This window comes from Piliocolobus tephrosceles, chromosome 16, assembly GCF_002776525.5.
Source record: "Piliocolobus tephrosceles isolate RC106 chromosome 16, ASM277652v3, whole genome shotgun sequence".
NCBI lineage: Eukaryota > Metazoa > Chordata > Mammalia > Primates > Cercopithecidae > Piliocolobus > Piliocolobus tephrosceles.
This window is the reverse complement of record NC_045449.1, coordinates 30614746-30686834: the sequence shown is the minus strand read 5'-3', so window position 1 is coordinate 30686834 and position 72089 is coordinate 30614746. Positions and strand designations below refer to the sequence as shown.

The 72089-nt window shown below is 40.5% G+C and overlaps 2 protein-coding genes across 15 annotated transcripts in view; both read right to left on the bottom strand.

Moving 5' to 3' along the window:
• Positions 1-20184, bottom strand: part of SYNRG (synergin gamma) — a 98281-nt gene extending 78097 nt beyond the window's left edge. For 12 of the 14 annotated variants that reach the window (XR_002730076.2, XM_023204728.2, XM_023204716.2 and 9 more), the window contains exons 1-3: positions 19972-20184; positions 10450-10490; positions 6004-6125 (exon numbers count right to left, since the gene is read on the bottom strand). Coding sequence is in view for 13 of the 14 variants with exons in the window: in XM_023204728.2 (XP_023060496.1) it covers positions 6004-6125; positions 10450-10490; positions 19972-20048 (240 nt within the window). In the remaining variant the exon portion in view is untranslated. The remainder of the gene's footprint in view (positions 1-6003; positions 6126-10449; positions 10491-19971) is intronic. The other 2 variants (XM_023204717.2, XM_023204726.2) reach the window with 1 other exon arrangement.
• A 3926-nt stretch (positions 20185-24110) lies between these two features.
• On the bottom strand, positions 24111-56075 carry DDX52 (DExD-box helicase 52). Its single transcript, XM_023204731.2, has 15 exons — positions 55947-56075; positions 54740-54938; positions 45405-45532; positions 44241-44426; positions 41842-41985; positions 40044-40155; positions 38238-38310; positions 37203-37406; positions 35707-35797; positions 32757-32879; positions 32486-32636; positions 32233-32308; positions 31113-31184; positions 29617-29709; positions 24111-25352 (listed from the first exon to the last, which is right to left on the bottom strand). Exons 1-15 carry the CDS (start codon positions 56031-56033, stop codon positions 25295-25297), a joined length of 1797 nt encoding a protein of 598 aa, XP_023060499.1. The 5' UTR covers positions 56034-56075; the 3' UTR covers positions 24111-25294.
• Between the last annotated feature and the right edge of the window lie 16014 nt (positions 56076-72089).

Genomic DNA, 72089 nt, shown 5'->3' with positions numbered 1-72089 from the left:
AATGTTAAATTAAAAAGTCAAGATGTTGAAGGGTACATACGTAAAATTTAAAACCTAGAAAATATTATATATTGCTCGTAAGTATGCAAATACGTAAAATAATAAAAGTATAAAATTATGGCCAGGCACAGTGGCTCATGCCTGTAATCCCAGCACTTTGGGAGGTGGGGGTGGGTAGATTGCTTGAGGTCAGGAGTTTGAGACCAGTCTGGACAACATGGTGAAACCCCATCTCTACTAAAATACAAAAACTAGCCAGGCGAGGTGGTGGACACCTGTAATCCCTGGTACTAGGGATGCTGAGGCAGGAGAATTGCTTGAACCCAGGAGGCAGAGGTTGCAGTGAGTCGAGATCGCGCCACTGCACTCCAGCCTGGGTAACAAAGTAGTATAAAAATATATACAAGAACCATAAACATTGAATTCATGATAGTGATAACAACCTCTGGGGAAGGAGAGGAAGGAAAGTATTTTTGAATTCTTTAAAAAAATGTAAAGCAAATGTGGCATGTTAAAATTTGATAAAGGTAGGACCTGACTACCTATATAAAAAATCCCATGGAATCCACAAAAAAATTCCCAGAGCTAATAAAATGAGTTCAGTAAGGCTGAAGGATATAAAACAAACATATACAATCAACTATATTTCTATACACTGCCAATGAATATGTGAACACTGACGTTAAAAAACGCCATTCATAATTCCTCAAAAAACCAAAATATTTAGATGTAAATCTAACCAAACACGGATGTGACTTTTATGCTGAAAACTATATAAATGCTGATAGAAGAAACCAAAGATCTAAACCAATGAAGAGACATCCCATACTGTTATGATGGAAGACGTCAATTCTCAAAGCCATCAATTCTCCCTAAATTCATACAGAGGTTTAACACAATGCCTATCAAAACTCCAGCAAGAGTTTTTCCAGAGATAGACAAGATTATCCCAAAATTAATACGGAAAGACAGAGAAACCAGAATAGTTAAATTCTGGAAAGAAGAATAACGTAGGAGGAATCAACCTTATCGTATAGCTACCATCACAAAGACTGTGTTATCGGTCAAGGAACAGGCATATCCATAAAACAACAGCACAGAACAGAGAACCTAGAGAAAGATACACACAAGCATGCCCAACTGATTTTTGACAAAAATGTGAAAAGCTTTTTTCACATTTTCAATGGAAGCAGAATAGCTTTTTCCACAAATGTTGCTGGGGCAATCAGACTTACATAGATACAAAGAGAGAGATAAAAAACAACCTCAATCTAAGTCTTAGATCTTATACAAAAATTAACTCAAAATGGATCATGGACTTAAATGAAAACCATAAAACTTTAAAAAAAAAACATAGGAGAAAATCTCCAGAATCTAGGGCAAGGCAATGAACTCTTACAGTTATACCAATGCATGATCCGTAACAGGAAAAACTGGTAAACTGAATTTCATCAAAATTGAACTTTTGCTCTGTGAAAGACCCCATTAAGAGAGTGAAAAGACAAGCTAAAGACAAGAAGAAAACACTTGTAAACCACATATCTGACAAAGGACTAGTACCTAAAAGATATAAAGAACTCTCAAAATTCAATAGTAAAATACCAAAAAATGCAATTAGAAAATGGTCAGAAGCTATGAAAAGACATTTCTCTGAAGAAAATGTAATGATGGTAAATAAACACATGAAAAGATGTTCAACATCATCTGCACATTAAAACCATGCAAATTAAAACCATGAGATATTAAACATACCTGTCGGAATGGCTAAACAAAAAATAATGACACTAAATCCAAGTAAGGATGCAGTATAACTGAACCTCTGATACACTGCTGGTAGGAATGTAAAATATTACAGCTACTCTGGAAAAAAGTTTGGCAGCATCTTAAAAAACCAAAAATGCAATACATGCAACCTATCAATTGTACTCTTGGGCATTTATCCCAAGAAATGAAGACTTATGTTCACGCAAAAACCTTTATTTGTAATAGCCAAAAACTGTAAACAACCCTACTGTCCTTCAGTGGGCAAATGAACTATTACTTATCAATTTTTAAAAAATGAACTACTGATACATGCAACAACTTGGGTGAATCTGAAGGGATTATGCTAAGCGACAAACGCCAAATCTAAAAGGTTAATGATTCAATTTATAAAACATTTTTGAAACCACAAAATTATAGAAATGGGGAACACACCAGCGAATGCAAAAGGGGTAAGGTGGGGCAGGAAGGAAGTAAGTACAGCTACAAAAGGGCAACGAGAGGAGATCCTTGGGGAGATGGAAATGTTCTGTATCTCAGCTGTGCCAATGTCCATACGCTGATTGTGTTACTACAGTTCTACAAGTTTTACCAATAGGGGAACTGGGCAAAGGATTTCTATTATTTCTTAGAATTACACAACAGTTTGCAACAGGTTTACACATGTCCATCATGTGCTCTACACTCGCCTAGATGTTTGAAATGCTTCAGAATAATAATTTTAAAATGTATTGTACATCACGAGGAGTGTTTTCTTTTTATGTGTTTTGAGGAAGGGAGATATTATAATAATCAATAATAATATAATAATAATCATCGGCCAGGCGCGGTGGCTCAAGCCTGTAATCCCAGCACTTTGGGAGGCCGAGACGGGCGGATCACGAGGTCAGGAGATCGAGATCATCCTGGCGAACACGGTGAAACCCCGTCTCTACTAAAAAATACAAAAAACTAGCCGGGTGAGGTGGCGGGCACCTGTAGTCCCAGCCACTCGGGAGGCTGAGGCAGGAGAATGGCATGAACCTGGGAGGCGGAGCTTGCAGTGAGCTGAGATCTGGCCACTGCACTCCAGCCTGGGCGACAGAGCAAGGCTCCGTCTCAAAAAAAAAAAAAAATAATAATAATAATAATCATCATCATCATCATCATCATCATCAAGACTAAATTTCTGGCCAGCGCAACGGCTCACGTCTGTAATCCCAGCACTTTCGGAGGCCGAGGCAGGTAGATCACGAGGTCAGGAGATTGGGACCATCCTGGCCAACACGGTGAAACCCCATCTCTACTAAAAATACAAAAACAAAATTAGCCAGGCACGGTGGTGGGAGCCTGTAGTCCCAGCTACTCGGGAGGCTGAGGCAGGAGAATGGTGTGCACCTGGGAGGCAGAGCTTGCAGTGAGTCGAGATTGCGCCACTGCACTCCAGCCTGGGCGACAGAGCAAGACTCTGTCTAAAAAAAAAAAAATGGTGAGCAGCAACTGGGTGTGGTGGCTCACACCTGTAATCCTAGCACTCTGGGAGGCCACGGCAGGTGGATCACCAGAGGTCAGGGGTTTGAAACCAGCCTGGCCAACGTGGCAAAACCCTGACTCTACTAAAAATACAAAATTAGCTGGGCGTGGTGGCGCACACCTGTAATACCAGTTACTTGGGAGGCTGAGGCAGGAGAATCACTTGAACCCGGGAGGCGGAGGTTGTAGTGAGCCGAGATCATACCATTGCACTCCAGCTTGGGCAACAAGAGTGAAACTCCATCTCAAACAAAACAAAACAAAACACGGGGGTCAGCAGCTTCCAAACAATATAATGCCTGTCAGCAAGAGTAAAGGTTAAAGAAAAAGACTTTGGTTGCTTTGTCTTAGCATCATTAATACACAAGCTTCTGATATTCAGGGACATTATTAAGGCACTATCAACTCTCATAGTTTACTTTTTTCTTATTGTTCTGCATATTAGAGACTCTTACTATTTTTGGCTGTTTCAAACTCTAAAAACATTTTTCAGATAATTGTGTAAGCATAAAATAATGTTTAGTGTAAAAATTAATGATTTAAAATTTGGATCAATTGTTATTAAGATTCAGTAGTAAACTTAGGAAGTTTTTTTTTTTTTTTTTTTGAGACAGAGTCTCGCTCAGTCGCCCAGGCTGGAGTGCAGTGGCCGGATCTCAGCTCACTAAAAGCTCCGCCTCCCGGGTTTACGCCATTCTCCTGCCTCAGCCTCCTGAGTAGCTGGGACTACAGGCGCCCGCCACCACGCCCGGCTAGTTTTTTGTATTTTTTAGTAGAGACGGGGTTTCACCGTGTTAGCCAGGATGGTCTCGATCTCCTGACCTCATGATTCGCCCGTCTCGGCCTCCCAAAGTGCTGGGATTACAGGCTTGAGCCACCACGCCCGGCCTAGGAAGTTTTAATTTAAAAGACATTGTATTCTATAGTAGATTGTTTTTAGTTATTTGCTGCCTTTATTCTTATTTTTTAATTTTACTTTATTTTTTTTGAGACGGAGTCTTACTCTGTTGCCCAGGCAGGAGTGCAGTGGCACGATCTCAGCTCACTGCAACCTCCACCTCCCAGGTTCAAGCAATTATCCTGCCTCAGCCTCCTGAGTAGCTGGGACTACAGGTGCGCACCACCATGCCCTGTTAATTTTTGTATTTTTAGTACAGATGGGGTTTCACCCTGCTGGTCAGGCTGGTCTCGATCTCCTGACCTTGTGATCTGCCTGTCTTGGCATCCCAAAGTGCTGGGATAACAGGTGTGAGCCACTGCTCCTGGCCATTTGCTGCGTTTATTCTAAGAAGACTACACATCCCTATATGGTTTACATTCCTCCTGGTATATTCCTCCCCTACTGATGCTAAGGCCATATTACTTTGGTGAGCAGAAGTGACTAATATATGCTACCTCCAAGTGTTAGCTTTAAAAGACATCACAGCGTTTGGCCATCTCTTTTTCCTATGCCAAGAGCCTAGGATGTCCTGGCTGAGGGTCCTAGGATAAAGAAAACATGGAGCAGAGTCAGCACCAACACATGAGGATATGTATCACGAGTGAGGGCTAAACTTTTGTAAGTCACTGAGATCTGGGGACTGTTTCTGCAGCACAATCTAGTGAAAGCAAGCTTAACGTGAATTAAAAACCTACAAAATCTCAATGTATTCCCATTTGCTTCCTTCTAGAGATGGATAAAAAATGACACTGGAAGTTTTCCTGACCATTTCAACACAAAACAGAAGCTTTATTTGCATAATTGACTTCAAAACAACAACGGTTTCAACTTAAAATTCTGGTTGTGAACGCCTAATATTACTTATTTATAAGTATATACATGTGTTACTGTATAAAAGTATATACTGTATAACAAAACACACAGAAATAGAAAATGTTAAAGTATTAGGTAAGTAAGTAAACTAACACAGAAACAAAAAACCAAATACTGCATGTTCTCACTTACAAGTGGGAGCTAAACACTGGGTGCACATGGACATAAAGATAGGCTCGACAGACACTGGAGACTACAAGAGGGGCGAAAGAGCAGGGGAAGAGTTGGAAAACTACCTGTTTGGTACTATGCTCACTACCCAGGTGATGGGTTCCATCATACCCCAACCCTCAGCATCACACAACACATTAGTGTAATAAACCTACAAACTGTCCCCTGAAACTAAAAGTTGAAAAAAGCAAAAATAAATAAATTATTAGGTAAAAAAGAAATACAGTACATGGCCTTAAAGATATTGGTTAATAGTACAAAAGCAAAAACTTTTTTTCCTCAGGCCTTTTTTTTTGAGACGGGAGTCTCACCTTGTTGCCCAGGCTGGAGTACAGTGGCATGATCTTGGCTTGCTGCAACCTCTGCCTCTCAGGTTCAAGGGATTGCCCTGCCTCAGCCTCCCGAATAGCTGGGACTACAGGCACATGCCACCACACCCAGGTAATTTTTGTAGTTTTAGTAGAGATGGGGTTTTGCCATGTTAGCCAGCCTGGTCTCAAACTCCTGACCTGAAGTGATCTGCCCACCTCAGCCTCCTAAAGTGCGGGGATTACAGGCGTGAGCCACTACATTTAACCTTTTCCCTCACTCTTGGAGGGTGAACACATCTTCATTTTAGTTTGAAGGAAGCCATTTATTTATGCTTATTTCTAATTGTAACATTAAGCTCTTAGCCTGTAGCTCTTGATATATAAACATAACAACAAACAATAACTTTGTAAGAAACCAACTAAAGAAGCAAGTACCTGCATAGCAATAGGTCCTTGGGACATCTGAGAGCTGTAATTCATTCCCATAATGCCTTGCATATTAGGCTGCATGACAGAGACCATAGGAAATCCTTGTTGCTGCATCGGCATCAGGCCTGCTGAAAATATAAAGACATTATTAAAGTCAATGTGTTTTAAAATTTATTTTCTTAAAACCATTAGTACCTAAAGGACTTGTTACTTGGCAGGAAGCAGAGTATAATGGAAAAAGCACAGGGTCCTGAGTGAGACAGATATGAATATGAATTCCAACTCCGTCATTTACTTAGCTTTGTGATCTTGAACAAGTTACAAAACTTCATCTGTAAAATGAAGATAGTATCTCTTCTATGGAATTTGTATGCATATTAAAAAACAGTATGGCCTAATTGGGGTACTCAGCCTTCAAGTTGGCCTCCAATGACCTCTGTCTCCTGGTGTTCGTACTCGTGTGCTGTTCCATTCCATACTGAATGGGGTTGACCAGTATAACCAATAGGATACTGTGGAAATGACAGCATATAACTTTGAAGGCCAGTTATTTATTTAGTTTTTTTGAGACAGAATCTCACTCTGTCACCCAGGCTGGAGTGCGGTGGCATGATCTCAGCTCACTGCAACTTCCACTTCCTGGGTTCAAGGCTCCCAAGTAGCTGGGACTACAGGTGTCTGCTAATTTTTGTATTTTTAGTAGAGATGGGGTTTCGCCATCTTGGTCAGGCTGGTCTTGAACTCCTGACCTCAAGTGATCCACCCGCCTCAGCCTCTCAAAGTGCTAGGACTACAGGTGTGAGCCACTGCGCCTGACCCGGAGGCTAGTTCTTAAAAGACACTGTAGTTTCTTTCTGGTTCCTTTGGATCACTCACTCCGGAGCACTGCCACGTTATGAAATACTCAATAAGACCTATGGAGAATCCATGTGGTAAGGTACTGAGGTCTTCTGCGAAAAGGCAGCATGAATTTGCCATCTATCTCAGCGAGCCACCCTGGAAGCAGCTCCAAGAAACTTTCAGATGACTGCAAGCCTGGCTCATCTTCACTGCCATCTCATAAGAGGTCTTGAGCCTGAACCACCCAGCAGAACTACTCTTAGATTCCTGACCCACAGACGCACTATGAAATAATAAAATGTTTACTTATTAAAGTTCAGGATAATCTGTTACACAGCAGCACATAACTAACAAAATAACAGGAGCATTAACTCTAGGAGTCAACTAGAAATGCCACATACTTCTTTGGAACCTTGGGCAATTTGCTTCTTTCTATGCCTTGGTTTCTCATTTGTAAAACTGTTTAACACTTACTATGCTCAAGGAAATGTTATTCTTCTTCCTTTTTCTTACATGAATAGGTAATATAACAGTTACCACAAAGTAGCCATCAGTATGTGCAATGGCAGAAAACTATCATGAAAGTATGATTTAGGCTAGTGTTTCCCAAACTTTTCCAATAGCAGAGGTGAATGCATATACATCTCTTTGGGATTTTAATAAATACTAAACACCTACCATATGCTAGGCATAGTTCTATGTGCTTGGTACACAGAAGTGAATAAAACAAAATTCCTACGTAGCCTGAGCACAAATGTCATTCTAATTTTGCATTCAAACTACATCCATGTTGGTTCCACCATAAGGAACTTTATATCAAACTGTCGATTTGAAAAATTAACGATCTAGGAAATTATACCATGGTTATCTTATGGTTTTTGTGTACCTTCCAGGTTATTTATAACCTAGCCTAATTTCAGAAGCAAGGACATCCACACTGTGGCTAACAGTTATTTGAGGTAGACCATTCACTTATTCAAGTATTTGAGGCCTACTCCATATTAGGCACTGTTCTGGGGACACAGCCATGAACAAAACCAGGTCTTCACTCTCATGGAGCTTACACTGTAATCAGGAGAGACAGACAACAAAAAAATAAGTACATGTTAGGTGGTGATAAGAGCTAGGGCCAAAAAATAAAGCAGGGCAAGTGAGAATGGAGTGGTTGCTACTTTACATAGGGCAATCAGAAAAAGTTTCACCAACAGGGTGGTATTTCAGAAAGGACCTCAAGGAAATAAAGAACCAAGCCATGCAGATATTTGGGAAGAATATTCCAGACCAAAGAACACCAAGTACAAAGATCACAAGTGTCAGGGAGAATTAGAATACACAGATTGAAAACAGCCACCGTAAGATGTTTTCTGTCTTATTTCTTTGGACTTAAAGATTTATTTATTTATTTATTTATTTATTTTTTTTTGAGACAGAGTCTCGCTCTGTCGCCCAGGCTGGAGTGCAGTGGCCGGATCTCAGCTCACTGCAAGCTCCGCCGCCCAGGTTCACGCCATTCTCCTGCCTCAGCCTCCCGAGTAGCTGGGACTACAGGTGCCCACCACCTCGCCCCGCTAGTTTTTTTTTGTATTTTTCAGTAGAGACGGGGTTTCACCGTGTTAGCCAGGATGGTCTCGATCTCCTGACCTCATGATCCGCCCGTCTCGGCCTCCCAAAGTGCTGGGATTACAGGCTTGGGCCACCGTGCCCGGCCGATTTATTCATTTTAATTGATTTTATTTTATTTCTGAATGGGTAACTCAGATATCTGGCATAATATTTCAAGGCACAAAAGTGTACACAGTAAAAAATAGGTCTCTTTCTCTCCTCTGTCTCCTATTCAAGTACTCACGATCTTGTGGCCATCCTTGCTGTCGGTTTCTTACATATGTTTTCAGAAATGATGCACGCATAATTTAAAGCCTTCAAATGACCCAAACGTTCATCCTAACAACTGTTAAAAAAAATCTCCAAACCAATTCCAAATTCCCTAAGAAAAAGTATCAGGCAACACTTTGAGATCTCTTCTTGTCCAGTTCCTTCACTCCATAAGTATATTTTTACTTGAAAATGTATAGAAATGCAAAATAACAAACCATGATAATGAACACATAACTCTGTAACACCTTCCTAAAGAACAAAAGATCTCAAACCATTTGATCTCAATCTGGGACACATCTAATTACAGATAGCTTAAATAATGCACAAATGTGAACACGATGAAAAGAATACAACTGACCCTTGGAAAAACTTGCCTGAAACTCAATCGCCATCACTGATTATAAATGAAGACAAAGTCAGGATGAGCCACTGACCATCTGCTACTGAGCTGCTCTTTATCTTTTATCTCTACTGCTGACCTACGAGTCTCTGTTTCCCCAGCAAATCTATGACAACCAATCAACACTGGCTTTTTAAGAAGAGCCAGTTTTCAGAAGCAGCTTGGTGTGAGGGGAGAGGGAATACATCAGAGTGGGAGAAGTGAGTGGAAAAAAAGCCAGAGAAAGGCAGATCTATTCCTTCTTCACTGTTGTGTCCCAGCTGCACAGCAGCGTGGGTCAAAATTATATTCCTTCACTACTATTTCCTTGAAGATAAAGCTAAAATTGATATTGGTGGGTCCTGGTCTCAGACCAAGAGAGAAGAGGTATACTTAGTACAGAAATTTCTAGGAATAGAACTGAGACTTATACGACATGGTGGCTCATGCCTGTAATCCCAGTGCTTTGGGAGGCCAAGGCAGGAGAATCGCTTGAGCCGAGGAATTTGATACCAGCCTGGGCAACATAAGGAGACTGTGTCTCTACAAAATATTTAAAAATTAGCCAGGCGTGGTGGTATGTACCTGTGGTCCCAGCTAGCTGGGAAGCTGAGGTGGAAGAAATGCTTGAGCCTAGGAGGCTGAGGCTATGCAGTAAGCTATGACTGTGCCACTTGTATTCCAGCCTGGGTGAAACAGCAAGACCCCATCTCAAAAAAATAAAATAAAAATAAAAAACCAAAACCAAACAAAATCCTGAGACTTAAATACTTTAAGCTGAATCAGAGTATGTGATCTCTTTTAATTTCAAAATTATATGTTTATAAAACATGACTATAATAAGATACTATCATATAGAGAAAAAATAGCAGTGTGAAACAACTAAAGATGTTCGTTTATTCATTCAACAAACATCTACAGAGAACCTATTATGTTAAATCAACATGCTGGGTGCTAGAGATAATGCTAGATGAGCATTAGACAGACATGGCACTAACAATCTAGCAGAAGACTAGACAGAAGGAGAAAGACATCATTAAGTGAATTACAGCTCATTTCATTTTTATCACCTGTTCCTTAACATTCTTGTCCTAAAAGTCTCTTTCACCTCTGAGGTTAAATAATCTATGAACGTAACGTTTATATAAGTTTGGGAGAAATGAGGAGTGACCCTTATTACTCCCAAAATTATATAATTTTTGAGAAATTTTAAGAGTAGCTGTCATACAGGTTTAAGAGTGTAGAAAATTTTACTCTATTTAGCAGCAATAGAACTTATTTCCTATTTACTTATTTAATTCCAGATTCAGAAACACAAGAGTGAAAAATAAAAGTTCAAAACTTAAACTTTCACATACCTTGAGGGGGTCTTATCCCACCTGCAACAGGAAACATGAAGCTGAAAACAGAATAAAAATACATCATAATCTTCATATGTACAAAGATTTTCAAATAACAAATGTATTTTTTTTTTTTTTTTTTTTTTTTGAGACAGAGTCTCGCTTTGTCGCCCGGGCTGGAGTGCAGTGGCCGGATCTCAGCTCACTGCCAGCTCCGCCTCCCGGGTTTACGCCATTCTCCTGCCTCAGCCTCCCGAGTAGCTGGGACTACAGACGCCCGCCACCTCGCCCAGCTAGCTTTTTGTATTTTTTAGTAGAGACGGGGTTTCACGGTGTTAGCCAGGATGGTCTCGATCTCCTGACCTCGTGATCCGCCCATCTCGGCCTCCCAAAGTGCTGGGATTACAGGCTTGAGCCACTGCGCCCGGCCACAAATGTACTTTTTTATATGGATGAAAGACTCGTAGATGGGACCTGGTATTTATTCTGTACCACAATACTGAATTGTCCAACATCAGTAGACTGAGAGCATCCACAGGATGCATGTCACCATGTTAGTGCAGACGGAAACTTGTTGAAACAGAAGACAGAAGACCCTGAAACTAGTCCTGGCTCTGTCACTGTGTGTCCTCTCTGGATTCCAGTTACCCCATCTATAAAATGAGAGACTTCAGATTCAATTCAGTCAACATCTATTGAGTGTCAACTACATGAAATGATGGAATCTTATAAGCAAAAATACACATATGCAGGCAAATAAGTATATCACAGGGTAAATGTGCTAACTGCTATAAGCGAGGTCGAAATTATTAATAGGGATGAGAAGAAAAAGATGAATTTTAATGGGCCATAGCTTGAGAAGTTTTATAGAAGTAGCTCTGGAGCTGAATCTTAAAGGAAAATATAAGCACACTATATATTTTGAGCAAAAGCTCTGAGGCAGAGATGCAGGGATGTTTGGAGAAATGAATGTAGGTTAAATGTTAACTATATGATTTAAAAGCAAGCAGATTGTACAGGGCCTTTATTTATTTTTATTTTATTTATTTATTTATTTTTGAGATGGAGTTTTGCTCTTGTTGCCCAGGCTGGAGTGCAATAGTGTGATCTTGGCTCACTGCAGCCTCCGCCTCCTGTGTTCAAGCAATTCTCCTGCCTCAGCCTCCTGAGTAGCTGGGATTACAGTTGCCCACCACCATGCCTGGCTAATCTTTTTTATTTTTAGTAGAGACAGGGTTTCACCATGTTGGCCAGGCCGGTCTCAAACTCCTGACCTCAGGTAAGCCACCGCACCAGGCCGAGGGCCTTTAAAATGTTTAATTTTATTTTGAATATTATATGAAGTTGTGAGAGGTTTTATTGTTATTGTGGCAACATAGACACAACATAAAATTCTATCATTTTAACCATTTTTAAGTGTATAATTCCACGGCATAATTAAGGACATTCACAATGTTGTGCAACCATTACCACTATCTATTTCCGGAACTTTTCCATCATCCCAAACAGAAACTCTGTACCCATTAAACACTAAGTCCTCACTTTAAAGCATAAGAAAGCTCTCTTCTAAGGGTTAAGCTGACACCTTTTTAAAATTTTTATTTTTTATTTATTTATTTATTTTTTGTGTGTGACGGAGTTTGCTCTTGTCATCCAAGCTGAAGTGTGATGGCACGATCTCAGTTCACTGCAACCTCTCCGCCTGCCAGGCTCAAGTGATTCTCCTGCCTCAGCTTCCCATGTAGCTGGGACTACAGGCGAGCACTACCACACTTGGCTAATTATTGTATTTTCAGTAGAGACGGGGTTTCACCATGATGGCCAGGCTGGTCTTGAACTCCTGGCCTCATGATCTGCCTGCCTCGGCCTCCCAAAGTGCTGGGGTTACAGACGTGAGCTACCACACTTGGCCTAAGGTCTTTTAAATAAAGGTTAAGTCTGGGCGACAGAGTGAGACTCTGTCTCAAATAAATAAATAAATAAAGGTTAAAAAATTAAGCTCTGGCCAGGCACAGTGGCTCACGCCTGTAATCCCAGCACTTTGGGAGGCAGAGGCGGGCAGATCACCTGAGGTTGGGAGTTCGAGACCATTCTGACCAACATGGAGAAACACCATCTCCACTAAAAATTCAAAATTAGCTGGGCGTGGTGGCGCATGCCTGTAATCCCAGCTACTCAGGAGGCTGAGGCAGGAGAACCGCTTGAACCCGGGAGGTTGAGGTTGCGGTGAGCTGAGATCGCACCACTGCACTCCAGCCTGGGCAATAAGAGTGAAACTCCGTCTCAAAAAAAAAAAAAAAAATTAAGCTCTGGTTGTAGATGAAATAGCCAAGGGCATGAATATATATATCCAGTAACAAAACAACTAAGGACAAACATGGAGAATTCTTTTTTAGTTTTTATTTTTTTTGAGACACAGTCTGGCTCTTTCGCCCAGGCTGGAGTGCAGTGGCACCATTTTGGCCCACTGAAAGTTCTGCCTCCCGAGTTCACGCCATTCTCCTGCCTCAGCCTCCTGAGTAGCTGGGACTACAGGCACCCGCCACCATGTCTGGCTAATTTTTTGTATTTTTTAGTATAGACAGGGTTTCACCATGTTAGCCAGGATGGTCTTGATCTCCTGACCTCATAATCCGCCCGCCTCGACCTCCCAAAGTGCTGGGATTACAGGCGTGAGCCACCGCGCCCAGTCCTGACACTCGGAGAATTCTTACAGTGAAAACTGAGTAGGAAATGGTCATTGAGAACCAAGGGAGTCCTTATAACAGAGTTAAAACTGAAGAAGGACCACATTTCAAGAAGGAAGTAGTTACCAGCGTCTAATGCTGTAGAATAGTGGTGAGAACAAAGGTTAAAAAATAAATCACTGCTTTCAAAAACGGTGATCTTTGAGTGAGTTAGTTTCAACAGAGAAAGAGGAAGAGACCCTAGGGAGAAAAAATTTAAGAGACAAAATACATACTTAGTGATTGATAAGGTTTTTAAGAAAATGTGATTAACATGTAAAGTAGCAAAAGGGGGCCACATGAGGTGGTGCATGTCTGTAATCCCAGGACTTTGGGAGGCCAAGGCAGGCGGATCAGTTGAGGCCAGGAGTTCAAGACCAGCCTGGTCAACATGGCAAAACGCCATCTTTACCAAAAATACAACAATTAGCCAGGTGTGGTGGCATGTGACTGTAATCCCAGCTATCCAGGAGGCTGAGAAATGAGAATTGCTTGAACCCAGGAGGCAGAGGTTGCAGTGAACCAAGACTGCTGAGCCACTGCACTCCAGCCTGAGCAACGGAGAGAGACTCTGTTTCAAAATAAAACAAAACAAACAAACTAGCAAAATGGATCTGGTTTGAAAAGGAAGTGGGACTTCTTTCTCTGAGCCTAGATAGAAAAAGGGACAAATCAAGGAAGACTTCTGAGTGAGAAAGGCTCTTAATCTGGAAGTCAAGGATCTGAAAAGGAGGTTTTCAGATACTCTTTAGAGAATCTAGTGAATGGCTGGGCCTGGTGGCTCACACCCGTAATCCCAGCACTTTGGGAGGCCAAGGTGGGAGGACTGCTTGAGCCCATGAATTTCAGACCAGCCTGGGCAACATAGTGAGACCTCATCTCTCCAAAATAACAACAACAACAATAAAGAATATAAAAATTATAACGGTGATTCTTTTCCAGAAAGTTTTCAATTTACTGTGCCCAGTTCCATCAAAAGAAATCAGTATCTATGGGTATTATAGCCTTATGAAATAAATTTCTCAAATAATAAGAGATGAAAGGAGAAATTACTCCTTGATTCATGGACTGCAGAATGGATGTTGTTTTAGCAGGCATGAGAACATTAAACTTCTTATGCATTGTCATCAGAGCTCTTGGGTGACCAGACACATTGTCAATAAGCAGTAATATTTTCAAAAGAATCTTTTTTCTAAACAGTTGGTCTCAACAATGGGCTAAAAACACTCAGTAAACCATGCTGTAAACAGATGTGCTGTCACTGAGGCTTTGTGGTTCAATTTATGGAGTATAGGCAGAGTAGATTTAGCATACTTTTAAAAAGCCCTAACATTTTCAAAGTGGTCAATGAGCACTGGTTCGATTTAAAGTCACCAGATGCATTAGGCCCTAACAAGAGAGTCAGCCTGTCCTTTGGCACGAGACACTGACTTCTCTTCTCTAGCTAGGAAAGTCCTAGGTAGCATCTTCGTCTGCACTGAAAATCTGGCCAGGCATGGCTGCTCATGCCTGTTAATCCCAGCACTTTGGGAGGTCAAGGCAGGTCAGGAGTTCGTGACCAGCCTGGCCAACGTAGTGAAACCCCATCTCTACTAAAAATATAAAATTAGCCAGGCATGGTGGTGCGCGCCTGTAATCTCAGCCACTGGGGAGGCCAAGGCAGAAGAATCACTTGAACCTGGGAGGCGGAGGTTGCACTGAGCCAAGATTACGCCACTGCACTCCAGCCTGGGTGACAGAGTGAGACTCTGTCTAAGAAAAAAAAAAGAAAACAGAAAATCTATTATTTAGCATAGCCACCTTCATCAATGATCTTAGCTCTTCTGAGTAAGTTGCTAAAGCTTCTACATCAGCATTTGCTGCTTCACCTTGCACTTTTATGTTATGGAGACAGCTTCTTTCCTTAAACTTCATAAAGCGACCTGGTAGCTTCCAACTTTTCTTCTGCAGCTTCCTCACCTCTCTCAGCCTTCAGCCTTTACAGAATTGAAGAGACTAAGGATCTTCCTCCAGATTAGGCTTTGGCTTAAGGGAATGTTAAGGGTGGTTTAATGTTCTATCCAGACCACTCACCCTTTCTCAATATCTGCAACAAAGCTGCTCCACTTTCTTAACACTTGTGTTTCCTGGAATAGAACTTTTAATTTCCTTCAAAAACTTTCCCTCTGCATTCACAACTTAGTTTAACTGGTGTAAGAGGCCTAGCTTTTGACCTACCTCAGCTTTCAACACTTAATGACTAAGCTTTATCATTTCTAGCTTCCGATTTAAAGGGAGAGATGTGCGACTCTTCCTTTCACTTGAACACTTAGAGGCCATTGTAGGGTTCATCGGCCTAACTTCAATACTGTTATGTCTCAGGGAATATGGAGGCCCTTGGAGAGAAAAGACAGGGGAACAGCTGGTAGGTGGAGCAGTCAGATTACACAAAACATTTATCCATTACGTTTGCTGGCTTATACAAGCTGGGTTTGTGGTGCTCCAAAACAATTACACCAGTAACATAAAAGATACACTGATCACAGAATACCATAACAAATAATAATAATGAAAGAGTTTGAAATATTGTGAGAATTACCAAAATGTGACAGAGACATGAAGTGAACACAGGCTGTGGAAAAATTGTGCAGATAAACTTGCTCAATGCAGGGTTGCCACAAACCTTCAATTTATAAAAAACACTGTATCTGCTAACTGCAATGAGGTATGCCTGTATTCAGTTTTTAAAGACATTACTCATATGCTAAAATTGATAAATTTAGGAGCAATGAACACATTTAAGTAATCAAGCTGTCAAGGTTTTTAAAAATCAGCCTTAAACATTTAAATTAGTCTTATGGTCTAGTGGCTCAGAAGAATTGGAAACTCGTGTTATATTTTCTTTCTTCCAGCTTTGACATAAAGTAACTGTGAAGCTCTGTGCAATCTCCTTCACCCCCTGTCTGGTTTCCCCTCTGTCAAATGAGGATGTAGAAGCAAGTCTGCCAAAGTCTCAGCTAAGACAATCACATAGACATAAATACATAAACAGATATATAAAGGTTACTTTGAAAACAAAATAAAAACAAAAGTAAGACTACGACAAACATGATTTTAGTAAGAATTTAGCAACTCGAACTGCTAAGTGACCTATGAAAAATTTGTATTTTTCTCTGAAACGTTTAGACAACTAATATCAACATGCTTAAAGATCGGTTAGATAAGCAGCTGAGGCATTAATAAGACAGTAAAAGCTTGGCAAAAAACTGGGCAGCAAAATGACCAACAATCTAATTTCAAAGGTAAAATCACTAATTCATATATTACTGATATCTCAGTATGAAAGCAGAGCTCTGTCACTTACCTATCCATCCGTCCCTGCTTTTCAGTTACCTTTGCTACTAACCTAGATTTGACACTAGCCTTCACTTCTTAGGCCTAGACTCCTAAAGACTGCCTAATGGATCACCCCTCCTCCAGACTCTGGTTTCTAATTCATCTGATGCAGCACAAGTGAGAGACATCTTTCTAAATGATGAACCATTACTCAGTAATTAAATGGTCCTTTAGCAAGATGCACTCCTGGAGTTAAAACTATGGAATGATTTCCCTGAAACTGAATTTCCTTAGTTTAAACTCAAGGCCCTCTCTAGTTTGGGCACAACTCTACTTTTCAGTTTTATAACTCTTCACAAAACTCTTCTCCACCACTCAGAGCCACAGTCATCTGGCACTGCAGGTATGTTGTTTCCTTAGCGTTCACTAGGCCTTCTCCTCTCTATGACAATCTCTTGACCGCTTCCTCTTCCTCTAATTGTGACCCAACTGAAATACCACTTCTTTGCCTTTGATGTAGCTGGAATCCACAAATATTTACAGAATGTTTTTTATGTGCAAAAATGTGCTAGAAGCAGTGGAAGAAGAAAAGATGAGGAAGCCCTCTAAAAGCTTGTAAAAGATAGGAAAAAAATAGACAAGTTCATAAATGATAACATTCTAGAAGAACGTGACCTCTTTTGTTCTCTTTTACTTTGTACCACAGTTATTTTGTACATTCTCCAAGGATGGGGACCATGTTTTGATGTCTTTTTAATTCATTACGGCATCAAGAACAGTACCTTACCCATGGAGGCATTCAATGACTACAGACTAATCCAGACCTTTCAACTTTTTTTTTTCTGCCTTACTTGATTAAAAAAAAAAAAAAAAAAAAAAAGAATTATACTTCTCATCTCTTGGGCAAATTTTGCCATTTATACAACTCTACCATTTATTCTAAAGTAGCTCATTCAGGACACCAATCAAAAGTAGGCTAATATTAAATTTGGAAAACATTATTGTCTTTTGCTTAGCCTCTCAGAATAGAGAGAAGTATCCAAACAATACGGTCAGTTATAGTTCACGGATTTTCTCCATTAAAGGTGTAGAGAAGTTGCCTGTTCTTTTTCTTCTAATATACTTAGGTTGCCATAATGTTAGTTTCCTTATAATTTCAGGGAGGGTAGGTGGCAAAAAGAAAATTAAAAATAAAATAGCTTCAGCCTTTACCATAACACTCTAAAAAAACATAGTATTTCTTTTTCTATTGAGGATACAGCTTCTCAGTCTCAGAAAGTTGCCAATATATGTAACATGTACCATACATTTTTCAAGGTAAGGATCATTTTAACCATTTCTTTCTCTCCCATATATGGTTTACAGTTTCAGAATGCAGATGTTACTACATTTACAAAGGAGAGAAACTTTAAAATCATTCTATCAAAATTCAACCCATATTCATTTAAAAAATTTGCGTCCATGGACCAATGATACTCAAATACTATAAACTAAAGGGAACCTGAGGTCCTTCCCACCCAAAAACCTTTTTTTTAAGTAAATAACAATTTGGGCCTAGATACCAATTCTTCTAAGTTTACATTTTCCCAGAACTTGGTGCCATGATTAATCATATACTTGATCAAATTAATACCACCCAGGGATATTTTAGAAACTGTAATCACACATAGGAAATAAATAGAGGATGCCGGGCGTGGTGACTCACGCCTGTAATTCCAGAACTTTGGAAGGCCGAGGTGGGCGGATCACTTGAGGCCAGGAGTTTGAGACCAGCCTGGCCAACATGGTGAAACCCCGTCTCTACTAAAAACACAGAAATTAGCTGGGCGTCGTGGCGCATGCCTGTAATCCCAGCTACTTGAGAGGCTGAGGCAGGAGAATCGCTTGAACCTGGGAAGTGGAGGTTGCACTGAGCCGAGACCGTGCCACGGCACTCCAGCCTGGGTGACAGAATGAGACTCTGTCTCAATCGATCAATCAACAAAAATTAGCCGGGCGTGGTGGTGCGCATCTGTAATCCCAGCTACTCCAGAGGCTGAGGCAGGAGGAATCACCTGAACCCGGAGGCAGAGGTTGCAGTGGGTCGAGATCGCGCCACTGCACTCTGGCCTGGGTAACAGAGCGAGACTTCCTCTCAAAAAAACAAAAAAAGAAAAAAGAAAAAAAAAAAAAAAAAAAAAAAAAGACAAAACAAAAAAAAAAAAAAAAAAAAAGAAAATAAATAGAGGGGACATTATTACATATGTTTCTTCTCCAGCCAGAAACTGGCTTATACCAAGTATTTATTTTTTTAAAAACCCTCTAATGAAACAATGAAGAGAACAAAAGAGAAAGCAAAAAGTTTAAAAATCTTAAGTCTAAGATGTGCAGAGGAAATGAAAAATGGGGTTGCACACAGGTGGTTTATTGAACAGCCACTGCTCGTTTCCTGACATACACACAAGCACCCGCAAGAAGTGATAACTTTAAGGTCCTCACACTTTTGTAGTGTTCACGACTCCGAAATTGAAACACTGCATGGAAAAAAAAAAACAACCTAACACTTCGATTTCCAAAGATAATTTAGGATACTGAAGATGCAAAGCTACTTTTACCTCCAAATGTGTGTGCTGTATGTGTTGGTTAGTAAAACAAAATCAGACTAGGTCATTATAGAAGTGAAAACTTCCCGGAATAAAATATTTCCTTAAATGATAATGAACCTGTCAACTTGCAAATGTACATCTCCCTTATCGTTCTGGGTAGAAGAACCACAGCCAGTTCGTGGCTGAAATGTGGCAGAGGGCAGATGTGTTTAAGGGCTAAGAGTCTGGAAGCTTTGTTCTAATAAATGCGCAACTGCTGTTTAACAGTGCATTTTCTTTGTTTTTAAATGCCTTCTTAAAAAGGAGACAGACAAGTCTTAAGAGTTAGTGTACAAGACAATAACTCTATCTCAAGACCATTACTAATTCAGAGGTCTTTTAGATGTTACTGCTGTTTGTCGCGGGTTAAGGAAACATAAAGAGGACAGGACACTAAAAGGGGAAGAGACAAATCGTCCACACACACACCCCCTTAGAAACAGTCATCCAGCTTTGTGAACAGATTTTTAGAGCCCTCCCTCCAACATATCTGGTTAAGTCTAGAAAGCCCAGGGAAAGGGAAGACCCTGGTCGCTTCAAGGCAGCCAGAACTAGGAGCGGAGTCAGGGTTCCTGATTTACCCCGCCCCCCCACCCCAAGAGGACCCTTATCTTCTCTCCCCTCCCACACTGGGCGCGCGCCCGCTCCCCGCTCGACCCCAGGCGGCCGGCATCCCCAAATGAGCCCGGAACACAAGCCTCGGGCACTCGGGCTCCACACGCCCCTTTCGTCCTGGGTCCCTGGGGGATGACCCTCCTCCTGCAGCCCAGTTCCAAGGAAAAGAATCGGAGCTGGAGAAAACCGCCATAACCGTCAGGCGCCCCTCGCCGCCCCCGCAGAGGCCAGGGGGTTCCCGCCCGGTCCTTCACACCTACCTGCCTCCCCCGGCGGCCCCCGCGCCGGCTCCCGCGGTCCCGCCGCCGCCAGGACCAGCTCCTGGCCGCAGCGCCATCTTGCTCCCGGCCTGCCGCTGCCTTCGCCGCCGCCACCTTATCAGCAGCTGTCAGAGGAAGACATCCACTTCCGGGGCAAACACCAGGCCCCACCTCGCCGCGGACAGGGCGATGGGGCGGGGCCGCGCGCCCACGTGACTCCCCCGGCCCTCGGGGAAGCGTGGCCCGCCCACTGCACGTGATCCGGCGCCGCAGAGGTCCCCCAGGTTCAATTCTAGCTCTCGGGCTGGTGGGGCGGTCGCAGGCGCCTCTCCAAGGGAGCTGATTCATTGTCTGGTAGGCCCTCTGCAGGGCCCAGGTGACGGCCCAGTGGCAAAGCGCCGTTGTTCCTCCGTTTGAAAACCATGATCACGGTTAGTGGAAAGAGTAGGCTGAGTCCTGATTTTTAAACTAGACGGTGGGTACACTGGTGTTCTTTTTACACACAAAGAACAGATAGCTCCTGAAGGGCCCTTTGATAGTCTCGCAGCACTGATTAGTGATCAGCTGTCCCCCCTTTCTCTGGAACTCAGCAGCTTCATGTTGGCACCTATCACAGACGCTGAAGGCATTTAAATTTTATTTTAAATCAACCAAGAGCACAAAAACCCAACCCATATTTCAAAAAAAAACTCCAAGGTGTACTACTCTTGTTTGGTTTCTACAATCCTGCCACCTTACAGTCCCTTTGTTTTTCCTATTCTTGCAGGTAAGTGCAAAACAGTGGTTTTTGGGAAGCAGTTCATAATTACTCTGAAGCTATTTCAGCATATTTTTTACTGATTTTTTTTTTTGAGACAGGGTCTTGCTGTGTTGTCCAGGCTGGAGTGCAGTGGCAAGATCACGGCTCACAGCAACCTCAACCTCCCGGGCTCAAGCAATCCTCTCACCTCAGCATCCTGAGTAGCTGGGACCACAGGCATGCGCCACCACACGGGGCCAGTTTTTTTTTTTTGTAGAGATAAGATCTATGTTGCCCAGGCTGGTTTCAAACTCCTGGGTTCAAGCTATACTCCCGCCTTGGCCTCCCAGTGCCAGGGTGTGAGCTGTGAGCCACATGCCTGGACTGTGATATTTTTTTTTCTTTTAATCAAACTACTGTCTGGAAGTAAAACATGAAAGTTGAGTACTTTTCTCAAGCACGTAGTTTGCTTGTTAGCAAGTAATGGATTAATTAGCTTTATTTTTTCACTCTTGTCTCAGGGTTTTTACTGGGTAACAATTTGTAATAAGTTATTTATTAGGCACCAACCACTGGTCAGGAACTGTAAGCCCATTTTAAAAAATCCTCAGTAACCTTAGGAGTTACAATTGGCATCTTACAGATGAGAAAATCAAGGTCAGAAACAACGTCATTTGTCCAGATCATACAGCTACAAGCAATAGGATCAGGATTCAAATCCAGGACAGTTTGACTCCAAAGTCCTTGTTCATTCACTAGAGCCAGCTATTCAATTTTTGGTTTTTGTTTCTGTCTTTTGCTGTAACTGTCTATTCACTAATTTCACTCCTTCCCTTCCCTGGGTGAATCTGAAATGTATGTAGCACATAGTTCAGACTGCTTTGAAGGAGCTAAATTTAGTATTAATACATTGACTAGGCCAGGCGTGGTGGCTCAAGCCTGTAATCCCAGCACTTTGGGAGGCCGAGACGGGCGGATCACGAGGTCAGGAGATAGAGACCATCCTGGCTAACACAGCGAAACCCCGTCTCTGCTAAAAAAAAAATACAAAAAACTAGCCGGGCGAGGTGGCGGGCGCCTGTAGTCCCAGCTACTTGGGAGACTGAGGCAGGAAAATGGCGTAAACCCGGGAGGCGGAGCTTGCAGTGAGATGAGATCCGGACACTGCACTCCAGCCTGGGCGACAGAGCAAGACTCCGTCTCAAAAAAAAAAAAATTAAATTAAAAAAAAAATACATTGACTAAGTTGATGCAGGTTACTGTAGATACTTTAAACAGACACAATAAAGACAAGGATCATAGATGCGACCTCAGTTTGTCTTGGAATACTTTTTGTTCCTCTTCTTTACCTATTGGTTTTTACATTTGCAGGATTCAGCTCAGGATTTTGGCCTTCCATGACATCCCCAATCTGGGTTAGATGCCCTCCTGTGATGCTTTAGCATCATGGCCTTACATCTAACAGCACTTGTCACACTAGTCATGTGCTACATGATGATGTTTTGGTCAGCCACAGACAGCAGATACAATGGTGGGATGAGAAGTGGGGGTGGAAGTCAGTGAGACTGATGATCCTGACCTTTTGTAGGCCTAGCATAATGTGTGTGTTTGTGCCATGGTTTTTAACGGAAAAGTTTAAAAGTAAATAGTAAAATAAAACAAAAAAAAAACTTAATAGAAAAAAAGCTTCTAGAATAAGGGTATAAAGAAAGAAAATATTTTTCTACGGCTGTACGTTTGCATTTTAGGCTAAGTGTTATTACAAGAGTCAAAAAGTTTATAAAGGCCAGAGGCAGTGGCTCACCCAAGGTCAGGAGTTTGAGACCAGCCTGGCCAACATGGTGAAACCCTGTCTCTACTAAAAATACAAAAATTAGCTGGGTGTGGTGGTGCATGCCTGTAGTCCCAGCAACTCAGGAGGCTGAGGCAGGAGAATCACTTGAACCCAGGAGTCAGAGGTTGCAGTGAGCCGAGATCATTCCACCGCACTCCAGCCTGTGCAACGGAGGAAGACTCCACCTCAAAAAAAAAAATTTTTTTCTAAAAAACCCAACCTGGACAACAAGCAAAACCTCGTCTCTACAACAAAATTTAAAAATAAGCTGAGTGTTGGTGGCCCGCACCTATAGTACCAGCTATTCAGGAGGCTGAGGTTTGAGGATCACTTGAGCCTAAGAGGTCAAGGCTGCAGTGAGCCATGATTGTGCCACTAAACTCCAGACTAGGTGACAGACACAGTTTCTCAAGAAAAAAAAAGAAGAAAAACTCTTACAAAGTAAAAAAGTTACAGCACACTAAGGTTAATTTATTGAAGAAAAATATATATATAAAACATATATGTTATATAACATATATGTTCTATATATATATAACGTGTGTGTGTGTGTGTGTGTGTATTTTCGCGAGACAGTCTTGCCCTGTTGCCCAGGCTGGAGTGCAGTAGCGCAACCTCGGCCTCACAGGTTCAAGCTATTCTCCTGCCTCAGATTCCTGAGTAGCTGGGATTATGTCACCACACCTGGCTAACTTTTTTTGGTATTTTTTTTAGTAGAGATGGGGTTTTGCCATGTTGCCTGGGCTGGTCTCAAACTCCTGAGCTCAGACAATCTGCCCACCTAGGCCTCCCAAAGTGTTAGGATAACAAGTGTGAGCCACCACGTCTGGCCAAGAAAAATACTTTCAACAAATTTAGGATAGATTAAGTGTGCAGTGTTTATAAAAGTCTACATGTTCCACAGTCTATAGCATTCAAGACAGTAACATGCTACACAGGTCTGTAGCCTAGGAGCGATAGACTGTACCACATAGCCTAGGTGTACAGTAGGCTATACCATCTAGGTTTGTGGAAGTATATAACTTGATGTTTACGCAATGACAAAATCACCTAACAATGCGTTTCTCAGAACATATCTCTGTCATTAAGTGATGCGTGACTCTATCTGCTCCTTTACTTTCTCTCTAACATTATTGTAAGGGTAGGAACTGTGTTATCAAGCCTGTTTTCCTAACAAAATCTATGTTTGTTAAAGGAATATTTATTGTGAGTTTTCTATGTGTCAGGTACAGTGCTAGGTACTTACAATCTGAGACACAATTTCATAGATGAGAACACCGAAACTCTGAGAAATTAAGAACTTATTCAAAGTCACACAGCTGGCAAATGGGTTGCACCAGTATACCTACCTCCAGAATATATATTGGGTAAAGGATCTGTTTGCATGAACAAACAAAAAAACCATATTCTTGTAAGTATTTTTACACCCTGTACCAGGTCTGTCATTAAATAAATTCTGAAGATGAACAATTTTTGTCCCATCTAAAATATTCAAAACAAAGTCCACCTGTTCTGACTCTAGAAAAAGCTACGAATAGAGGAAATAAATAAGTTGAATTCAAATGCTGCGGAGAAAAGGTAATGTATATTATAGTTCTGTGGTAGTACCAATAATATTCAAGTCATTCTTAGGCAACAGTCTTACGTGTATGAAGTCAATTTTTCATTCCATTGTACAAAACTCGTATCTGAGAAAAATCTAATAGTTAATAGTCTCCAACACGATATGATCATAATCCTTTAGCTCAGGCAGAGATCTACTTACTAAATGAGGCGCCATCAACCTAAGGAAAGATAAGCTGTAAGAGAATGAAGACAGAGGTATATCAAGTAACAGGAACATTGTTCCTTATCAGGATAAAATGTTTATCAGTATTCAAATAAAATAATCTTAAATGGAAAGAGACAGGAAAGAACATGGTTAAATGACGGAAAATGAAGAAAGAGAGAAGCCGATCATGATCTTGTGCAACATCATGACAGGGCTAAGGTATTAAGTATCCAATACAAGGATACTTAATAGACCAAAGAATTTAAAATCCCAGGGAACTTGAATAACCAGCCACAAAAGAGGCCTCTCTTTGTTGTGGTTCACAACACAAAAGGCCATCAACTAATTAGGAAATATTAAAATTAAGAGGGCAGCAGGTTTCTTCTTGGTAGACAGTCCATGCTACCATCCACAAAGTGAGCAGTGGAAGGGGTATTTAATGTCAAGGCTTTATTTTGAATTTCTGTTCCAGATGCCTCTCCACAGCATTCATCACACCTTCCTTCACACTCAAAGGGAAAAGTCCTTAAGAGTTTACCACATTTTGGTGTTATTTTTAGCATAAACATTTGTTCTTCTATAAGAAGTATCTCTCTGGATTCAAACCAATGTCAATGAATGTTATTTCTGTTGTATAATCATTTAAAAGTCACCTACAGAGCTGGGTGCAGCGGCTTGTGCCTGTAATCTCAGCTACTTGGGAGGCTGAGGCAGGAGGATTGCATGAGGTCAGGAGTTCAAGAGCAGCCTGGGCAACATGGCAAGATCCCATCTCTAAAGAAAAAAAAAAAAAAAAAGGCACCTACAAATTGAAATTGACTTGATAGCTTAGGATCATTTTTCACCAGTCCCATGTACTTGTAGTTGATTTCAAATGTTTGGTACAGGTGACTGTAAGACTTCAAGTATTCCATGAAAACACCATTCATGCTGGGATCATAAAATTACATTTCTGGGATGGTATTTTTAAAGTCTGTTTTTAACTTTTGTCTTCAAGAGCTACTTTCTTCTTGCTGTTCTGACCGGTGACCTTTTTCCTGTAAAGAGCAAAGTAGGGAAAATGGAATAAAAAATTCTAGATATATTTGCTTTCCATAACCCTACCACCAGTTTAATAAACATTTATTGAAACCTACTGTGTATCAAATAATGAGGCACCAGGAACACAAAGATGCATTAGACATGGTCTCTGCCCTTTAGAAAATCACAATCACCTAAGTGAGGCAAAACCATCACAGTAAACTACATTACTACATGCTATGACAGATAGATTCAGATCCTGACCTAATGAGTTCACATTGATTCAGTGCTTACTAAGTGCTAGAAACTGTTATTAAGTGCTTTACATGTATTAACTCAGGTAATTTTCCTAACAGCTTATTAGGAGTATTCTAGTATTATCCTCCGTTTACAGATGAGGAGAATGAGGCACAGAGTGGTTGAGTAACTTGCCAGTCATCACTCACTGGTAATCCATGTTAGACATGAATCCTATCATTCTGATCCTATAGCCTAGTGAAGGTTGAATGTCATTAACTAAGTGGTAACAGACAAAGGAAAAAAGTTTTGAGAAAATAATCAATGTTTGCAAACTATTATTACAGTAATACAAAGTTCTTTGGCGTGTATTAACTCATATAATCCCAAATCCCAACTCTACACAGGGAAGTAGATATTAGAACCAGTTCTTCTGGCTCCAAATCCAGTTCCTCCCCCACTCACTGCGTGGGGCCAAGTTTGTGGTGCCTGAAGTGAGGTCCACTAAGCAACAAGGATTCAGGTCTGTAGCTCAATGGGGAAGTTGGGGCTGAAGACATGCCCTTAAGAGCTATGAGCACAGAGGTATGAGCTGAGCCTATCGGCATCGGTGGGATCATGAAGAAAACACCGACAGCGCGGAGGGAAGCCAGAGTGGGATCATGACGGGCCTTGCTTGTACGCTATGTTAAGTAGTATGGCCTTTACACACGAAGAAAATGGAGACAAGATTTATATCAAGTGTCTTCGAAGTCTTAGTACAAATTAAGTTTTAATAACCTCAGAGGAAGGTAGGTGCAGTGGCTCATGCCTGTAATCCCACCATGTTGGGAGGCAGAGGCAGGCAGATGGCTTGAGTCCAGGAGTCTGAGACCAGCCTGGGCAACATGGCGAAACCCCATCTCTACTAAAAAAAAAAAAAAAAAAAGAAAATTAGCCAGGCACGGTGGCACAAGCCTGTGGTCCCAGCTTCTCGGGGGGTTGAGGTGGGAGGACTGCTTGAGCCCAGAAGGTTGAGGATGCAGTGAGTCCTGATTGTGCCACTGCACTCCAGTCTGGGTGACAGAGTGAGACCCTGTATCAAAAAACAAACAAAAAACCCCAGAAGTATAAATGCTATAAACTTACAAAAATCAGCATTTAGACTGGGCACGGTGGCTCACGCCTGTAACCCCAGCATTTTGGGAGGCGGAGGCAGGCAGATCACAAGGCCAGGAGATCAAGACCATCCTGGCCAACATGGTGAAATCCTGTCTTTACTAAAAATACAAAAATTAGCTGGGCATGGTGGTGCGTGCCTGTAATCCCACCTACTCAGGAGGCTGAGGCAGGAGAACCGCTTAAGCCCGGGAGGCGGAGGTTGCAGTGAGGAGAGATCGCGCCACTGCACTCCAGCCTAGCGACAGAGATTCCATCTCAAAACAAAAACAAAAACAAATCAGCATTTAAAGTATAATTATTTAAAATACTGATGTATCTTATTAAAATTCAACATAGTCACCATCTTATATTCTAGTTGATTTTTGACCTTTGTAAAAACTTTCATCAGTTGCTGCTCAGTGCCTGAAAGGACTGCATTTGTTATCTTGGCTTTAAGACCATCCAAAGAGTAATGCATGCATAACAGTTCTGATGTGACCCACTCCTCTCCCACCAACAGGTCTATTAAGAGAGATTAGGTGACCAAAGTGACCAAGCATAACAAGGTTTGCTACCAATCCACTGGTCTACGTGTCACCCAGAAAGTGTTGCGACAGAAAATTAAAATTTAAAAATGTTGGCCAGGTGCAGTGGCTCACACTTGCAATCCCAGCACTTTGGAAGGCTGAGGTGGAAGATCACATGAGGCCAAAGTTCGAGACCAGCCTGGCCAACATGGTGAAACCCTGTCTCTAGTAAAAATACAAAAATTAGCCGGGTGTGGTGGCAGGCGCCTGTAATCCCAGCTACCTAGGAGGCTGCGGCACGAGAATCACTTGAACCTGGGAGGTGGAGGTTGCAGTGAGCGAGATTGCGCCACTGCACTCCAGCCTGGGCGACTGGACAGCCTGGGCAACAGGGCGGCAGCCTGGGCGACAGCAAGACTCCATCTCAAAAAACAAAAAGTGAATGTGAAGCATTCCCAAAACTGAATTAAGTACAAATGGAATTAAAAGGATTGATCATTCAAATATACTTTTTTCAGTTTGTAGCACTTTTCCTTCCCAAGTTATTAAAACTTAAAAGTACGATAAAATTTTGGGACACTATATACATTGTATATTTGAACTGACCTTTATTCCTCATAGTCAATACCAACATGTAAACTCTTGTTCACTTATTACAAAGTACATTCTAATTTTCATGCCTCTGTTCATCTTGTTCCCTTCTCCATGCCTAAATTTTACCTATCCTTAAAGACAGTTCTACTTTGTTGAAACTTCTGTAACCACACCAATTCACAATCATCTTTCTCTTCCCTAAACTCCTATTTTATTTAAAAACCAGTCTCTAATTTTCTGTCATGTACACGGATCTTCTTTCCCCAGCTTCAGGAAAGGAGTCTCATTTTATATTCATTTGTATATCCTACCACCACCAAGTACCTTGCAGGACAACTTGGTAAATGCCTACTGGTTATGGAAACAGTTTTTTCCTAATGACTTATATAGAACAGATGTGAGGTAACTGGATATAAGCATTAGCATATTTCACAATGGTAATATCCTAGGCCACTGATAGCACTCTCAGGGGAAAAAAAACAACAACAAATTATAGACTTGAACAATTCTATTAGAGTATATAATAACCTGGTTCTGGGCCGGGCGCGGTGGCTCAAGCCTGTAATCTCAGCACTTTGGAAGGCCGAGACGGGCAGATCATGAGGTCAGGAGATCGAGACCATCCTGGCTAACACGGTGAAATCCCGTCTCTACTAAAAAATACAAAAAACTAGCCAGGCGAGGTGGCGGGCGCCTGTAGTCCCAGCTACTCGGGAGGCTGAGGCAGGAGAATGGCGTAAACCTGGGAGGCAGAGCTTGCAGTGAGCTGAGATCTAGCCACTGCACTCCAGCCTGGGCGACAGAGCAAGACTTCATCTCAAAAAAAAAAAAGAAAAAAAAAACCTGGTTCTGGTACAATGTGAAGAGTGCCATTTTCCTTAAATAGTGGAAAGAGTATAACTGTTCAGAATATCTTGACCTATCCTTTTCAAAATATAAAGCTTCCTAGTATTATTGGGCAAAATAAGGTAGTCTATATGTATGCTAAAAAACTATGCTTTAATATCCTCATAAAACTCAGCTAAGCTAGCACAAATTTACCTAAGTAATACTTTTTACAGCTGTTACAATGTGCATCTGCATAAGCCTGAGATCATATTGAAATCCTGCCCAGAATATGAAGGAGCTTCAAAGAAGACTAGATTCATGTAAGTCAATGGTCCTAACTACTGGCCTTAATAGCATGTCCTAATGTGGGTTGTGTAGAGAAGGTGGGCAGTACAATTCTAATTTATAAGGAATTGAAATAATATTTTCCAAGATGGAAAAAAAGCAGATCATCAACATATTGACACAGAAAAATTCCAATATTAAAATAAATTCCTGGCCAGGCACGGTGGCTCACGCCTGTAATCCCAGCACTCTGGAAGGCTGAGGCGGGTGGATCACCTGAGGTCAGCCTGATTAACATGGTGAAACCCTGTGTCTAATAAAAATACAAAAAAATTAGCTGGGTGTGGTGGGCGGGAGCCTGTAATCCCAGCTATTTGGGAGGATGAGGCAGTAGAATACCTTGAACCCGGGAGGCAGAGGTTGCAGTGAGCCGAGATCACGCCACTGCACTCCAGCCTGGGCTAACAGTGCGAGACTCCATCCCAAAAAAACCAACCAACAAACAAACAAATTCCCCAATTATAGGCAACCTAAAATATATTATTTTTATCACATTTTATAACAGACTGTAGTATCAATTCTACTTCTAAAAATTTACCCTAAGGAAAAATAATGCCTACTATAACTTTATGACGGTGTCAAACAGCCATTTTTCTTACCACATACTTACCGTTTATCCTTAGCTTTTTCTAAGAAACATTTTGGAGTTGTACTAATGCTCTCCCTTTCCAATGGTTTCTTAATCATCTTTTTCTTTTGTTTGCTATAAGTTACAAAGTAAAAGAGGAAACAAATTAAGTCCAACTTCAATTAGAAGAGTTAAAGCTAGAATTAGTTTTGATCCTTGATCACAAAATTCATTTTTTTTTTTCTTTGAGACGGAGTTTTGCTCTTGTTGCCCAGGCTGGAGTGCAATGGTGGAATCTCGGCTCACTGCAACCTCTGCCTCCTGGGTTCAGGCGATTCTCCTGCCTCAGCCTCTTGAGTAGCTGGGATTACAGGCATGCACCACCATGCCCAGCTAAATTTTTTTTGTATTTTAAGTAGAAATGGGGTTTCTCCATGTTGGTCAGGCTGGTCTCAAACTCCCGACCTCAGGTGATCCGCCCACCTCGGCCTCCCAAAGTGCTGGGATTACAGGCGTGGGCTACTGCATCTGGCCACAAAATTCATTTTTTAAAACCATTTACTGGTTTAAGGTGAGGCTGTTAACTACTTTAATAAATGAGGTCACCTAATAGCATTTAGAGAGCTAACTCCAAGGGATGATAAATTCAATCCACCTTTTAAAAAGCTACTGACTGTGATAAAAATATGTCCTGTGCCAACTTTATATCCTATGTTAACAAGCATCAGAGTTTGATTTTGATCAATCAAGTTTTTTACCGGTTTTATGAACTAAAATAATTCTTAGCATATTTTACTTACACTGAATACTTTTAAAAGAATCTGAATACTTAAAATTTCAAGGATAAGGCTGGGTACAGTAGCTCATGCCTATAATCCCAGCACTTTAGGAGGCCGAGGCAGGCAGATCACTTGAGGTCAGGAGTTTGAGACCAACCTGGCCAACATGATGAAACTCCGTCTCTACTAAAAATACAAAGACTAGCTGGGCGTGGTGGCACACACCTGTAATTCTAGCCACTTGAGAGGCTGAGGCAGGAGAACTGCTTAAATCTGGGAGGCAGAGGTTGCAATGAGCTGAGACTTCATCTCAAGGAAAAAAATTTAAAATAATAAAAAATAAAGGATAAAAAACTGGCAAGGAAATAACATATAATATTCATAAGCAGTTTTGGGCTGGGCACAGTGACTCATGCCTGTAATCCTAGCACTTTGGGATGCAAAGATGTAAGATAGGATCACTTGAGATCAGGAGTTCAAGATTAGCCTGGTTAACATAGCAAGACCCCATTTCTACTCCCCAAAAATCTAAAAAATTAGCCAGGCATGGTGATGCATGCCTGTAGTCCCAGCTACTCAGGGGACTGAGGCAGGAGGATCACTTGAGCCTAGGAGATCAAGGCTACAGTGAGCTGTGATCATGCCACTGCATTCCAGCCTGGGCAACAGAGCAAGGGGAAAAAAAAAAAAAAAAAAAAAAACAGAGTGTATATACAAAGAGACAGAGAGTCTAAGATCCAGGTAAATTCAAGATTGTACCTTAGTAGTTTCTGAAAACCTTTTATGTATTCTGGTACAGGACACCCGGCCTGCTGTATAACATTGGCAACGCTGAAAAAGAAACCCATAAACATAAACTTGTATCTTGCTAAACTGATGTTTATGAATGTAAACCCTCTGCACAACGTTAGAGGGAACTAAAACTACACAAAGTAATCCACAAAGTGTTCTGATATATTATCAATTATTACCTGATGTAAGCACATTGGATTACAGAGAGAACTATCCACTGGGCTGAAATTAATGCACTGATGAATAACTAGAGATAACACTTATTTCAACATTTATCAAATCCTATAAAGCTGGTAAACTCAATCAATCTTGGAGGAAGCACTGACTGAAGCCAGAGTCAAGCTTACATTCATTAAGTGGAAGTGCCTACTATGGGGCTGGCACTGTTGCCAAGTTTTTTGTGTATAGTAATTTCTTCACTCTTCACAATAAGTCTGTGTTGTAAATATTGTCACTATCCTCATTTCACAGATGGAAAACTGAGGTGCATAATTACACTAACATTTGGGTCATGAGATTCACATGCTTGGAGTTGCTGAGGCCTATGGTGGATCTAGGTTGTTGGAATATACTCCTCTACATGTGCACATTTCAATCTGCTCAATGCGATGCAAAGGCTGACAGGTGGCAGAGCCAAAGCTCAGAAAGCACAATCAAAATATTTACCAAAACCAATAAATAGATCTAAGTACAAACCCCCTTTGGCCAAAACTAGATTTCATTACCTAGAAATGTGAAGTGTTATCAATCACCATCAACCAAAGATTACCGTAGATAGTCAAAATGCAGGAAACTCATCTTCTACCTTAAAATCTAACGTCAAGATTCACTGAAAGAGTCCTGTGAATCTGAAACTTACAATGAACATTATTCCACTTTGAATATGCATTTCCAAATTCTAATAATGGAAGGGCAAAAACAAGGCCCTTTGATGATTTTTCCTTTCCCATGGCTAAAATATGGTTAACTAACACCATTATCAGTAGAATTTGGGACATAGCCATTCTGTAATTATCTCTTAATTGAATATACATATAAGAATAATGAAGCAATTCTGCCAATAACACTGTTATTTTTTCTAATTTACCTTCTTAATAATGGTTTATCATCTTCAGTGAAAAATGTAATTGCTTTTCCCTTATTCCCTGCTCTTCCAGTTCGACCTAAGAAAAATTAGACCATTAAAAAACACATTTTGGGTGGACAGAGGCTCTCAAAATTCATTTACAAAAGTCACTGGATTTTCATAGCACTAAGAAATGAGCATGTGTGCCAGGAATAGCAGGGGTGCTAAGACAGATCAGTGGGTGACAGAGGGGAAGGAAAAAAAGACAACTCACCTATCCTGTGGATATATTCCACTGAGCTGGTTGGAAAGTCATAGTTGATCACCAAGTTCACACCTTTAAAATCAATCCCTCTTGCTAGCAAGGCCGTACAAATCAGAACCCAGATTCTTCCTGCTCTGAAACTGTGGACTGTGTTATCTCTCTAGTTAACAGAATATATATTAAATTACTTTAGAATGAAAACAGGTACTTCATAAATTTAATGTCAATAATTTAAAATCAAGTAGTTCTTCTGAGTTTCAAAGTATACATTTGACTTTACCTGTTGTTGTGTTCTCTCTGCATGAATAACATCCACATTAATACCTTCATATATGAGCTCATGAAAAAGTTCTTTAGCCCTTTCAATGGACTGAACAAAAACAAGAACAGGTGGATTGAAACCCTAAAAGGCAAAAATTGGCACACATAACTCAATCAAGAATACAATTGGTCAGTATTTCGTAATATGATTGTAGCTTCTAAGAACCCAATTCAATTTAATGTACTTTCTTGGCCAAATTTCTTGGGCTAGTGGTCTAACTCTGCCTCCATCTTCCTCACCATTCTCTCCAATTGGTTATTTCCACTCAACTTGAACTATATTCTCCATCTTGCTAGTTCCAATAATCTTGTCTAATCAATCCCCCTACACCCCTCTACAATAACAGATGCCCAAACTTTGAAATAATCATCTCTTGACTTCTGTGCCTCAGAACCTTTTTTTTAATTCTGCTTAAAATGAAATAACTATCTTTTTAATTCATTTGGTTTTTTGGGGTGAAATTTTTTATTCTTACGGATTTAGGGGTACAAATGCAATTGTGTTACACAGATATATTGCATACTGGTGAAATCTGGGCTTTTAGTGTACCCATCACCCCAGTGGTATACACTATACCTCACAGGTGGTATTTCATCCCTCATTAACTCATTATTATCCTAATTCTGGTGCTCTCCCCAAGCTTAGTTCTTGGTTCTGTTCTTTCAATATAATCTTTATTTTACTGAGCTGAATCTCTACTACTAGCTCTACGCAAAATTATTTTAACTACATCTGATATCTGTGTATCTAAGCAAATTATTTTTACATTTACACTATCAAACCCTTACTCTCTCTCAAACCAGCTTCCTATCTTTTTAACTGTTCATATTAGAGTTTTTTAGCCTTTTTTTTTCCTTTTTTTTTTTTTGAGACGGACTCTGGCTCTGTTGCCCAGGCTGGAATACAGTGGCGCAATCTCAGCTCACTGCAACCTCTGCCTCCTAGGTTCAAGTGATTCTCCTGTCTCGGCCTCCTGAGTAGCTGGGATTACAGGCGTGCGCTACCACGCCTGGCTAATTTTTTTGTATTTTTAGTAGAGATGGGATTTCACCATGTTGGTCAGGCTGGTCTCAAACTCCTGACCTGATGATCTACCCACTTCAGCCTCCCAAAGTGCTGGAATTACAGGCGTGCGCCACCGCACCTGGCCGAGTTTCTTAGCCTTTTTATGATGGTTTAAACACCTCTTTTGGAATCTTATGAAAGCTAAGAAACTTTCCAACAAGTAACCACTCATTTGCACAAAAATCTTACATATAATTTTAGAGGGTCTGCAGACCTCCCAAAGGTCATACGTGGCTAAAAATCTCTGGTGTATAATTTCCAAGTGAATATCCTGGAAAACCTTAAATTTCCTAGTACCAAATGATTCTCTTAAGAATATTAGTAAAATACATTTAGCATTTACTATGTGCCAACCACTATTATATAATAAGTGCTATGCTTGTACTAACAAATTAATAGTAAAACAGCTCTATGAGGTTGATATTATGATCCCATTTTACGGACAAGGAAAATGTGGAAGAGAGGTTAAGCTGTGCAAAGCTGCAATGGTGGCGCTAGAACCTCTACCCAAATAGCCTGGCTCCAGAGTCCATGCTCTTAACCACTAAAGCAAACCATTTCTACAGTCACCAGGTACTTGCAAACTTTTCCCTTTCATCCTCCAACTATACTTAATGTCCCACCACTAAGGCTGCTGCCCTTATTTCTTCCTCATCTCTGCCTAGCCCAGTTTAAAAGCCTGACTGGTTTCCTTACTTTCCATCTTTCCCATTATAATTCACCTTACATATTACTGTTTAACTAATTTTCCTTAAAAATTATGTAGTCACAATTAGCTGGGCGTGGTGGCGGGCACCTGTAGTCCCAAGTACTCGGGAAGCTGAGGGAGAATGGTGTGAACCCAGGAGGCGGAGCTTGCAGTGAGCCAAGATGACACCACTGCACTCCAACCTGGGTGAAAGAACGAGACTCTGTCTCAAAAACAAAAACAAAAACAAAAACAAATTATGTAGTCACGTTCTTCAAAAATATCCTGTCCCCAACTTTCTTGTCCAACCTGGTTTTCTTTAATTCCATACCATAAACTGTTTGCCTTAGACTAGTAACTGCTTCATTAGTCTTCAACACATGGCGTTCGCTTCCATCTCTTAAGGTTTTACTCAAGCTGCTCCCCCAGCCATCCTTGCTCTTCCCCTCCACCTTTTATCTTGAAAATCCTTCAAGGATCAGTTTAGTAGCATTTCTTCTATAAGGCTCAACCAATTCAGCTCACCCTGATGGTCCCATTATGATGATATGGATGCTTAAAAAAGTACTCTTTAGCCCTTTATGACAGTTTATCAGAGACTATCTTACACAAGTGTATTTATTTTATCCCTCTAAATAAGACTAAATTCCAGGGGCAGAACTTAGGAGATTTCTTGTATTGTCCAGCGCTGACACCTCAGTAATTAACTTTCAACTATGCCTTCTACTCAGTACTTACCGATAGGAGAAAACCCCACTCAGTGTCCTACAACACCCCAATTCTTCTATAAGAAACCAGCAGAGGGATGGAGCAGGCAAATGTGGAAAAATGAGATTCTCAGGGCATCAGGTAGATCGTTTCCTAGCCTAATCTGAGCTGCAGAAAGACAACTTACCATATTCTGAGAGGCAAGCTTCTGTCCGTTGGGATAAGAGTTGGGACAATATGCTTCTTAACAGTTTACTGCTAGATTACTAAATACGATGCAGAATGATCATATAGTTGGCACAACGTACTTTCTTATCAATTTACCAGTGGATTACTGAATACAAGACAAGATGATGATGACACAAGGCTACCACTGTAATAGCCTCCCACCAGAAATACAAGACTTGGCAAACTTTACCAAAATTCAAAAAGGTAATCCAAATATACCTTTTTAACAAGTTCTCTCATGGCCAGAAGTTTTCCAGTCTCAGATCCAACAAAGAGAAGCTCTTGTTCTACAGTTTCTACTGCAGAATTCCTAAGAAGAAAATATACCTTGTAGTTTGTAAGAGTCAATTTTTGCTTTTTCCCCCTGAACTCTAAATAAATGAAAAAATTTACACACAACTCCAACAAAATCAATTTTTCCACTGTCAGTACTAATAAGTACTTAATTTTTTATACTTTAACTTGAAGACAAAATTGTTATTTTTAAATGCTTTCTTCTAATTTTAAAACTATCTTGAAATGCCAACCATTAAAACTTACGTTTTAGTCATAAATTTTCATGTATTTGATTATTTAATTATAAAAAATTTCTAACTGTAAAATTATTGAGTAAAATAATAAAAACATTTTTAAGGTTGTTATCACACATGGTTAAACATTTTTCATAATGATTAGCAAAGATTTATTTACAGACCAACAGTTGGGGGTGAGATATATTAAGACTTTATTAATACTCTGTGAGATGTTACAATGTACTATGTTGTATCATAAATATTTGTCCCATTCTACTGTCAGCCTTTAAATTATGTTTATGTGAACTCATTCTGCTTTCCCTTTTTTTAAGCTGAAGTCTCACTTTGTCACTCAGGCTGGAGTGCAGTGGGTGCGATCTTGGCCCACTGCAACCTCCACCTCCCAAGTTCAAGCAATTCTCCTGCCTCAGCCTCCCAAGTAGCTGGAACTACAGACACATGCCAATTTTTGTATTTTGGGAAGAGACAGGGTTTCACCATTTTGGTCAGGCTGGTCTTGAACTCCTGACCTCAGGTGATCCACCTGCCTCTGCCTCCCAAAGTGCTGGGATTACAGGTGTGAGGCACCAGACCCAACCTTGCTTTCTTCTTACACACAGGAATTTTAGGTTTAAAATAGGGTATTTTTTACAGTTCCATTGGCTACTTTTTCACTTAATACGGTATTACAAACACTTTTTCATATAGCTACAGTCTTCCTACATCATTTCAGGGGTTACATAATAATGCATCAGGTAGCAATATCATAATTTCTTTAAACTTTTTTCTATCACTGAGCATTTATTTACCATAAAATGCTCCCCAAAATATTTTTTAAAAGGAAGTATAAATCAAGTGGCTCAGTAATATCAGATTCTTCCTCTGTGGTCCACTTATTTAAGTCATCAAAGAAACTAAATCTTCTGGGTGGCCACAGAGCTCATGTTATACTCTGTGGATGGAAAAAAACACCTAAAAGCATGATAGGAATGTTAACATGATATAAAAACCTTCTTTTAGATTATTCTAAAACAGAACATCCTTGAACAATCTTGGCTTAAAAGAACACTTTTCAATCAGTAAAACTCTCTCCCTTGCTAGTCTCAGGCCAAGAAACCTATTTCCTTCAGTCTTAAAAAAAAAAAGACTTGTATTTAAAAAAAACGAAAATCAATGGGATAATGTTGAAAAACAATTAAATACCTTGCTCCAATGGACACACTGACGACATTGTCCAGGTTGAGTTTGCACCACTGTTCAACATCATATGCAAAAGTTGCACTGAACATAGCTCTTCGGACCTTGTGGGATGTGCAGGCCAGGAAAATGGAAGCCAGCTGGTCTCTGAACCCAGTTTTGCCATCTTCAAACAGTTTATCTGATTCGTCTACTACAAGCCACTCAACACTAAGAAATAACAAAATAACTTGTGGATATTGAACTGAAAGATCCAAGACACTTCACTAAACCATAGGGGCAGTGGACACATGAGAAAGTCAAACTATGATGCTGCTTCTCAGATCCACTTTATCATACCAGAAAAAAAAAAGAAAAGAAAAATAAGCAGGTGATATGGTTTGACTGTGTATCCCCACCCATATCTCATCTCGAATTGTAATCCCCATGTGTTGAGGGAGGGACCTGGTGGGAGATGATTGGATCATGGGGGCACTCTCTCTCTCTCTCTCCCCCATCTGCCACCATGTAAGATGTGCCTTGCTTCCTCTTCTGCCATGACTGTAAGTTTCCTAAGGCCTCCCCAGTCATGCCCTGACTTGTGGGTCAATTAAACCTTCCGTTCTTTATAAATTACCCAGTCTCAAGTAGCTGTTTAGACCAGCATGAAAATGGACTAACACAGCAGGAAAAAGGTAAAAGCTAGATAAACATAGCTCAATGTACCTATTCCAATAGCCTCAAAGATACAAGGTTCCATTAATGACAACAGAGCTTTTCATCAACTTCACTAACTCCATCACCATTGCTGAAAGATGCAAAAAGGTCTAGGGGAATTCTGTACTAAATGCTTATCAAAATGTGTAACTTTCTTCCAGACCAGATAGTTTTCTTTTATATGAGTTTTTTTTAAAAAAAAAAAAAACCATTATTCTCAGTGCCAACACTGATGGAAGGTAGCAAACAGCAAGCTCCAAAGGGAAAAAATACAAGCAATGGAGGACAAAATGTAATCAATTGAATGAAAAATACATATGAAAGACATGAAAATATCATCTATACCTTGTTAGGTCGATTCCTGGGGGATCTTGCTTTAATAAATAGATTAGTCGATTTGGAGTAGTCACAAGAATATCTATAGGAAAAACAAATGGTAGAAATTGCAAAAAACAGGATTTATCTCTCTTGAACTAGGAATTAAAACCCCTCAACTTCAGTTAATAACCTGAAGTGGGAAGTAGTCATAGCCAACAACACAAAACTATTATATCCCTACTTTCCTTTTATTATATCTGAGCAGCTTTCTCTTTTTCTTTTTTTTTTTTTTTTTTTGAGACAGGGTCTTGCTCTGTCACCCAGGCTGGATGGAGTACAATGGTGTGATCATAGCTCACTGCATGCAACCTCAAACTCCTGGGCTCAAGAGATCCTCTGGCATCAGCATTCTGAGTAGCTGGTACCACAGGCACATGCCACTGCACCTGACTAATTTTTATTTTATTTTTTGAGATGGAGTCTAGTTCTGTCACCCAGGCTGGAGTGCAGTGGCGCGATCTCGGCTCACTGCAAGCTCTGCCTCCTGGGTTCATGCCATTCTCCTGCCTCAGCCTCCCGAGTAGCCGGGACCACAGGCGCCTGCCACCACGCCCGGCTAATTTTTTGTATTTTTAGTAGAGATGGTAATTTTTTTTTTTTTACTTTTATTTTTGTAGAAACAAGGTCTCCCTATGTTGTCCAGGCTGGTCTCGAATTCCAGGGCTCAAGCAATCTCCCTGCCTCAGCCTCCCAAAATGCCGGGATTACAGGCATGAGCCACAACACCCAGCCTCTTCTCCATTTCTAGAGGCAGGAACAATTTAATTTTCAAACCTTTTTTTCCCCCAGGAAAATCATTTTTTTAACATGGAATTTTATGCAGAGGCCCAAGATTTAAAAAAAAAAAAAAAACAAAACAAAAACCAACAACAACAACAGATGAAAGCTTATCTCCAAGTGGACAATGTCAAAAAACAAAAAGAAAGAAAAGTAGATGAAAGCAGATTCTCTGGCTGATATAAGGGTGGGGATGTAAGCCATTCTTTCTGTTTTTTTAAAGATGGAGTCTCACTCTGTTGCTCAGGCTGGAGTACAGCAGTGCAATCACAGCTCATGGCAGCCTTGAACTCCTGGGCTCAAGTGATCTTCCCACCTCAGACTTCCAAGTAGCTAGGACTACAGGCATGCACCACCATGCCTGTTTTTTTTTTTTTTTTTTTTTTTTTTTTTTAATTTCTTTTAGAGATTGAGTCTCGCTATGTTGCCAAGGCTGGTCCCAAACTCCTGGCCTCAAGCAATCCTCCCACCTCAGCTTTCTCCATACCTGTAGCTGGGATTACAGGTGTGAGGCACTGCACCCAGCTATGTGTGCCATTCTTGTCTGCCAGAATATTTCAATGGCAGATTAAAAATCAATGGTATAAATCAGAATTTTTCAGCCTCAGCACTGTTACCATTTTGGGCCAGCTAACTCTTCGTTGCAGGGGACTGTCTTGTGCATTGCAGAATGTTTAATAGCATCCTTGGCTATAGGCCAGTAACTACAGGCTAGTAGCACTTCTCCCCAGTTGTGACGACTAAAAATGTCTCCAGATTATTGCCAAATGTCCCTGTGGTAAAAGGTGGGGAGCGAGATTGCCTCTAGTTGAGAATTACTGGTATATATGTTATATATAAGTTCTCAGTAGAGTGAGAAGGGAATCTCTTTAGTTCTTCTAAAATTCAAGTTTTATACATACATGACTATACTTTAACAATACTTACATAGCAATTAGGACATTTACAATTTCCAGATTCCTTACATGTTCTACACCCCATGTATGAATTCCTTACCAAACTTTTTAGATGATTTAGGTCCAAATTTCTTGGCTGCCACTGCTGCTTTGTGGATCATACGTATCCTGAATCCTGTTCCCTCAGAAATTTTTATTAACTCTCTGTGAATCTAAAAAAAAAAAAAAAGATAAAAACATTAGCTGCTAACATACTTGGACAAGATGTATACTCTCTTTTACATGATTAATAAAATAAATCTATTACTAACCCATGAATATCTGAAATTAAACTCATAACTATCTGTAGATGAACCTGAAATCTCAGCATTTTGAAACTTCAATGCCTAAAAAGATTCAATAATTTCTTCAGGTGGAATAGACTAGTTCCCAGAGATAAAACTAATCAGCCGGGCGTGGTGGCTCACGCCTGTAATCCCAGCACTTTGGGAGGCTGAGGCGGGCGGATCACGAGGTCAGGAGATCGAGACCATCCTGGCTAACACGGTGAAACCCCATCTCTACTAAAAAAAGACAAAAAAATTAGCCGGGTGTGGTGGCGGGTGCCTGTAGTCCCAGCTACTCGGGAGGCTGAGGCAGGAGAATAGCGTGAACCCAGGAGGCGGAGCTTGCAGTGAGCCGAGATCGCGCCACTGCACTCCAGCCTGGCAACAGAGCGAGACTCCGTCTCAAAAAAAAAAAAAAAAAACTAATCTATTACGTATTGTTTTCAGAATACAGTACTATTGGCTGGGTGCAGGGGTTCACACCTGTAATCCCAGCACTTTGGGAGGCCAAGGTGGGCAGATCAGTTGAGGCCAGGAGTTCAAGACCAGCCTGGCCAACGTGGCAAAACCCCATCTCTACTAAAAACACAAAAACAATTAGCCAGGCGTGATGGTGCATGCCTGTAATCCCAGCTACTTGGGAGGCTGAGGCAAGAGAATCACTTGAACCTGGAAGGCAGAGGTTGCAGTGAGCTGAGACGGCACCACTGCACTCCAGCCTGGTCCACAGAGTATGACTGTCTTAAAAAATATATATATATATATATATATATATGTACACACACACACACACACACATATATATACACATACACACACAGTACTATTACAAGACCATCTCATACTTGGTATGTGTTTTATATTAAGCACATTGGGAGGGTGGAACAGATCACTATATACTTTTCCTTTCTCAAAAAAAAAAAACTGAGATGAGTCAGGCATAATGACTCATGCCTGTAAGCCCTGTAATTTGGTAGGCCAAGGTGGGAGGATCACTTGAACCCAGGAGTTCAAGAGCAGCCTGGGTAACATAGGGAGACCTTGTTTCTACAAAAAGAAAAAAATTAACCACGCGCAGTGGCATGTGCCTGTAGTCCCAGTTACTCAAGAGGCTAAAGCGGGAGATCTCTTGAGGCCAGGAGTTTGAGGTTGCAGTAAGCCATGATCACATCACTGCATGCCAGCCTGGGTAACAGAGTAAGAATCTGCGGCTAAAACCAAACAAATAAATAAATAAAAACCAAAACTAAGATGACTATTCATTTTTTTTTAGGTAAGAAAAACAAATGTCCAAGAAGGACTGTATTTCATTAGCCTTTCAACTTCAAAGACCTTAAAGCATTTACCAAAGAAGTGTAAATATTAAAATCATTGCGTTTTAGAAACTTATAGAAAGACTTAAAAGATTTGCCCACATGGTGTAAGATCCAGAGCACTCTGCTGTGTAGAGGATACTTGACCATGACAGAAGACACAGGCCTTGCTTTTTTAAGATCTTTTGATTACCTTCAAATAAGAAAGATCACTGAAGTAAACACCAATCACATTCTCTTCAACAGCTACAAGTCATACCTGGCTGGCAAGTTCTCGTGTTGGTGATATAATCAGGGCTCTGAAGCCTTTATTTGCAGGTTGTTTCAGCTGCATTAAAATAGGAATGCTAAAAGCTAATGTTTTTCCAGATCCAGTTGGAGCAGAAGCCAGAAGTTCCCGACCCTAAAAAATAGGATATTATTAAATACTACAAAGAAAGTACATAAATTTTTCAGAGCCTGGTCAAATAATGTTACCAGCCCTAGAAAAAAACAAATAAAATTTTACGTAATGAATCCATTCATTCAAGTCGTATCTGCTTTCCCAACATCATCCATCCATGCCACCATCGCCCCAACAAAGTTTCTGAGCATTGCCCTTGAATTCCCTTTGAATGGGTGTAAAGAATACAGATAACTAAAACTCAAAGATAATTCATAACCTAAGTTATATCCATTATTTCAATTTTTCTTTTCCACTTAACTATTGTCAAAATAAAATTATAAAACCAACTTTTTGTCCTGGTATCTGTACTGCTCAATCACTAGGGAAGGTTTTATTAAGCACAGGGAAGGTTTTATTAAAAACAGAATGGCTGAAGAAATAAAAAATGGCAATGACCTGAGGCACAGAGTAATTTATAGGAGACAATTTTCAAAACCTCACTGTGATTTTTTTTTTTGACACAGAGTCTCACTCTGACACCCAGGCTGGAGTGCAGTGGCGTGATCTCGGCCCACTGCAACCTCCGCCTCCCGGGTTCAAGCAATTCTTCTGTCTCGGCCTCCCAAGTAGCTGGGATTACAGGCACAAGTCACCGCACCCAGCTAGTTTTTGTATTTTTAGTAGAGACAGGGTTTCACCATATTGGCCAGGCTGGTCTTGAACTCCTGACCTCATGATCTGCCCACCTTGGCCTCCCAAAGTGCTGGGATTACAGGCGTGAGCCACCACGCCTGGCCAGGCATGTATCTTTATTTGTTTGTTTGTTTATTTTTGAGACGCAGTCTTGCTGTGTCGCCCAGGCTGGAATGCAGTGACACAATCTCGGCTCACTGCAAGCTCTGTCTCCTGGGTTCACGTCATTCTCTTGCCTCAGTCTCTCGAGTAGCTGGGACTACAGGCGCCCGCCACCACGCCCGGCTAATTTTTTGTATTTTTAGTAGAGACGGGATTTCACCGTGTTAGCCAGGATGGTCTCAATCTCCTGACCTTGTGATCCGCCTGCCTTGGCCTCCCAAAGTGCTAGGATTACAGGCGTGAGCCACCGCGCCCGGCCCCCACTGTGATTTTTAAAGCTTTAAGCTAAAGCCATGACAGAGACAATCTTAAACAAAAATTAAAAGCACATTTACTATGAGTCAACAGCATCATTTAAATGTATGAATGTATTCTCATTTCAGCTCTCAAAGAAAATGAAAAGGACTAGCATAGATGAAAAGGTATCTTATATCCTTTGGAAACCAGAACTCAAGGCATCTTGGTTACATGGGGAAAAAACCCAACTCTCATTGCTACAGAAACAAACCTCAGAAAAACTTAATGTCCGAAAACCTAAGTTAATCCATACCTCTATCAACAAGTGATTGGATAACAAATTTGTGGTATATTCATACAACATGATACTACCCAGTAACAAACTATTGCTATATGTAATATAGACGAATCTCAAAGCATTACACAAAGTGAAAGAAACCAGAAATAAAAGATTAATGTGTGATTCCACTCATATAAAACTCTAGAATAGAGGCAAAAGGAATATACAGTAGTAGAAATCAGAATAGAAATTGCCTCTGAGCAGGGGCAGGGTGAGGACTGACTGGAAAGGGCACGAGAAAATTGTCTGGGGTAATACATATGTTCTCCATCTTCACTGGAATAGTGGTTACACAGGATACGCATTGCTGAAACTCACTAAACAAGGCACTTAAAAATCTATGCATTTTATTGTATGTAAAGTGTACTTTAATTATAAAAAGTATTGGGAAAAATAAGTCAGGCTATGTACAAGAACTTCAGAAAGCATTTGTATTTCTGGAGTAGTTCCTGGGCATTATAAACTAATAAACAATGAATGAATGAAACATAATCCCCATTCTCCAAGGGATTACACACTAGTAAAATGAAAAAAATATGATTGGTGTGAATACAAAGTAGTGTAAAATGTAAAATAAATGTTGTAAGGAAAAGAACACACCAAATACCAAGGAGAACTGCAGTGTGGAGGAAATGGTACTGGAAAAGGAAGAAGATCACATCTAGATGGAGTGATCAAGGCAACTTTTACGGAGGCACAGGCATTTGATGAACTTAAAAGGAAGTGAAGGATTTTAACAGGGGAGATAAGGTGGAAAGAATAATTTCAAGAAGAGAGGGAAGAGAATGAGCAAACACACAGAGGAAGGAATGTTACAGGCATTCTAGATCTTCATACTCACATGCAGCATAACTGGGATGGCTTGCATTTGGATTGGCGTAGGCATTTGGAAACCTGCATCTAAAATGTTCTGAAGTAGTCGAGAATTGATTTTATATTCCTGGTCAAGTTGCTGAAATGTAACAATTGGGTCAGGAAGATCGGTTCCTTGGACGTGAATTTTGTGTTTATTCCGCAAGAAGTTTATCTGAAAAGTTAAGTAAAGAGGCCCCCATGGATATGGCCAAATAAATACATTCTCAGATATTTTAAAGCAACATTAACAGTTTCTGGGATAACCTTTAGCAGCATATGAAACCTTTCGGTTAAATCCAACAACCAAAACATCACAGATATTAGGTACATTTCATGCCCTTTCATAGAAAACCTCCATAAAATGTCTATGCTTTCTTCTTATTAATGTGTTATTATCACAGTCATAACTTCTAACCTTAAACTTCTCAGAAGTCAGGCACTGAATCCATCTACTATTTTAATATGGTGGTTAGCATACAAGTATCAATGCCTTTTGATGATTTACCCTAAAACTCTGCTTATTAAAACTGAATGCCAAAAAGTAGAGTCTAGTCGTGTTGATTTGGTTTGTTTCCCCATTCTCTGGACCAGAGACAGCCAAATTCTGGTTTCTGGGTTACTGAAGCATTGCCATACTAATCCCTGAAGTGAGCTGAACCCACCTCTCCATCAGGAATATGGCAGGTGTACAGCAGACACAAAAAGGGTGTATTTGTTGTTTCTTCCATATCCTACTCCTCTTAATCCCAAGTCATAAAATACCTTCTTTAAGAATTCTAACCCTCTAATCTGTGTCAGAGGAAATCCTTCTAAACCGGTGAGCTCAACATAGAGAAGAAAGGGAGTCAATTTTATTTATTGAAACGGGTTACAAAATTTTAAAAATGTAATTCTAAACATACTATCAATCTTGAAACTTGAGGTCAAGAATTTTATATATGTATCTGTAATTTAAACTTTAAAATGTTCACCCACAGCACAAACGCCTACTTTGCTTTAAGTTTTCATTAAAGTAAAATCTAAATGAATGTAATTAACCATCTGTCTTCACAAAACTATATTCATGTCAACAACAGAATAACCCAGGTCCAGTGAATAAGTCACTAGGTCAGAAAATACATATACTTTTGGCCCCAAAACATTTTTCTACCTTTTCCTTTCTGAGATGCTCCAACTTTCCGGAAGTGAGTTTTCTTTCTCTCTGAACTTTTTTGTCTTCAATCTTTGCTTCTACAGATGATATCCACTGTATAGTAGCACCTTCTTCTTGGGAAATTTCTAAAAAATATTTTTAAAAAGTAAAAGACTTTAACAGTCTAGGCAAAATAGTGAGGACCCGTCTCTTCAAAAAAAATTAAAAATTAGCCAAGGGTGGGTGGTGGTGCATGCCTGTAGTCCCAGCTACTCAGGAGGCTGAGGGGCGAGGATCATTTGAGCCTGGGAGGTTGAGGCTGCAGAGAGCTGTGATCACGGCACTGCATTCCAGCCTGGGTAACAGAGAAAACCTTGTCTTGAAAAAAAAAAAAAAAAAGAAAAAAGGTTTTAATCTTGGGTGTATGTGCAGCAAGAGAGCCATACCTTCACACTAAAAAAAGAAAAAGTACAGCTGATGCAACTAGATAAGAGAAAGTAATAGGATGTATAAAAATGGAAATGAAAAGGCAAGTTCAGCCAGGCGCGGTGGCTCACGCCTGTAATCCCAGCACTTTGGGAGGCCGAGGCGGGCGGATCACAAGGTCAGGAGATTGAGACCACGGTGAAATCCCGTCTCTACTAAAAATACAAAAAATTAGCCAGGCGCGGTGGCGGGCGCCTGTAGTCCCAGCTACTTGGGAGGCTGAGGCAGGAGAATGGCAGGAACCCAGGAGGCGGAGCTTGCAGTAAGCCGAGATCATGCCACTGCACTCCAGCCAGGGGGACAGAGCGAGACTGCGTCTCAAAAAAAAAAAAAAAAAAAAGAAAAGAAAAGAAAAGGCAAATTCTGTGTTGCTACGATCAGAGCTCTGAAGCTCACTATCTTCCCTTTGTTGGCTGTTTCAGCAGTGTACTGAGTATACTTGAAAACAACAGGGGTTTAATTGAAAAGCAACTTAAACAATGAGAAATTTCTTTTTTTTGATTTGAGATGGAGTCTTGGTCTGTCGCCCAGGCTGGAGTGCAGTGGTGCGATCTTGGCTCACTACAACCGCTGCCTCCCTGGTTCAAGCAGTTCTCTGCCTCAGCCTCCCAAGTAGCTGGGATTACAGGCAACCACCACCATGCCTGGCTAATTTTGTTTTGTATTTTTAGTAGAGACAGGGTTTTGCCATCTTGGCCAGGCTGGTCTCAAACACCTGACCTCAAGTGATCCACCTGCCTCGGCCTCCCAAAGTGCTGGGATTACAAGTGTGAGCCACCATACCTGGCCAAACAATGAGAAATTTCAATAAGGCAGCCAGGTTCTCTATACGTAAACAACCGACAACTAAAAAATAAACATGATGAAAGATCTCACTTAAAATAGCAATGACTGGCCAGGCGCGGTGGCTCACGTCTGTAATCCCAGCACTTTGGGAGGCCAAGGCAGATGGATCACCCGAGGTCAGGAGTTTAAGATCAGCCTGGACAACATGATGAAACCCTGTCTCTACAAAAATATAAAAATTAGCCAGGCATGATGGCAGGTGCCTGTAATTCTAGTTACTCAGGAGGCTGAGGCAGGAGAATCACTTGAAGTCAGGAGGTGGAGGTTGCAGTGAGCCGAAATTGTGCCACTGCACTCCAGCTTCGGCGACAGAGCAAGACACTGTCTCAAAAAATAAATAAATAAATAAATAATAATAGCAATGAACATAACACAATACTTTGAGCTACTCAATATTATAAAGACAGCCACTCTCCCTCAATCTACGAAGAACACTAGTCAATTAAAAGTAATGGCAGAATTGTTTTGGTGACTAGACCAGCTGACTTAACAGTTTGTATGGGAGAATAAACATGTAAGACTAACCTAATTTTTTTTTTTTTTTTTTTTTTGAGACAGACTCTTGTTCTGTCGCCCAGGCTGGAGTGTGGTGGCATGATCTTGGCTCACTGCAACCTCTGTCTCCCAGGTGATTCTCAGCCTCCCTAGTAGCTGGGACTACAGAGGCATGCCACCACGTCCAGCTAATTTTTGTATTTTTAGTGGAGACGGGGTTTCACCACGTTGGCAGGCTGGTCTCAAACTCCTGACCTTGTGATCTGCCTGCTTCAGCCTCCCAAAGTGCTGGGGTTACAGGTGTGAGCCACCACACCTGGCCTAACTTAAAAAATTTCAAGTTTAATAAACAAAGACTAGTTCTACAAAGACTAGTTCTAATTTCTAAATTAGTTCTAAAACTAGCAAAGACTAGTTCTAATTTCTTAATTTTTTTTCAACTTCACCAAGGCATAAATATATACAATAATCTGCATATATTTAAAGTATCTAATTTGATGAGTTCTGACATATCTACACACCCAAAACACCATCACCACATTCTAGGTTATTTCTATCACTTCTCCAAATTTCCTCATGACCCCTTATAATCCATCACTCCATGCATAGGCAACCACCAATCTAATTTCTGCCACTATAGATTAGTTTGCCTTTTCTGGAATTTTATATAAACGGAATCATGTCCTATGTACTAAGTTTTGTCTGGCTTCTTTCACTCAAGATAGTTATTCTGAAGTTCATCTATGTTGCAGCATGTATCAACAACTTACCATTTTATTACTAGGTAGTATTCCATTGTATGGATGTACAGTTCATCATTCACCTGTTGAGGGACATTTGGGTCATTTCCAGCTTTTGGCTATAAGTAATGTTGCTATGAAAATTTGTGTACAAATCTTCCTGAAGATGTATATTTTCCTGTCTCTTAGGTAAATACTGACAAGTAGAATAGCTGGGTAATATGGTAAATATATGTTTAACTTAAAAAAAAAAAAGCCAAACTATTTTCCAAAGTGGTTGTACCATTTTACCACCAACACTATGAGAGCTTGTTTCTGTACATCCTTACCCATACTTGGTACAGTCACTCTTTCAAAATTTTTAGCCATTCTTTTTTTTTTTTTTTTTTTGAGACGGAGTCTCGCTCTGTCGCCCAGGCTGGAGTGCAGTGGCCGGATCTCAGCTCACTGCAAGCTCCGCCTCCCGGGTTTAAGCCATTCTCCTGCCTCAGCCTCCCAAGTAGCTGGGACTACAGGCGCCCGCCACCTCGCCCGGCTAGTTTTTTTTTGTATTTTTTAGTAGAGACAGGGTTTCACCGTGTTAGCCAGGATGGTCTCAATCTCCTGACCTCATGATCCGCCCGTCTCGGCCTCCCAAAGTGCTGGGATTACAGGCCTGAGCCACCGCGCCCAGCCAATTTTTAGCCATTCTAATGAGTATGTAGTAGTATTGTACTGTGGTTTTAATTTGCCTGATGGCTACTGATGTTGAATGTCTTTCATGTGCTTATCACCATGTGTATTACCTTCTTTAGTGAGTAGATACAAGTCCTTTGATATACATTTTGCAAATATTTTCCCATCTGTGGCTTGCCTTTTCATTTTCTTAATGTTACCTTTTGAAAAATGAACGCTTTTAGTTTTGGTAAGTCCAATATATTAATTTTTTCTTTTTAAAAAATTTTTTGTTCCTATTGTGCTAAGGAACCTTTACATATCTCAAGGCCACAAAGATTTTTTTCCTATGTTTTCTTCTAGAACTTTTATAGTTTTAAACTTCAGTCTATTTGAAGTTAATTTTTGCTTACAATGTAAAGTTAGGTTTGATGTTCAGTTTTTTCCACATGGATCCAGCACTGTTTGTGAAAAGACTTTCTTTTCCCTGCTGATTTACCTTATTACCTCTGTTGAGAACTAATTGACCATATATGCATGGGTTTGTGGACTAGCTATTCTCTTTAACTGATCTATACATAAGGGGGTCTTCAAAAAGTTCGTGGAATATCCATATTATGAAGAAACTATGCAAAAATTTCAAATTTTTTTGCACCAAAATAAACTCATACCAACTTGTTATACTATGGGTGAACTGGATCCAGTCTGGGACACTAAGAAGGATAAGACAGCAGTTTGAAAAAAGCAACATGAATTCTTCTTAAAATTGAAGCAAGAACAAACTTCAAATTTACAGTGAAGCTTGGGTAGAAGAATAGTGAAATCACTGATGCTTTATGAAAAGATTATGGGGGCAAGGCCCCAGAGAAATCAGCTGTTTACAAATGGATAACCTGTTTTAAGAAGAAACAAGATAATATTGAAGTTCGTAGCACCAGACCACCCATTAAGAAGGAATAAGTTAACACTGAAGATGAAGTCTGTAGCAGCAGACCACCCATGTCAATTTAAAAGGAAAAAATTCATCTTGTTCATGCCTTAATTGAAGAGGACTGTTGATTAATAGCAGAAACAACAGCCAACACCACAGACATCTGAACTGCTTCAGCTTACACCATATACATATATATTTTTCGAGATAGGGTTTTGTTCTGTCAGCCAGGCTCGAGTACACAGGCATGATCACAGCTCACTGTAACCTCAAACTCTTGGGCTAAAGCAATCCTCCTGCCTCAGCCTCCCAAGTAGCTGGGATTATAGGCACCAGCTACCACATCCAGCTAATTTTTTTTTTTTTTTTTTTTTTTCAGTAGAGACAGGGTTTCACTATGTTGGCCAGGCTGGTTTTAAACTCCTGGCCTCAAGCAATCCTTCCACCTTGGCCTCCCAAAGTACTGGGATTACAAACGTGAGCCACTGCTCCTGGCCCTATTTTTGGTGTAGATGGAGTCTTGCTATGTTGCCCAATCTGGTCTCAAAATTCCTGGCCTCAATTGATCCTCCTACCTCAGCTTCCCAAAGTGCGGGGATTATAGGTGAGCCACTGCACCTGGCCTCCCTACCAATTCTTTGTTTTGTTATTTGTTTTTGAGACAGTTTCACTCTTTTTGCCCAGGTTGGAGTGCAATGGCATGATCTCGGCTCACCGAAACCTCTGCCTCCTAGGTTCAAGCGATTCTCCTGCCTCAGCCTCCCAGGTAGCTGAGACTACAGGCATGCGCCACCAAGCTTGGTTAATTTTGTATTTTTAGTAGAGTCAGGACTTCACCATGTTGGCCAGGCTGGTTTCAAACTCCTAATCTCAGGTGATCCACCCGCCTCAGCCTCCCAAAGTGCTGGGATTAAAAACATGAGCCACCACATCTGGCCTTCTACCTACCAATTCTTAATGAAAATAAGTTGAGCAAATTTTCCATCTGATGGGTGCCAAAACCACTGCTCCCAAATCAGCTGCAGACAAGAGCAGAGATTTCAAAAGAAATTTTAAACAAGTGGGATCAAGGTCCTAAAGCATTTCTTTGAAGAACTTTAACAGAAGATGAAACATGGTTTTACCAGTTTGATCATGAAGACAAAGCACAATTAAACCAATGACTACCAAGAAGTGGTCCAGTCAAAGCAAAAGTTGACAAGTCAAGAGCAAAGGCAACGGCGATAGGTTTTTGGATGCACAAGGCACTTTGCTTGTTGACTTTCTGGAAGGACAAAGAGTAGTATCTGCTTATTATGAGAGTGGTGGAAGAAAGCCAAAGTTTAGCAGAAATTTCTACAAAAAAAATTCTGCTAGAATTCTAATTGGGATTGCGATGATTCTGAAGATCACTGTAGGGAGAAAATACTGAGTTGCCTAAAATATTGGTATGCCTCTCCACTCTACTGGATTTTATAACATATAAGGCCATAGTAATTAAAACAAGCTAGTATTGGTATACAAATACAGAAACAGAAGAGGTCCAGAGACAGACTTCAATATATACAGAAAATCAGTATACAATTAAAGTTGCATTAAAGTCCAATAGAGAAAACACAGACTTTCAACATATGATATTAAGACAATTAGTCAACATAAGACAAAACACCAACATATGGCATTAAGACAATTATTCAGACATCTGAAAAAAATTTTAGTTCCCTATTCACTCCTTATACCAAATAAAATTCCACAGGGTCAAAGATTTTAATATAACAAATTGAAACAACAAATAAGAAAACATGGAAGTTTGCTTTTGTTTTTTGTTTGTTTGTTTGTTTGTTTATTTTGAGACAGGGTCTTGCTCCGTTTCTGTCACCCAGGCTAGAATGCAATGGTGTGATCTCAGCTCACTGCAACCTCCCACTCCTGGGTTCAAGTGATTTTCCTGCCTCAGCCTCCCAAGTAGTTGGGATTACAGGTGTGCACCACCACATCTGGGTAATTTTTTTATATTTTTAGCAGAGATGGAGGTTCACCATGTTGGCCAGACTGGTCTCAAATTCCCTACCTCAAGTGATCAGCCCACCTCAGCCTCCCAAAGTGTTGGGATTACAGAAGTGAGTCAGCCTAGAATTTTAAAAAAACAAACTTAATGCACAGAAGGCCAAAAAGGAAATAAATAAACAAGACAAGTGACATATGACAATCTGGAAACATATTTGTAAACATAATATGCTAGACATAGAGCTAATTTCCTCAATATATGAGATTTAATAAATTAAGAAGAAACAGATGAACAATGTAATACGATAAGGGAACAATGTAATACAATAAGGGTACAATGTATATGAAGAGACAAATTTACAAAAAGAGGAAAGTCTTATACCTTGCTGGAAGGCATCACAAAGTAGAATGACTTTAAAAAAAATTTTGTTTCCTTTATGAGACAGTTGGTACTAAATGACCCAAATCATTATTAATTCATAAGCTCTTCAATTTTCCAGTTAAAAATAGATACATGCGGCCAGGTGCAGAGACTCATGCCTGTAATCTCAGCACTTTGGGAGGCTGAGGCGGGAGGATCACGAGGTCAGGAAATCGAGACCATCCTGGCTAACACGGTGAAACCCCGTCTCTACTAAAAATACAAAAATTTAGCCAGGCATGGTGGCGGGCACCTGTAGTCCCAGCTACTTGGGAGGCTGAGGCAGGAGAATGGCATGAAACCGGGAGGCAGAGCTTGCAGTACGCCAAGATCATGCCACTGCAGTCCAGCCTGAGTGAAAGAGCGAGACTCCGTCTCAAAAACAAACAAACAAACAAACAAACAAATAAATAAATAAATAAATAAAGATACATGCCTGGCCAGGCGTGGTGGCTCACACCTGTAAGCCCAGCACTTTGGGAGGCCAAGGTGGGCGAATCACGAAGTCAGGAGATTGAGACCATCCTGGCTAACACGGTGAAACCCTGTCTCTACTAAGAATACAAAAACTAAATTAGCTGAGTGTGGTGGTGGGCACCTGTAGTCCCAGCTACTAGGAAGGCTGAGACAGGAGAATGGCGTGAACCTAGGAGGCAGAGCTTGCAGTGAGCCGAGATCATGCCACTGCACTCCAGCCTGGGCAACAGAGCGAGACTCCATCTCAAAAAAAAAAATAATAATAGATACATGCCTACACATTTATCATAGATCTACAGTCTAAATACATTTGTTGCCAAAATGGTTACAGTACATAGCTGTATATTTCTGGTGGCCCAACATTTGAATCATTTTGCTAAGTTTGTGGCATGTCTTTCTTATTAATCATGGTAAAGGTTTTATCAAACTTCCTTGCAGCCAGGGAAGAATGACTTTTACTGCAGCACTGTAACAGCAAAAGCATGCAAACAATGTAGTAAATGTCCCTCACACAGTTACATGTCAAATCGATCACGGGGCATCCCTACAGTGTATGATGGGCTACTATGCTGGGTTAACAATGAACAAGACAAAGTACTTCCTACTGATGGAATGTTTCTGGTGGATAAATCTGTTTGCTAACTCTGCAATTCCACTTCTAAGAATTTATGGGACAGATACATTCATATATACATGCAAAGATGAGTAGAATGACACTTCAAAACTACAACAGCAAAAATGTGAAAACTACAAATATCCATCACAAAGGAACTTGTTAAATCAATTATGCAATACACAATGGGATACAATGCTGTGTTAAAACGAACAAGGCAATGTACTTCCTACTGATTCCAAACAACCTCCGAGATACATTGTTTTTAAAAAAGAGGAAGGTAGTAAGAGAGGTTCCCCACAGAGTGTATATAGAGTAATCAAAGTATATAGACATAGTATGTAGAGTATTTGGTTTTTTTTTTTTTTTTGAGTCAGGCATAAATACATGGGAATAGAGTGTCCTCAGAAAAATACAAAAGAAATTGATTAACAGTGGCTGCCTCTGGAGAAACGGGACTGGAGATAAACAATAGGAAGGAACTTTACTTTTCATCATTGTATAACTCAAGTGTTTACCAAAAAAGGGTAAATGATTAGGAAACTTAATATCATAGATTTTAAAAATATATAAATAGCCCTAGAGTACAAGAAAAGAAAAACAAACAAACAAAAATGCCTCTGTCAAAATGGGCAAAGAGTAAGAACAAACAATTTGCAAAAGGTGAAATGTTAATGTTAATAAAGCATACAAAAATATGCTCGACCAGCCAGGTGTGGTGGCTCATGCCTGTAATCCCAGCACATTGGGAGGCAGAGGCAGGCAGATCACGAGGTCAGGAGACAGAGACCATCCTGGCTAACACGGTGAAACCTTGTCTCTACTAAAAATACAAAAAATTAGCCGGGCGCGGTGGCGGGTGCCTGTAGTCCCAGCTACTAGGGAGGCTGAGGCAGGAGAATGGCATGAACCCAGGAGGCGGAGCTTGCAGTGAGCCAAGATTGTGCCACTGCACTACAGACTGGGCGAGACAGCAAGACTCGTCTCAAAAAAAAAAGCTCGACCACACCACTTATCAAAAAAATATAAATATAAAATAGTTTCAGGCCAGGCATGGTGGCTCACGCCTGTAATCCCAGCACTTTGGAAGGCCGAAGCAGGCGGATCACGAGGTCAAGAGATCCAGGCCATCCTGGCCAACATGGTGAAACCCCATCTCTACTAAAAATACAAAAATTAGCTGGGCGTGGTGCCCGTACCTGTAGTCCCAGCTACTTGGGAGGCTGAGGCAGAAGAATCGCTTGAACCCAGGAGGCAGAGGTTGCAGTAAGCTGAGATCACGCCACTGCACTCCAGCCTGGAGACAGAGCAACACTTTGTCTCAAAAAAAAAAAAAAAAGTTTCATTCATTAGCTTGGCAAAAAAATTAACACCAATAATATTCAGCACTGACAAGGACTTGGGAAGTCATTTTGTAGTATTTTTCAGAGAAAGGGTACATACCCTTTCACCATATGATGCTACTTTTGGGATAGTATTCTGCAGAAATAACAGTACTTGTATGAAAGGATTTACACATATAAGTATCTTTACTTAAAATTATCTTTGCTGTAACAGTATTTCTAATGGCAAATACCTGGAAACAACCTGAGTGCCATCAGCTGACAAATGACCTTACTGTCTGACTTGTAGCCATAAGCCTGTATTATTTTTATAACTGAACAAAATTAAAGAGAAAACACATAACAGATATCAAACACTAACCTGAAGTCATCATCTTCCTTTTTTTCTTGCTCTGCTCTCTTTTCCTTTCAGTTAGGCTCTCTTCTTTTTTCTCTTCATTTTGGGGCTTCTGATGTGTTTGTGATGCTCCACACACACCCGGGACTGACTTCTTGTTCCCAAAAAAGTCCAGTCCCTGAAGCACCTCCGAAGAATCAAAGTCATATTTCCTTTTTCCTATCTAAAACCCAAAAAATTTAAAATGAAACCTACTGACAGAATACCATTCCTTTCATTCAAGCAAGATTGTCCAATGACTCCTCTTTTCTACCTTTTCAAGTATCTGTCGAGCTAACAAGTGTCTGGGCAAATAGAATCTGAAGAGACCTTCTCTGACCTCATGATAGTAACAAATTAATATTAGCAATGAACACATATGCTTACTAAATGTCAAGCAGATTTCTAAGCATGTTTATACATATTAAACTGCTTCATATTTACAACTCTATAAAGTAAATAGCAGTATTACGAATGAGAAAACCAAGACATTCGGAAATTAAGTAACTTGAGGAAGGTCTCAAAATTAGTAACTGGCAGACTTAACATTTAGACCCAGATAATCTGGCTCCAGAGTCCATACTCACCAGTTAGAGAAAGAAGAAACACATGTCACACACACATACACATCCAAACAGCAAAGTAGACATTCAATATTTTCCACAATTGGGGCCCAATTGACTTCTCCTGATTTATCACTCACTACTTCTCTAGGTAAGATCCCCCATTTATAAATCGCTCTTCTCATTGGTTACTTAAGCCAAAGCAATAAAAAGAACCACGCCCAGTACAACCATACGCTTGCCAAGCCAAACTTGGGGAGACTATAGTGAGAGAATCTGTTTTCTCCATCTTTGGTTGTTTCTGTTTTCGTAATTCCTTTCCTCTAGGTTCGGAGAAAAACTTCCTTTTGAAACGAGGATTCCAACTTTGCTTTGAATAAGAGGGAGGAAACAGCGTTTCTGCGCCAGGCCCAACTAGGTCTACAACAGGATAGTTAAAGAGCTTATTCAGAAGGCTTCAACCGAGTAGGTGTGCAGGTAAGCTGAACACAAAAGGAAGCAAAATGCCCCAAGGGGTGTGAGAGCCAGGCCACGCGTGTCCATGTGCGCCGGCCTCCCCCGCAGCGGGTTCATTCCCGGGCTCCTGCTCCTTCTCAGTTACTCGGGCCTCGGTCCCTTGGGCACAATACCTGGAATCGAGCTGCATCTGCCGAGAAACGTCTCGTGTCGAATTTGGCCCCCGCGCCGAGCCGGCGAAAGAGATCGTGGACATCCATCTTTACCCAGAAAGCGCCACGGTTCTACAGCGCCTGCGCAGATTACTTCCCGGGCCTCTGGCAGCGTCGGAAGAGGGCGTGAGCGTAATTGGCTCCCGTAGGCGGAGCCTGGCTGCGTGAGAGAGAAGGGGCTGTTTTACTACCGTGTACTCCGTAATTATTTATCTTTTTTTTTTTTTTCTTGAAACAAGGTCTCGCTCTGTCGCCCAGGCTGGAGCGCAGTGGCGCAATCGCAGCCTCGAATTACTGGGCTCAAGCGATCCTCCCAGCTCGGTCTCCCAAACTGCTGGGACTACAGGCGTGTGTAAATTCTTTTAAAAAATATTAATCAGTATCCTCCTATGTTGGGCACTGTTCTAGACTTTGAGGGATACTTTAGTAAACAACATCTTAAGATTCCTCGTCTTACGAAGCTTACATTTTATTCGGAACAACAGATATTGTAAAAAACAAGCAAAATCTCTAAAGTAATAAGTGCTATGAAACAAAAAGGTGTAATTGATAGAGAAAATGATGGGGGAGCTGACTTACTGAAATTCACTCTGTTGAACTGATAACTTGAGCTAAGGAAGCAACCTGTCCAAGATCTGGGAACAGCATTCCAGACAGGGGAAACACGTGGCTGAAGAAGGGAAAAAAAAAATTGGAACCTTGAGGGAATAAAAAGAATGTCAGTGTGACTGGAGCCAAATTGCAGTGTGATAGAGTGGTATAGATAAGGTTGGAGGGACAAACAGAAGCCAGATCTCACAGAATCTTGTAATAGGGTCATAGTAAAGAATTTGGACTTCCACCTTGGGAAAGTATTTGAAAATTTTTATGGAGAGAACATGATTTAGTTTATCACATTTAATTTTTTATATTTATTGCATCTGTACAAAATTATTTACTGCTTCTTGCCTCTCCCTCTTCTGGAATGTAAGTCCCTGAGCACAGGGATATACCTTTGCTTCGCTGTGTATCCCCAGTTCCTGTGCACTTTGGTGAATGAATGAGTGGATGTTTCATAAAGAATTACACTGGCTATTTGGAGAATGGACCACAGAAAAGCTAAGAGTGGAAACAGATTAGTCAAAGTAGAATGATGATCATGGCTTGTCTAGGTTGGTTTCTGTGCTGCGAGAGATAAATGGATAGATCTGGCGTGTATTTTGGAGGTAGAGCTAAATGTACCTGACGGATTTTATGCAGAGGTGAGAGAAAGGGAGGAATCAAAGATCACTCCTAGTTTTTTGGCTGAGTAGATGGCATGCCATTTACTGAGCTAAGAAAGCCTAAGAGAAGAAGGAGGGCTTTTTGGTGCAAGTGAGACACGGAGTGTGAAATCAATTGTTATGTTTTGGACGTGTTAAGATGCCTAGTTGACTTTAAGTGGAGACATCCAAGTAGGTAGTTGGTTCTGAATCTGAAGCTCAGGAACAAAAATTAGGGTTAGAGAAATTAATTTGGAAGTCATCAACATATAAATGATACAAAGGAGTTGCACCATATAAGCATTTAACTTATAAAAATTCAGTTATATGTATTTGACCAAAGAGAATGAGAAATACTTGAAATTGTATGGGTGAGTCCTTTACAATCAAGGAAAGCAGGTGTGAGGTGAGCATGAGGTGAGGGGTGTGAATCTGCCATTTCTCAGATGGATTCCATCCCTTACTCCCTATTACAGTGGGTTGGTGGTGGTCTTCCTGTCCCAAGTGTGTCTACTCTTTAAAAATAGGAATTTCCCAAATACTTCATCTGTTGTTCAATAAAAATAATTTATCTTCGGTCAGGCGCAGTGACTTATACCTGTAATGCTAGCATTTTGGAAGGCCAAGGTGGGCAGATTACTTCAGCTCAGAAGTTTGAAACCAGCTTGGGCAACATGGCGGAACTCCATCTCTACAAAAAATTAAAACATTAGCTGGGTGTAGTGGCACACACCTATAGTCCCAGCCACTTGGGAGGCTGAGGCAGGAAGATTGCTTGAGCTTGGGAAGCTGAGGCTGCAGTGACTCATAACGGCACCACTGTACTCCAACCTGGGTAACAGAGTGAGACATTGTCTCAAAAATAAATAAAATTAATCTATCTCAACATAAGAGGAAAACTCAATCTTAGTGTGTTGATCTTCAGTTTGGCACATAAATATGGCCAGAGCCATATATAAAATTAACATGTATGAAATGACAACTCCCGTGCTTTACGGATGACTTAGGGAATTTTAAAAAATTCAACTTTATGAGTTTTTTTTCTTTATGAGCTCATTTAGAACCTAATCCCTATGTAAGTGGTAACAAACCCGTCTCCAGAAGCATGAGCCTGAATGCGATCACTTAGAGAAAATGCGTGAATAGAGAAGGGGACCCAGGACTGACCCTATGGTACTCTAATGCTTGGAGATCAGGTGGAGGAGGAGACACCATAAAGCAAGAGTCTGAGAAGAAGCAAGTGAAGTAGGAAGCAAGCAGTAAGGTAGGAAGACCAGGAATTTGGCATCACCAAAGCCAGAAAGTTTCAAGAAGGTAGTGATCAGCTATTTCAAAGGCTGTTGAGAGGCTAAAGACAGAAAAGATCACTGCATTTGGCAATGTGGAGGTCACTAGAGCCCCTGATAATGTCAGTTTCAGGGACATTGGTGAACGGAGATGATTGGTGAAGGTGGTGAAATGGAGATGGATGAAACGAACTCTTCCAAAGATTTAGCTGAGCAGGATAACAGAGAAATGGGGTGGTAGCTATAGCCAGATGTGAATTCAAAGAGAGTTTCCTTTTGTTTTTTGATGTTTTAAGAATGGGTGCTAGGAGGTGCTTGTAAATTATATGGGATGACCCAGTGGAAAAGTATAAATTGTTGACACAACAGAGAAGGGAGAATTATGGGACGGGGGTGGGATGGAATTTTGTTAGGGTGTGTTGGAGGGCTGATGAGAGGAGTAATATGAAATAATATTCTCTAACAGTGGGAAACTGAACTTACTGAAGAAAGGCGGTAATAATTCTGGGCAATGAATGCCCATTTGAGGTTCAGGGCAATTAATTTAAAAGGAGACAAATTAGTATGATTCAGCCACTTAAATAAGGGTGTGAAGTGTATAGTGTTAGATTTGGCCAGGGATAAACTTTTGCCGGGTTAATGTAATGGAAGGTTATGGCAGAATTCTGCCCTCCCCACTGCAACAAAAAAAGCACCTGAGATTGATAGTTCAATAGAAGTTTAGCCACCTAGGACCAAAGAAGGAAGAGGAAGCTGCTAGGAATAATACTCTATGTTATACTAATAACTCAACTTGCTGCTTCCCTTTCAGAGGAAAGAATAATTATATTGAGTGTTGAATATGTACTATATTCTTTACCTTCATAAGCGTGGACTTGGAGTTAAATAGGGCTGAGTTTAAATTCTCCCAGCCTCTTCACTATTAGCTGTGATTTGTGATTTGGTCACATTAATCTTTCTGGAACTAATTTTTTTATTTGTAAAATGAGGATCATGATAGCTACTTTGGAATTGTTCCGAAGATGAAGCTAGGCTCATAGGCAGTGGTGTGTAGTGGAAGGAGTGTAGGTTTGGGGCATCAGAAAGATTTAATGTTTGAGTCCAATTGTATTATTCGTTAATTTGATAATCTTAAATGAGTTATTTCACTGGTCTGTTCCTCGGTTTCCTTGTTGGTAAAATAGTGATTATAGGATTATAGTATCTACCTTGAGGTTAGGAGTAGCATAATTTTTCACCACACAGGGTTCAAAATGGTTGAGATGGGTCAGAATACTAGATATGTATAAAATCCTAATATGTGTATATATATATGTGTGTATATATATTCTGTAGTTACTGTATAAAGCATTTGGAACAAAATCACACACATAGTAGGTTCTTAATCAATATTAGTTCTTTTCTATCTTTCAGTTCTTCCTTCTAGAGCAATAGTTCTTGACCCTAACCACACGTTAGAATCTTCTGAAGAACTTATAAAACAAGTGACCAAGTGCAGTGGCTCATACCTATAATCCCAGCACTTTGGGAGGCCGAGGCAGGAGAATTGCTTCAGGCCAGGAATTCAAGACCAGCCTGGGCAACATAAGGAGACTGCATTTCTACCAAAAATTTTTAAAAATTAGCCAAGTGTGGTGGTGTTCCTGTAGTCCCAGCTACTAGGGAGGCTGAACTGGGAGGATCACTTGAGCCTGGGAGGTCGAGGTTACAGTGAACCATGATCACACTACTACACTCCAGCCTGGGCAACAGAGCAAGATCCTGCCTCAAAACAAACAAAAGAAAACGGAGTCCCACCCCCAGAAATTCTGGTTTAATTGTTCTATACTGGTTCCCTAGCCTGTAATTTTTGAAAGCTTCTCAAGTGATTCTAATTGTAGTCAACATTAAGAATCCACCTGCTGGAATTATATTTCTGAAGCCCAAATGCGGCCCATGTTGCTTCTCTGCTTAAAAACCTCTCATGATGCCGTATTGTCTACTGAATGTAGTCTGAACTATAACTTGTAGGTCAAACCTTAAGCAGTGGTTCTCAACGTTTTATCTGCTTCAGCATTCTCAAGAACTATGACTCCCTCCCATAAACAGCGTCAGCTTGGGTTCAACTCTCAATCCCATCACTTAACCAGCTGTATGGTTACTTATCCTCCCTAAGCTTTAGTTTTCTTATCTCATTTCAGCTTTGCTTCCAACTCAGAACCTTTGTACTTATTTTTCTTTCTTCTTGGAATGTCCTCTTTTCCTTTCCTCCATGGAGAACTCCTTATATTCTTCAATACTCAGTTTACACATCCTCTCCTGAGAACTTACCCTGAATGTCCCATCCTTGACATCGTCCATCTTTCTTTGAGTTCTCATGCCACTTTATAAGTACCTCTATTTTAGCTCTTTTCCTATAGCATTGAAATGATATTTCCATGTATGTCCACAGACTTTGAGCTTTTTGAGGGCTGTTCCTACATCTCATTTATCTTCATATTGTTTGCTTTTTATGGAGTCTGTTTCATAGTAAGTGGTCAGTAAATCTTGTCGCATTAGTGAAGTGAAATGAAATAGACAAAGATCCCTGAAACTGCCAACGTTAATGAATTTTGGAATGGACCTTCTGTTTTTTTGCTTGGTGCTTTGCAATAAATTTTAGATGAATGAATGAAATAAGACAAATAGAAACTGTTAGAGTTAGACCATTTCATACTCTCACAATGTCCAGCTGACTCATTAAAGGACCATTTCCTCCTGAGGAAAAAACAAAACAAAACAATTTAGAAGCTTTGTCAACAAAAGCGGTGAGGAAACTGAATCATGGTTTTGTATAACTGGAATTTCTCTAAAAACCAGTATGGTCTGACTGGTAGACACACATGATTTCTCAGCTGGAGCAAGTGAGAACACAAAGTCTGTCTAACACTGCAGTGGAGGCTAGTTGGGATAACTTGTTGTGAATAGAATGATCACTCTGTGTCCTAAGAGTATGTTTTTGAAAACATTTTCTCCACTCATTGTTTATCATTCAACAAACTTGGTGGTGGTTGTTTTTATAGTGTTTCTGGCATGGACTAGTAGGGCTTAGGGATCCAAAAATGAACTACACGCAGTCCTTGGTCTCAAGGAGCTTTGAGTTTGCAAGGGACAGAGAACTGTTTGCAAACAGAGCGAGGACATTCTCTAGGCACTGCAGTATAAGTTATAGGAAGTGAGGGAGTAAGTTGCTGTAGGGTGGCAGGATGGAGTGGGCTTTGTGGAAAGTTAGAAAAGACTTTGTAGGTCGGGCACGGTGGCTCAAGCCTGTAATCCCAGCACTTTGGGAGGCCGAGACGGGCGGATCACAAGGTCAGGAGATCGAGACCATCCTGGCTAACACGGTGAAACCCCGTCTCTACTAAAAAAAAAAACACAAAAAACTAGCCGGGTGAGGTGGCGGGCGCCTGTAGTCCCAGCTACTCGGGAGGCTGAGGCAGGAGAATGGCTCAAACCCGGGAGGCGGAGCTTGCAGTGAGCTGAGATCCGGCCACTGCACTCCAGCCTGGGCGACACAGCGAAACTCCGTCTCAAAAAAAAAAAAAAAAAGAAAAGAAAAGGCTTTGTCGAGAAGATAAAGCTGGCATAGCCTTAACAAATAAAGTGTTGACCAATTAGACAAGACAGGCATTTAAGTAGAGAGAAGAGCAGCGCAACAAATGGAAGGAGGCGTGAAACACCCTGTTGTATTTGGGGAACTACTAGTGGCTCAGCAAAGCTGGAATTGGATGCTGCAGCAAGAATTGGAGCTGGACAGGTAGGTAGGGACCAGCTTATGACGGGCCTTTTGTATACAGAGGACTTTGAACCTGATCTTGTTGGCACTGAGAGCCATTAAAGGATGTTAAACCACTGATATAAACAGTTTTTAATTTAATATTTATTTATTTAGAGACAAGGTCTCACCCTGTCATCCAGGCTGCGGTGCAGTGGTGCAATCATAGTTCACTGCAGCCTTGCCCTCCCCAGGCTCAGGTGATCCTCCCACCTCAGCCTCTCTAGTAGCTGGGACTACAGGCATGCACCACCATGCCTAGCTAATTTTTACATTTTATTTTTTTTGTAGGAATGGGGTTTTACCATGTTGCCTAGGCTGGTCTCAAACTCTTGGGCTTAAGCAATCCACCTGCCTCGCCCTCCCAACATGCTGGAATGACAGGCATGAGCCACTGTGCCTGGCAGTTTTTAATTTTAAAAGATCACTTTGTTAATTTTAAAAGATCACTTTAGCAGCATCGCAGAAGAGAGGTGAGTCTGGAATCAGGGAGACCAGGACAATGTTGAAATAGCAGTCTAGTGAGGAAAGAAGGCAGTGGCTGTAGGAAGGAAGAGGAGGAAGGAGCAGATCTAAAGGACATTAAGGAGGTAAAGTGATTGGATGTGGGAGGACAGCAGGAGTGGCAGAAACCTAAAATAACTGCTAGGTCTCAAACTTTCATGGAAAGGGGGAGTGCTGAAGGGCTAGGTTTGTGTGAGGACTGTATATTAAATTGTAAGTTTAATTCTGAATATGTTGAGTTTGAGATTTTTGTGGGACATTTGAATGAAGTTTCTAATGGGTATTTGAAAGTAGGAATTATTATTTCTTTGCAACGGGAGCTAGGAACTTCTGAATTATAACTTCAGGATCTTAATTTAAAAGTAAGTTGAGGAGAGGGTGATTGGCTATGGATAACAAACCCAGAAGCCATTCCCACAGTGAGACAAAAACCTTGCTTTCCCAGGGCTAAGTTTCCAATTTCAAATTCTCAAGATTTACCAATAGTCTAGTACTTTAGAAATCCAAGTCAGGTACTCAAGAAATCCAAATTCTTACACTTTTTATATTATTATTATTATTTTTTTGCCACCAATAGTCAACAGAGAGTACTTTTTAGGCTACAATGCAATGTAAGTGTAACTACTCAAATATTCTTTTACTCAGGACAGAAGTGAAGTAACTATCGCAGGGACCAATGCTGACCTCACGGTGGCACTCCAGTCTTGGAATAAAGGGCTCTCTGGAATCATCTTATTGACCTCCAAGTGGACAGTCCACATTGAAATGAAGACTTGACATGAACTCTGGGCCCACAGACCCCACAGTTTAATTTCCTGAAGAGAATCTACCAAGGAATTTGCTTTTCTGTTTTTAAATCAGCTCTGGCATAAGGCTGGATCAATAGAATCGGTGTATAGTATGCCAGAATGTCTCCATCCATAAAAAATTTCATCAGGGTTCAAAACTAACCAAAATAATATCACCGTTATTATTTATTAATAGATACCATTTGTTGAATGCCTGCTGTGTGCCACATTGGGTTCAGGGTACTTTTCAGATTATATGAGCTCATTGAACTCACAACAGCGCTATGAGGTTGATATTACAGTGTTATTTTTCTGGGAAGAAACTAGGGCTCAGAGACATCAAGTAGCTTGCCTCTCACATCATATAGGTAGTAAGTTGCCATACTGGGTTTTGAACCCAATCTGTGTGATTGCCTAGCTTGAGCTCTTTAAACAAGGCTGCGTTGCCTCATGTTATTGATGCCAAGATAAAAGCAGCAATTAATGAAATTTGGTTTTCTTCAGGTATAGACTATTTGGCATGAGGTGGTTTAAATAATATCATATTTAAGGAGATCTAATGAGGGCCCCTATTGTGAATTTGTGGCCTCTTCATGAAACTCTTTGCCACATATGAGAAACAGGATAGTTGCATGGTCACAAAGTGTGTCCCACAAGGTATTGATTAATTACAAAGAGAAAAACTGAAAATTTACAGTGGAGCAACCTGGAAGATACCATGTGAATGAAATGGTCACAGTATAAATGGTAATATAAAAGTGATAAAATATCAATATGTGCACCATGGTGATATTCTTTTGCTTTTATTGTGGAAGAGACAAAGGGACAAGGGAGGATTTGCTGACATTATTGGTCAGGAGCGGAGTAGATGACTAATTCCTATCTTTGATCTCCATCTGTGAAAGCCCAGGTCGCACAAAGATTTCCAAATGAAACATTTACCTTTCTAAGGGGTAGAGAATCATTCGTGAATCCTAGGCTCTATGCAAGGAAAGGCTCCCAAGAGAAAGATACAGATAATAAAATTCTAGAACAATGTTATAGTGTCGATTGTAGACTATGGGGAGTGGGATTTGGTTGTCCTACTAATAAAATGCTTAATCAGGAGTGTATGATTTATAAATCATATTTGTTAAGCGTTTTTTTTTTGTTTTTTTTTTTTTTTTTTGAGGCGGAGTCTTGCTCTGTCGCCCAGGCCGGAGCACAGTGGTGCAATCTCGGCTCACTGCAAGGGTTCACACCATCCTCCTGCTTCAGCCTCCCGAGTAGCTGTGACTACAGGTGCCCGCCACCACGCCTGTCTAACTTTTTTGTATTTTTAGTAGAGAAGGGGTTTCACCGTGTTAGCCGGGATGGTCTTGATCTCCTGACCTCGTGTTCCACCCACCTCGGCCTCCCAAAGTGCTGGGATTACAAGTGTGAGCCACCACGCCTGGCCAAGCTTGTTTTTAATGCCTTACAGACTTCAAAGCCCTAAAACTTTTCTGCATCTCTAGGGGTTAATATCAGCATTTTGTATATTCTCAGCTTGAGATAATTAGCAATCTGCCTAGTTTTTTAAAGAACTGTCTTTTAGTGAGAAGGAGAAGATGTCTGGGGAAGCTTTTTGTTCAACATGTCGGTATTTGCATGATTTACAGTGTAATTAACCAGGCTCTGTAGCACGGGCAGACCTACTCCCTTCACTATTTATCATGTTTCCAGCAACTTCAGATCATCAACTCTGCTGGGAGGAAATACGTCCTTCTTAGAGATATAAAAATATATCCCCAATCATTCCCACAGGCAGAATGTGATCCATCCTTATGTATCTATTATTTCTTATCTAAGGGCTCTTCCCCTGCCCCATTGTTTTTGTACAGCATTACTCTCAGAACTAAACTAACTAAATAAATATAAGGCCAGGCACGGTAGCTCACACCTGTAATCCCAGCACTTGATGAGAGTCCGAGGCAGGATGACAGGGTTTTGCCATCTTGCCCAGGGTGGTCTCAAACTCCTGAGCTCAAACTCCTTTGAACTCAGGACTCTATTCAAGGAAAGGCTCAAACTCCTTTGAGCTCAGGGTTTTGAGACCAGCCTGGAGAATTGCTTGAACCCAGGAAGCAGAGGTTACAGAGCTGAGATCACGCCACTGCACTCCAACCTGAGTGACAGAGCAAGACTCTGTCTCAAAAAAAAAAAAAGAATGAGGAAGATGTCCGTAAACCGATATAGAATGATTTCTAGGGTATATTATTTAGTGAAAAAGGTAGAGTACAAAACAGTCTCTACAATATGCTACTTTTTGTGTATTAAAAAAAAAAGGAGTGAGAAAACATGCACATCTGCTTTTTTGACCAAAAAAGAAAACCAGGAAGGATAAATTAGAAAGTAATGAGACTGGTTACCTACAGGAAGTGGGTGGAAATGAGGAAAAAAGGGTGAGGAGGCTGGGGACTAAGTGGAGGAGATGAGGACTGACATTTTTCTTGGATATTTCTTTCTGTATGGGTCTATTTTTTGGAACCATGTTAATGTTCATATACTAAAACACACATAGACACACACACACACACACACACACACACACACACACACACACAAATGGGGAGGGAAATCCTAAAATGGAATACAAACAAATCAAACTAACAGCTTCAAGTGAATCATATAGTCACCCTGAAGGGCTGGTATGTGGGTGGGGGGACTAACCCAATCCAAGCAACTTTAGAATATGATTTTTCCCCCATATACTCTCAGATTAAAGACTAAATGAACTGCAAATGAATATTAAATTTTAGTTACTTTTTTTTTTTTTTTGCACTAGAGGATGTCTTTTGGTAGCAATTCTAAAACTACTTCTGTATATTCTGGAATTGGGCAAATAAGTAAATTTATTATAGATAATGGAATTCATTTTCCTCACAGAGAGAAGAGAGTTACAAATTAGAATGGGACAAAAGTAGAATGAATCCTGTAGTGTCGGATTAGACTTGGAATGACAGTATAAAACTCATGTTTTTAAAGAAAGGTATGAGTATGTTTTTATTGTGTACATATAATCATATATATATATGCATGTATATATTGCCTGGCTCTATTCGCTGAGAAAGCCCAGAGACAATGGCACCCCAAGAGAAATGAGCACACCTGTCACTTAGATCATGATTTCTAAATTTTGTTCACTATTTAAAGGAACCAGAGCTCCTTGAGGAATTGGCCTGTTCCAGGGAGGCCAGGGCTGGGGAGGTACAAGATGAGCCTTGCACATCTTATTGAGCTAGTAAGTTAGAAAGTGCTTTAAAAATACAGGATCAGGCATGTCAAAATGTCCAAGAGTTATCCTGAAGGGATGCCTGCTGGCCAAATCTGGAACAATTAAGCATAAAAATAAATAATGATAGTAATGTATGATAACTCATCGAATAACATATGTGGGCATACAAATAAGAGTAAGTAAGTGTGGAAGAAGGAAAAGTGAGTCCTTATTGTAGAATATCAACTAATAAATATAGAAGGAATAATGGAATTAGGAAATCACTATCTGGCAACGATCATGGTAATAATCGAAGCATCGATGGATGGGAAAACTAGCAGGTAAAGTTTGGTTGAGAAATGGGATATTTACATAGTCACAAAGTATGTCCCCACAAGATATTTATTAATTATAAAGAGAAAGATTATAAATTTAGAGTGGAGAAATATGTCAGATATTATGCTAGCAAAATGACCAAAATGATCAAACAAACGTGGTAAAATAGCAATATTTAAGAAATTGGGTGAAGAGTATACAGGAATTTTTTGTACAATTTCTATACCTTTTCTGTAAGTCTGAAATTAAGAAATAAAAAGAGTAAGCAAGATAAAGGCTATAGTCAATGAGTAGCAAGTAAATTCTGCTCACCTTCCTAGCAGAACAGCTTTTAGAAGGTCTTAGTTGGGGTGTGGGGAGTGGGAAGAGGGGAAATACCTTATTAGATGCTTCTTTGAACACAATTTTTATTTTATTTTTTGAGACAGGGTCTTGCTCTGTTGCCCAGGCTGGAGTACAGTGTTACAATCATAGCTCACTGCAGCTTCCACCTCTTGGGCCCAAGCAATCCTGCTACCTCAGCCTACAAAGTAGCTTGGACTGTCATCACCCACCACTACACCTGGCCGATTGCTTTTGCTTTTGTTTTGTAGAAATGGTGTCTCGCTATGTTGCCCAGGCTGGTCTTGAACTCCTGGCCTCAAGCAGTCTTCCCCCCTTGACCTCCCAAAATGCTGTAATTACAAATGTCAGCCACCATGCGTGGCCTGAACACAGGTTTTTAAAATTGCTTTTTAAAAGGTACCAACCTGATACAAAATAATTTTGAAGGGTTTTTTTTTTTTAAACTCTGTAATAGAGAGAAATTCTGGATTTCTAGTTATTAAAAAAGCAATAGAATGAAAATTTTAATCCCACAAGACCTAAAAATTTAAGAAATCAAAAAATAAAGACATAGAATAATTTCTGTTCCCTTCCCAGATAGTAAATTTACATAAAAACTTCTGATTATGATGGCAGTTATAACGTTTTAATGTTACTGATACAGATGTGCTTCAAAACTCTTTTATCAATCACATAGAAGTGGGTGTCAGATCATTGACGAGAATTGTCCTAGGTAATGAGGTGGTAATATTACTACTACTACAAGGTGCCTAGTACTATTCCGAAAACTTTTTGTAAATTTTTTTTTTTTTTTTTTTTTTTTTTTTTTTTTTTTTTTTTTTTTTTTGAGACGGAGTCTCGCGCCCAGGCTGGAGTGCAGTGGCCGGATCTCAGCTCACTGCAAGCTCCGCCTCCTGGGTTTACGCCATTCTCCTGCCTCAGCCTCCCGAGTAGCTGGGACTACAGGCACCCGCCAAATCGCCCGGCTAGTTTTTTGTATTTTTTAGTAGAGACGGGGTTTCACTGTGTTAGCCAGGATGGTCTCGATCTCCTGACCGTGTGATCCGCCCGTCTCGGCCTTCCAAAGTGCTGGGATTACCGGCTTGAGCCACCGCGCCCGGCCTACTTTTTGTAAATTAATTCATTTAATCTCATTGCAACCCTATGTTGTAAATACTGTTATTAGACTCATATTACACTAGAAAAACCCAGGGTTCCCAAACTTTCTTAATAACTGTGCTCCTAGAGTCTCAGTAATTTTTTCACAACTCAGGCTCAAAGAAATACCTAATAATTCCATTTATTAAGTTAAGCCCAAATATCTTAATATATATTTATGATTTTACAACTTAGTAGCCATTTGAAAAAATAATACATGTAAAATTTTTTTTATTTTTTTGAGACAGAGTCCCGCTCTGTTGCCCATGTTGAAGTGCAGTGACGTGATCATGGCTCACTGCAACCTCTGCCTTCCAGGTTCAATCAATTCTCATGCATCAGCCTCCCAAGCAGCTATGATTACAGGTGTGTACCGACTTACCCAGCTAATTTTTGAATTTTTAGTAGAGATGGGGTTTCGCTATGTGGGCTAGGCTGATCTTAAACTCCTGGTCTCAAGTGATGCTCCTGCCTCGGCCTCCCAAAGAGCTGGGATTAAAGGCATGAGCCACTGCCCGGGCCATACATATAAGTTTAAAGAAAAAAAATTGTATTTCATTTTAAAATAATTACACTTATTTGCTAATGACAGTTGCAAAAAAAAATTACCTAGACACTAAGAGCACAGTTATCAATAAAATGTGGGAACCTCAGTTTTGTGAACTATAAAATGAGTCTAATAATAGTATCTATAATATAGGCCGGGTGCGGTAGCTCATGCCTTTTTTCTCAGCACTTTGGGAGGTTGAGGCAGGCAGATTACTTGAGGTCAGGAGTTTGAGACCAGCCTGGCCAACATGGTGAAACCCCATCTCTACTAAAAACACAAAAATTAGCCGGGCCAGGTGGCAGGTGCCTGTAATCTCAGCTACTCGCGAGGCTGAGGCAGGAGTATTGCTTGAACCCAGGAAGCAGAGGTTGCAGTGAGCCGAGATTGTGCCACTGCACTCCAGCCTGGGTGACAGAGTAGAGTGAGACTCCTTCTCAAAAAAAAAAAAAAAAGTCTCTATAACATAAGGTTGCAGTACAAGCTTATTGCATGCTGCACATCTTCTCAAACCTTGGGCTCAGGTTGGACACTGACACACTCATTTCCTGATTCACGTTGATATTCACATAGTACTTGTTTTGCATCCCAGCAATCACAGAAAACCCAGCTTTGCAATGATCTGACGTTACCAAAAGGGTACTATTTGAACATTGAAACCATGGCTATCTCATACTAGTAGTTCATGTGATTTTCAACAGATGTTGAGTATCATTGTGTTGTCCTTGAACATTTGAAATATTCTGTGTTGCTCTATGGACTTGCTGCTGTTCCATGCTGGAGTTGCTTGGGGCACAGTTCGGGAACTGTGGTTCTACCACAGCATTGTTTTTTCAGTTTGGGGGACAAAATTCTTGGGGAGGTCATATGTAGTAGTTCACGCCTGGAATTCTAGCACTTTGGGAGGCCGAGGCAAGAGGATTGCTTGAGCCCAGGAGTTCAAGGCCAGCCTGGGCAACATATCAAGAAAGACCTTGTCTCTACAGAAAATTAAAAAATTAGCTGGGGGTAGTGGTATGTGCCCATATTCCCAGCTACTCAGGAGGTTAAGGTAGGAGGATCGCTTGAGCCCAGGAGTTTGAGGCTACTGAGAGCTATGATTGTACCACTGTACTCCAGCCTGGATGACAGAGCAAGACTTTGCCTCAAAAAAAAAAAATTCTTAGGGAAAAATATAAATCAGATTGTGATTTTTAATATTAATGATTAGTGTGAATTATTATTATTAGTGTAAAGAGTTAATATCTTAAAAATCTTGCTCTTCATTTAAATTCATGTCTTTTTCATTTTGTCTAATTGCTTTGGGATAGACTTTTATAGACAACTAAACAGAAACAGACTCATTTGGAATGAATAATGAATTGTTAACATCATATAGGTCAAAGGTAACTGCTTGCATTCAAGGAGTGGGAAGCAAGGACAGTACATAATAAATGTTTCAGCTGATAATATATGTAATAAAAATATTTTATACCACCAAGTACATAGGGTGAACCCAAGGAACTTCATAAGTTTAGTCGAACCTCTCTCTCTTTTTTTTTTTTTTTTTTTGAGATGCTGTCTCCCTCGGTCACCAAGGCCGGAGTGCAGTGGTGCAGTCTCGGTTCACTGCAACCTCCGCCTCCTGGGTTCAAGCAATTCTCCTGCCTCAGCCTCCCAAGTAGCTGGTACTACAGGCGCATGCTGCCATGCCCAGCTAATTTTTTGTATTTTAGTAGAGACGGGGTTTCACCATGTTCCCCAGGCTGGTTGCGAACTCCTGAGCTCAGGCAATCTGCCCACCTCGGCCTCCCAAAGTGCTGGGATTACAGGCGTGAGCCACCATGCCTGGCCTAGTTGAACCTCTCTTTTAAGCAAATTTATTACTTGAAATTTTGAATGTTCTAAACTAGTATACAAGGGGCTTATTTTTACAAAAAAAATTATGTGAGTTTCTTTGATACTTAAAATTTTTTTTAATTTTTATTTTAAAATAGAGGTGGGGTCTCACTATGTTGCCTAAGCTGATCTGGAATTCCTGACCTCAAGCAGTCCTCCTGCCTCAGCCTCCCAAAGTGCTGAGATTACAGGCGTGAGCCATCACGCCCAGCTGCTTTGATACATTTAAAGTATGATGTGGCTCACTGAAATTGAGATGTGTGCCCTACTTTTAAAAAAATTACTGAAATTGAGATATATGCCCAACTTTTTAGAAAATAGGTTTTACTTCTTTATTAACAAAAAATTTTTAGACCCGTGGTTTTGCTGTTTCCCAGGATGGACCGAAACTCCTGGGGTCAAGTAATCCTCCTGCCTCAACCTCCCTAGTAGCTGGGATTATAGGTCTGTGCCACCATGACCAGCTGCCCAACTTTTAAAAATACACATTATTTTATAAAATACCTCACTGTGTTCCGTTGCATTTTGAGTTTTCTGTCTTTTAGGAGTATGGGAAGCAAAACATTCTTCTAAATATATATAAAGGGAAAGTGAGGCACAGAAAAAAGCAGTGAGTTTATTTAGCATCACATAGTAGGAAATTAAAAGGCACCAGCCACTCATCTTTATTATTAAATGTCTTGTAGTTAGTATCTAACAGCCACTATTTTCACAATAAAGTGATGTTATATAAAATCAATAAATAAAAGTACCCATTTCTGCACCATCTTGTATTAGAATTAACGTATGTGATTTTTTTTTTTTTTTTTTTGCCCAAGAATTTGTCCCAGTTCTACTGATTGTATTGACACAGTCAAGATAATGGCAGCATATATCATATCCCATGAATGATATGATTGAAATAAGCCTAATGACAGTTGGAGGAAATGCTTGCTTCTGTTTCACTCCTATAGTCACGATAAGGGGTTTAGTTTGATTAGGGTAACACCAGCTTGTATTAATGGCATGAAGAAT

What these genes read in the sequence shown, in the direction of transcription:
- DDX52 (XM_023204731.2), bottom strand. Translation starts at nt 56,033, where the DNA reads ATGGATGTCCACGATCTCTTTCGCCGGCTCGGCGCGGGGGCCAAATTC. An exon ending in TAAATCATCTAAAAAGTTTG is followed by an intron (nt 38,311 to 40,043) that starts GTAAGGAATTCA and finishes TTTTTCCTATAG; the next exon opens with ATATTCTTGTGACTACTCCA. An exon ending in AGTGTGTCCATTGGAGCAAG is followed by an intron (nt 35,798 to 37,202) that starts GTATTTAATTGT and finishes TTTTCTTCTTAG; the next exon opens with GAATTCTGCAGTAGAAACTG.